This window comes from Dendrobates tinctorius, unplaced genomic scaffold (genome assembly GCF_039654945.1).
Source record: "Dendrobates tinctorius isolate UK_male_01 unplaced genomic scaffold, ASM3965494v1 ptg000164l, whole genome shotgun sequence".
In the NCBI taxonomy this organism is placed as follows: Eukaryota; Metazoa; Chordata; class Amphibia; order Anura; family Dendrobatidae; genus Dendrobates; species Dendrobates tinctorius.
The window spans coordinates 4,291,645-4,349,028 of NW_027361831.1; the positions used below are offsets into that span (position 1 = coordinate 4,291,645).

A 57,384-nucleotide genomic window follows, 5' to 3' on the forward strand; every position below is an offset into this window, starting at 1 on the left:
TAAGGCATCTGTGTTATGCGGTACCATGGCTCTGTGAAGTAACAGAGCCCGTCGCTACTACATACTGGGTGGAATTTAATCCTCGTGTGTCCAGTGCGATACCGCCATTTAGTGTCCGCCATTACCAAGCAGCAGTTTACATCTCTGCATGGTGGACCCCGGACTGCGAACGCACCTTATTACCATCTTCATATTATTTGGTGCGTTCCGGCAGCCCTAACAGTGTGAAAAGGTTGTTGGATGTATAGCAGATAATGCAGTCACTTTGCCAGCACCACCATGTCTTACCCACGGTCCAGTCTCAGTAGCCGTGCTTCTGTACTACATAATCTTCACCCTGATCCTCATTCCTCCCATCATGCTGAGTGCCCGGAGACAAGTGATCCCACACTTGGACACGCTGAAGAGCTGTTCACATTTCCATTTATTGGTTCTGGCCTCTCACACTGCACGGTTGAAGCAGAACATGATAGTGCATGCAGCGATGCCCAATATTTGAGCAGCCACGCTCACAAGAAGGAGATGGTGGGAAAATGCAATTACTGTTGCACGAGGTGGATGATGATGATGAGACACAATTGCCAACAAGTGATGTTGTTATGTCAGCAAGTCAGGAGGAAGACCAAGGTGCAGAAGTGGAAGATGAGGTGGTGGACTATGAAGTAGACGATAAATTCATTGACCCAACCTGGGAAGGTGACATGCAGAGCACCACAACATGCAGTGGGGTGGCCAGAAACACAAGGCGGGCAACTGTTCCTCAGAGCAACAACATGGGTGAAGTTGTCAGGCCAAGGATTTAGATGTTCCCGAGTCTGACACTTTTTTTTAAAAAGACAGTCAACTTAACCCAAAAAAGGCCATTTGCAACTTCTGCCATGCCATCAGCAGCAGAGGTAGGACAACTACCAGCCTGACCACAACAGCATGCTCAGGCATATGCAAGCAAAGCACCTGACTGCTTAGGCTGAACACCATGGTCCAGAAACAGTGAATGCGGGTGACACCACTGCCTCTTCCCTTGTTCTACGTGCATGCCAATCCCCTGTTCGTAATGTAGGTGAAGATTCCTCCCACTCTGCACCTATCATTGCACACTTGCAACCACCATCACAACCACATCCACATCCTTGTCCTAGTGAAGCGTTCATTTGTCCCTACCCCAGTCCTTGGAACATAAGCATAAATACACAGCCAACCACCCACAGTTCACAATACTAAATGGCCACATTTCCAGACTGCTTGCACTGGAAATTTTGCAGTTTATGCTTGTGGAGACGGAAGCTTTCTGCAACCTCATAGCAGTGGCCATCCCTCGATACTTGGTCCCAACCGCCACCATTTCTCCAAGTGTCCCGTCACCGCCTTCCACATGCACGTGTCCAATAGCATCAGCCGTGCCATGACCAATGCTGGTGCGGACACCTTGACAAGTGCTTGTGGCCAGGGATGCTACATTTCCCTGATGACACACTGGGTGAACATTATGAAAGCTGGGACCAATTCGGACCCTGAGACAGAACATGTGCTACCTACACCGGGATTTGAGGGTCCTGGGTCAATCAGGGTTGTCCCCACCTTCTACAGCAATTATTGTACCTCCTCCTCAGCCGCCATCTCTGGAACATCAACATAAGTTGCAAGCTGGAAACATTGAAGCACTGCCTCGACAAACAGGCTCTGCTGAAGCTAATCTGCTTAGGTAACAAACCGCACACAGCCACAGAGTTGATGAAAGGTCTAACAGACCAGGCTGATCTGTGGCTCTCACCCCTGAACCTACAACCAGGCATGATGGTGTGTGACAATGGCCGTAACCTGGTGGCGGCTCAGAAGCTGTCAAGCACAGTGAAGGAAAAACTAAGTGCAACACAAAGGAACGAGGGGAAGGAAGCCCAACACTAGAGAAGCTAGGAGTGGAGAACCCTAGGCAGATCTAACGTCACCCTGTCTGCACTAAGCGTCCCTATATAGGTCCCGCACCTATCACCGAGCAGGATACCTAAACCCTGCCTGACCCTAGCAGTAAGCCCTTCTAAGGGAAAGACAGAGTGAACATGGGTCGATCCCCGCTATAACTAAAGACAGATGGGATTGACAAACAAGGGGAACTGTCACGCCGTCTCTGCATACTCACCCGGCCATCGCTCCCACGCCGCAGCACCTCGCCGCCCGACAGCCACGGCGGTCACCTCTGACAGGTGCGCGGCCGACGGCGTCTTTCTATGCAATGCGCATGCACCATAGGCCACAGCCGCGTCTTGCTTCTGCTTCTTGTGCTCTGGCTATGCCCTGACCCGGAAGCACCCCCTGACCAATGGCAGACCAGACAGGGGCATATCAGGCCACTTCCCCCTGAGAGAGACACCTGATCGTTGTGTTTCCTTGCACACTGGGCCTCGCTTCATCGTGTGCTCTCTGCAGTCCTGCAGTCCCGTTCTCGTGTGCTCCCCGCAGCAGCCTCTCAGTCCTGTTATCCGAGTTCCCTGCTGTATTCCACTGTCCTGCCTCCGGTGCTCCCTCCGTCCTTCTCCAGTCCTGCCTCCGGTGTTCCTGTTCCATCCTGCTCCAGTCCTGCCGTCCTATTCCAGTCCTGCCTCCAGTGTTCCTGTTCCATCCTGCTCCAGTCCTGCCATCCTACTCCAGTCCTGCCTCCGGAGTTCCTGTTCCATCCTGCTCCAGTCCTTCCGCCCTACTCCAGTCTTGCCTCCGGTGTTCCAGTTCCATCCTGCTCCAGTCCTTCTGTCCTCCTCCAATCCTGTCTCCTGTGTTCCTGCTCCAGTCATCCCTCCACGTTCCAGTCTACAGTCTTACTCCACTCCTGTCCCCTGTGTTCCAGCTCTGTTCTGTCATCTACTCTTCAGTCCCACAATCCTACTCCAGTCCATCCTGAGCCGCCCCTCTCAGTATCGGCTACCGTGGTACTCGAACTCCTGGGCCTGCTCCTAACGGTCCCTGTATAGGGGTCGGTGTCACCTGGCAGCTCGCCCAGGGGTCCACTCCTGGAGATTCCAGTTCCAGACCAGCCACGCTAACAGGAACACTTGGCTTGAGTGGACTCAGAGAGAAACACAGATGTCCTCCAAAGACCAAAGAGGAAGATAGCTGACTGCTAAAGCTCCAAGCCTCAACATTCAAAAATGGAAATATCACCAGCATCTCCCAGCAGCAAGCTGGGAGTCTACAAACACATGGGTCTAGATGTATCAACTAGAGCCGGGGTTGTTTGCCTCTGGGTCCTAAAGTCAGAAGAACTAGGAAGGAGTCTGCAAAGCCAACCAATGAGACCTTCTGCAGCTAGATGCACTGCAACTATCTGCAGCCTCTGACACACCCGTGACAGTACCCCCCTTGCTCTCCAGCACCACCTCTGCTGGCAGGACAAACTGGGAGCTGCAGGTTGATGAAAAATGCACACCTTGCTCATTTAACTCCAGGCTACCAAGGGTTAAACTAGTCTCCCTTTATTTAGGCATCAACAGGACAGGCCCCAATAAAATGTCCCTTTTCCACAAAAAACACAACCCCTTTTTCTTTCGAACCTCCTGTGAAATGTTCGATGCAGAGGCACCCCCTAACTGCATGGAATCCTCCGCCCTCCTCAGTACTGGTTTACCGCTAGAATAATCCCCTGGCAAAGGGGCAATACCCCGCAAAAAAGGCTGCGGAGAAGCTGATCTTACCCACCTATCTTGAAGGCTTCTATCCCCAAGAAAAGCCAAAGACATAGCAGCTTCCTAGTACTCTGGGGTTTCGTAGACTGTCAAAGCATCCTTCAACCTTTCAGTGAGACCCTGAAGAAATTGGCTTCTGAAAGATACATGTCTCCACTGACCGATCACCCTGCTGAAGGTGACGCAACCTGGACTCAACTAAGGCGACTCGGTCAGGGTCATAATAGATAAGAGCTAGAGCTCAAAAAAGCCCTCCACAGATTGGAAACAAACGGAATCCTGCAGCAATGTGAATGCCCAGGACTGTGGATCCCCCTGTAGCAGAGAGATCACAATACCCATTCGTTGCTCTTCATTTCCGGAGGAGTAAGGACGCAGTTTAAAATAAAGTTTGAAAGCTTCCTTAAACTCAAAAAACTTGTCCCTTCCCGTGGAAAATCTGTCTGGGAGGGCAACTTTGGGTTCAGGTTGGACCAGCCTACCTGCAGAAACCCCAACATCAGCGTCCTACAGCCACTGTCGCTGCCACTGAACCTCATAACTTAGGTCATTCACCTCCAAAGACAGAGAGCACAGCTGCTTTGTTAATCCTGCAGCTGGATCCATACCAAGGGAGAAAAAAAACATACAAAAATAAAACCACCTGTCAGTTTTTTTTCCTTAAGTATGCATGGCTGGTGATAATGTCATGCACAGTGACATTAGAAAGACTAAGTGCAACACAAAAGGATGAGGGAAAGGGAGCCCAACACTAGAGACGAGGGGAGTAGAGATCCCTAGGCAGATCTAAGGTCACCCTGTTTGCCCTAAGCATCCCTATATAGGTCCCACACCTATCACCGAGCAGGATACCTAAACGCTGCCTGACCCCAGTAGTAAGCCCTGCTTAGGAAAGGACAGCGTAAGCGCTGGTCGATCCCCGCTATAACTAAAGACAGATGGGATAGACAAACATGGGGAACTCAGCTTGAATGGACTCCGAGAGAAACACAAATGTCCTCCAAACACCAAAGAGGAAGATAGCCGACTGCTATAGCTCCAAGCCTCAACAGTCGGAAATGGAAATACCACTGGCAACTCCCAGCAGAAAGCTGGGTCCAGATGTGTCAATTAGAGCCGAGGGAGGTTGCCACTGGGTCCTAAAATCAGAAGGACTAGGAAGGAGTCTGCAAAGCTAACCGCTGAGACCTTCTGCAGCTAGATGTAGTGTGACTGTCTGCAGCCTTTGATACACACGTGACAGAAGCTTGGCAATCTGACATACATCCCATGCTTGGCCCATGTGCTCAACTTAGTAGTTAAGTGGTTTCTCAAAACCTACCCAAATCTGCCTGAGTTGCTTGTGAAAGTACCCCGGGTGTATGGCAATTTCCACAGGTCAGCTACAGCTGCCACCGCCCTGGCACTGCTGCAGCAACCTTTGCAATTTCCAGCTCACCTACTGGTGTGCGATGTCACCACGTGTTGGAACTCAACGTTACATATGTTGGTGAGGCTTGGTAAACAGCAGAGGGCAGTAGAATACCAGCTACACCCTGCTTGTTGGTATTCCGGTCAGCTTCTGCACATAAGAGCTGATGAGTGGGCATGGATGTCTGACATCTGTGCGGTTCTCCAAAACTTTGAGGACTTGACCTAGAAGGTGAACGGTGATGACACCATAATGAGCATCACCATCCCACTTCTCTGCCTATTGAAATGCTCGCTGCTCACAATTAAAGAGGAGGCGTTGCAGGTATAGCAAGTTGAGATTGAGCAAGAAACTATACTGGGTGATGCTACACAGCCCAGCCTCATCTTACCTTCTCAGTGCAGCTTGGGTGATAATGAAGAGCAAAAGGAGCTGGTTGCCTGCGTTACAGAGGGCACTACCCACAACATCTTAAATGTCTCCCATCTACTCAGCTTGGATAGCCTGAAGATGAGGAGCACGAGGAGAAGATGGACAGTAGTCTTGTTGGTGAAGACGCTTCGTTGGGTGTTCCGCTTCCTTTCCCTTGATCCTCGCGTTGTATGCATTTTGGTCAACACTAATCACTGATTGGTCACCCTTTTAGACCTATGTTATAAGGAAAACTTTAGATCTCTCCTTCCTGTGGCGAAGAGATCTACAGTATTAAAGAAGAAGTATTTAAAAAAATACCCTCCGACAACGCTGGTGGCAGAGGTCACAGTTCCTTGGACAACCAAGGAGTGGAGACGAGGGAGATACACACCACATGCATCAGAGCCAGGGGAACACTCTTAAAAGGTCTGTGAGTTTTCTCAGACCCTCCCAGCTCCTAGGGCCTAATGCGCAAGGTACTCTGACAAGGAGGGATACGTTTTGGAAGATTGCTGACCGTACCAGCGTCCTCTGTGTTTCCTCTGTGCCTTACAACTATTGGGTATCCAAGATAGACATGTGTCATGAACTGGCTCTCTACGCCTTGGAGGTCCTGGCCCGCTATGCCATTAGCATTTTGTCAGAGCAAGTTTTTAGTGCCGCCGGGGGTATTATAACGATAGACACATCGGAATGCCAACTGAAAATGCTGACAGGCTGACTCTTATCAAAATGAACAAGGGCTTGATTGGCCTAAACTTCTCAACACAAGAGAATAACAGCAGCGGAACATAAACTCAAATCCTTTTTTTAGTTAGTCTATTCCCATGCACCCCTTCCCACCCAAATATGAGTATACGCTTCAGAATTTCGTCTATTTTTGGCATCCTCCTTCACCAACATATCACCTGGGTGATCATGCTACCCTCGCTATAAATTTTAAGGGTGTTTATGATGCCCGCATTAACAATTTTTAGAAGCCTACCTCAAACATTCTTTGATATACTATACAGTATATGTATAGCCCTCCAAGGGTAAATGTTTTTCAGCCCATGCACTTAGTGCATGGGCATTACCAGTATAAGATATCCATTCCTTATTCATGGGAAAAAAAATGTTTTCCGAGACTCTCAACTACATCTCTTCAAAGGAGTATTGTAGTGTCTCCTTAAATTTTTGGCATCCCTTGCATTTAGTGCATACACTATCAGTGTAGGAGACCTACTCTTTAGTAACGGGAAGAAATGATTTTCTGAGGTTCCACCTTCTAGTTTAGGAAATATTTTTGTAAACCAAAAGATCCGGTGGGTTTTATTAGTATACTAGAAATAGTGCAGTGAAATGAACATCCGCCGGCTGAGCCAATGAGCGGTGCCGCGCAGGATTTGAATGCATGCATGACCCTCTCACCCCCCTCTCCTGGTATGCATGGTCCTCTCACCCCCCTCTCCTGGTATGCATGGTCCTCTCACCCCCCTATCCTGGTATGCATGGTCCCCTCATCCCCCCCATCCTGGTATGCATGGTCTCCTCACCCCCCTATCCTGGTATGCATGGTTCTCTCACTCCCCTATCCTGATATGCATGGTTCTCTCACTCCCCTATCCTGATATGCATGGTTCCCTCACCCCCCTTTCCTGGTATACATGGCCCTCTCACCCCCCTATCCTGGTATGGCATAGTCCTATCATCCCCCAATCCTGGTATGCATGGTCCCCCCCTCACCACCCTATCCTGGTATGCATGGTCCCCTCACCCCCCAATCCTGGTATGCATGGTCCCCTCACCCCCAATCCTGATATGCATGGTCCCCCCTCATCCCTATCCTGGTATGCATGGTCCACTTACCCCCCCATCCTGGTATGCATGGTCCCCTCACCCCCTACCCTGGTATGCATGGTCCTCTCACCCCCCTATCCTAATATGCATGGTCCTCTCACCCCCCCTATCCTGGTATGCATGGTCCTCTCTCTCCCCATCATCACCCAATCCTGGTATGCATGGTCCCCTCACCCCCCAATCCTGGTATGCAGGGTCCCCTCACCCCCCAATCCTGGTATGCATGGTCTCCTCACCCCCCAATCCTGATATGCATGGTACCCCTCATCCCTATCCTGGTATGCAAGGTCCCCTCACCCCCCAATCCTGGTATGCATGGTCCCCTCACCCCCCAATCCTGATATGCATGGTCCTCTCACCCCGCTATCATCGCCCAATCCTGGAATGCATGGTCCCCTCACCCCCCTATCCTGGTATCCATGGTCCCCTCACCCCCCCCAATCCTGGTATGCATGGTCCCCTCACCCCCCAATCCTGATATTCATGGTACCCCTCATCCCTATCCTGGTATGCAAGGTCCCCTCACCCCCCAATCCTGGTATGCATGGTCCTCTCACCCCTCTATCCTGGTATGCATGGTCCCCTCACCCCCCAATCCTGATATGCATGGTACCCCTCATCCCTAAACCTACAAAAGACAAAATGAAAAAAACCCTGCTATAATTAAATAAGTAAAAAGCAAAAGTGCATTTAAATCACACAGAGTTCTTAGTAATACTGTATTTGATCAAACATAGCATAAAAGCCGTCCCACCATCGACAAGGTGACTCTGTGGTCGGGGTGGTCCTACACTGTCTAATATTAGAAACCTTATCATGTGTCAAAGTTGATGTCTGTGTGAATAAGGGCAGACAAGGACCGGGTCCCAACCAGTGGACACCAGTCAGGGGAAGCCTTTAAATACAATTTCCAGCTCAGGAGAGGGAGGCCACACCCCAGGTTGCACAGAATGCAAAAATACAAAGAAAAAACAGAAAAATTGAGCTTGGTTTGAGTTGGTACACATGCAGCATATAAATGCAAGTTCACAAGGCCATAAAGCATACAAAACCTACAAAAGACAAAATGAAAAAAAAAAATCCCTATTCTGGTATGCAAGGTCCCCTCACCCCCCCCCAATCCTGGTATGCATGGTCCCCTCACCCTCCAATCCTGGTATGCATGGTACCCTCACCCCCTATCCTAATATGCATGGTCCTCTCACCCCCCTATCCTGGTATGCATGGTCCTCTCACCCCCCTATCATCGCCCAATCCTGGTATGCATGGTCCTTTCACCCCCCTATCCTGGTATGCATGGTCCTCTCACCCCCTATCATTGCCCAATACTGGTATACATGGTCCCCTGACCCCCCTATCCTGGTATGCAAGGTCCCCTCACCCCCCCAATCCTGGTATGCATGGTACCCTCACCCCCTATCCTAATATGCATGGTCCTCTCACCCCCCTATCCTGGTATGCATGGTCCTCTCACCCCCCTATCATCGCCCAATCCTGGTATGCATGGTTCCCTCACCCCCCCCAATCCTGGTATGCATGGTCCCCTCACCCCCCAATCCTGATATGCATGGTATCCCTCATCCCTATCCTGGTATGCAAGGTCCCCTCACCCCCCCAATCCTGGTATGCATGGTCCCCTCACCCCCCAATCCTGGTATGCATGGTCCCCTCACCCCCCAATCATGATATGCATGGTCCCCTCACCCCCTATCTTGGTATGCATGGTACCCTCACCCCCTATCCTAATATGCATGGTCCTCTCACCCCCCTATCCTGGTATGCATGGTCCTCTCACCCCCCTATCATCGCCCAATCCTGGTATGCATGGTCCTCTCACCCCCCTATCCTGGTATGCAAGGTCCTCTCACCCCCCTATCATCGCCCAATCCTGGTATGCATTGTCCCCTCACCCCCCCAATCCTGGTATGCATGGTCCCCTCACCCCCCAATCCTGATATGCATGGTATCCCTCATCCCTATCCTGGTATGCAAGGTCCCCTCACCCCCCCAATCCTGGTATGCATGGTCCCCTCACCCCCCAATCCTGATATGCATGGTCCCCTCACCCCCTATCCTGGTATGCATGGTACCCTCACCCCCTATCCTAATATGCATGGTCCTCTCACCCCCCTATCATCGCCCAATCCTGGTATGCATGGTCCCCTCACCCCCCTATCCTGGTATGCATGGTCCCCTCACCCCCCCAATCCTGGTATACATGGTTCCCTCACCCCCCCAATCCTGATATGCATGGTACCCCTCATCCCTATCCTGGTATGCAAGGTCCCCTCACCCCCCAATCCTGGTATGCATGGTCCTCTCACCCCTCTATCCTGGTATGCATGGTCCCCTCCACCTCTATCCTGGTATGCATGGTGCTCTCACCCCCCTATCCTGGTATGCATGGTCCTCTCACCCCCCAATCCTGGTATGCATGGTCCTCTCACCCCCTAATCCTGGTATGCATGGTCCCCTCACCCCGCAATCCTGGTATGCATGGGCCCCTCACCCCCCAATCCTGATATGCATGGTACTCCTCATCCCTATCCTGGTATGCAAGGTCCCCTCACCCCCCAATCCTGGTATGCATGGTCCTCTCACCCCCCTATCCTGGTATACATGGTCCCTATCAGGATCCTGACAGCGCCGGCATACAGCCTCCACTGCGCAGGGACTCACCCGCACTGTAAGGACCCCTGGGACAGGACAGCCAGAAAGTATAGGTGCACAGGACCTGAGTGATGAAGTTTAGCAAGCCGGCACGGGACCTATGGTCATGTGACTGCAAGGGGGAGGGGCTTAGCGTCCTGCTTTCAGAGAAGACAGAAAACTCAGAGTCGGACAAAACGGAGGTCATTCACAGTACGGACAGCGAGGTACAAGAGGGATAAACAGACGGGAGATCAGACAAAGCCAAAGGACATACACAAGAGGGCGACGCGGTACCAAGGGGACGAGCAGAGAGAAGTCGGGTCACAAGCAGAGAGTCATACACGAGAGGTAGCGCAGTACAAGAGGGACAGGCAGAACTCGTAACAGGGACAGAACCGGATCACAACCAAACAAGCAAGCAAGATATCAGGCACAAGGCACACGTACGCACAAGGTCAACTAACTCAGCCGAGGGCAGGAGTATAACTGACACCGGACCTAGGTCCAGTGAGCATTAAATAGCCCTCCTCTGCCAGAGAGAGGCAGAACAATTAACCCCCAGTCAGACCAGGACGGGCCAAAGCGAAACCCCATCCTGGATCATGACAGTACCCTCCTCTCAATGGGGGGCCACTGGACCCCCAGGTCTCTCAGGGTACTTGGCAAGAAAGGCCCGGACCAACCGATCCGCATAAACCGATCGAGCAGGAACCCACGAGCGTTCTTCAGGACCGTAGCCTTTCCAATGTACCAGATATTGAAGGGCACGACGGACCAACCTGGAGTCGACAATTCGTTCCACCTCATACTCCGACTGCCCGTCTACCAAAACCAGTCTTGGGGAAGCTGATGATCCCCCCCCAGTGGACCTCACAGGTTTCAAAAGGGCCTTATGAAAAACATTTGGGATCCGCAGAGATGGCAGGAGACGCAACCGAAAAGCCACCGGGTTAACTGCCTCGGTAATTTCATAAGGACCGATAAACTTGGGTCCAAGCTTCGCAGAGGGGACCTTGAGTCTTAAATTCTTGGTGGACAACCATACCTTATCCCCAGTCTGAAACACCAGTCCCGCGGATCGTTTTTTGTCCGCAAAAATTTTAAATTTGTCCTGGGCCTTCGTAATGTTACTCTGGACCTCTCGCCATACCGCCCCCAACCGCTGAATCGTCTCATCCGCCCCAAGACACCAAGAATTCAAACGGGAAAATTCTCCAAAATGAGGATGAAACCCATAATTGCAGAAAAAGGGAGATGTACCCGTAAACTGGTTAACGCGGTTGTTAAATGCAAACTCAGCCACCGGTAACACAGAACACCAATCATCTTGTCGGTCTGAGGTCAAGCAACGCAGAATTTGCTCCAGCGACTGATTGGTCCGCTCGGTCTGCCCATTAGTCTCTGGATGATAAGCGGATCAAAAGGTCAGACCAATACCCAACCTTTTACAAAAAGCCCTCCAAAATCTGGAAACAAATTGCACGCCTCTATCAGACACCACATTCAAGGGTACCCCATACAACCGCACCACATGCTCAACAAACAATCTAGACAATGTTTCCGCATTAGGTAGAGCTGCGAAAGGTACAAAATGTGCCTGCTTACTAAACCTGTCCACCACAACCCAGACAACGGTATTACCCTTGGAGGGGGGAAGGTTGGTGATGAAATCCATGGACAAATGCGTCCATGGTCTCTCAGGAATTGGCAGTGGTACCAATTCCCTGGCCGGCCGGTTATGGGGGTTTCTTGCACAGGCACAAACGTCACAAGCAGATACATACTCCCTAACATCAGAGGCTAAAGCAGACCACCAGAATACTCTAGCAATGGCCTTCCGGGTAACCGAGATCCCTGGATGTCCACCCAGAACTGAGTCATGGAACTCCCGGAGGACCTTAAGGCGAAGCTGAACTGGCACAAAAAGATTGTCCACCGGCTTAGCCAGGGGTGCAAGAGACTGGGCTTCCCGAATCTCTCGTTCCGACATATTCGAAATACCTGCCACCACCACCCCAGGCTGAAGAATGGAGGATGGAGGTTCTGGGGGTGACACCGGATCTGAACTGCGTGACAAAGCATCCGCTCTGACATTTTTGGACCCTGGCCGAAAAGTGATTGAGAAGTTGAATCGGGAAAAAAAAAGTGACCATCTAGCCTGTCTAGGAGTCAACCTCTTAGCTGACTCAATATAAGCTAGGTTTTTGTGGTCCGTAATTACGGTTATAGGATGGACAGCCCCCTCTAAAAAATGCCTCCGTTCTTCAAAGGCCAACTTAACGGCCAGAAGTTCTCGATTTCCCACATCATAGTTTCTCTCCGCAGGAGAATTTCTTTGAGAAAAAGGCGCAAGTTCTTAAATTGGTCAAAGTGGTCCCTGGGACAATACCGCCCCCACCCCCACCTCTGAGGCATCTACCTTAACAATAAATGGTTCCGACACACACAGCTCCTCTCCGTACACCTCGTACACACACGGCTTCGCTCCATACATTTTGTACACACACGGCTCTGCTCCGCACACCTCGTACACACGCGGCTCCGCTCCGTACACCTCGCACACACACAGCTCCTCTCCGTACACCTCGTACACACACGGCTCCGCTCCGCACACCTCATACACACACGGCTTCGCTCCATACATTTTGTACACACACGGCTCTGCTCCGTACCGTACACCTTGTACACATACGGCTCTGCTAAATCCACCCTGTAAACCTCTCCTGACCCCACACATAAACTTCCCCTCATCCAGCACCATGACAACCAGCACAGCAGAGTCCTGCACATACCCCGATCATGTGATCCCTGACTCCTCCCCTCCTGTGACGTCATTACAGGTCCTGTGCAAACAGAGCAGCCATCACTTCAGGCCAATTGTAGCCTGGCAGCCACGGAGCTGCACAGCCAATGAGCGGCTGCAGCTCTGCGATTGTGCCCCTAACACTCCGGGCCCCCTACGACCGCGGTAGATAGCCCCTGCTTGGGTGTTCCAATATGGTGGTCGGCTCTGTCACAGCTTCCGGCCGCAGTGGATTGTGGGATAGCGACACAGTTGCAAAGAAGCTGTGACAGAGCCGATTGGCAATTATATAGTAGATGATCCAGTGCCTTGTTGTGGGCTGTCAGGTGGTCTTGACATAGGGAGTTCTCACACTTCATACAGGATATTACAGCCAGGAGAGGAGACTTTGTACAGTAAGTACAGAAGATCTTATTTTCCTCCATATCACACTGAGTAGATGCAAAACGCTCCACTATATTCCCCAGCTGGGTTGTTGAAATAACAGTCTTTGATCCTGCTACGTTAAACTAATCGCTTTTTCAGGGCCTATTCAAATGGATTCTCTTGTTATAATACCACCTCTCTTATCTGCAATTTCTGTAAGGTGAGGTGTGGCAGAAAGCATAGTGTATGACAGGTATCTAGTCAAGGGATTATTGCTTTATCAATTCTAAGCATTGTAGCTGTTTTTTCCATGCACTCAGTGACCGATTCATGTTTTTTTATGGTGATCTGTATTCAAAAATTCATCAAAGCTGGCAGTGTTACTTGCATTCCTCCAGCTTTGGTTGCTGCCAGGTACAATAAAGTATTTTTTCATGGCCAGCTCAAGTCACTTCTATATCCTACAATAATACTGCACTTATTTACAATTCATTTACGGTGAGGTGTGGCAGTAGGTATAGTTTATGACACGCATCTAGTCAGGGATTATTGCCTTATAAATTCTAAGCCTTGCTGTTGCTTTTTTCCAAGCACTCAGTGACCAAATTATTTTTTCACGATGATCTGATCAGTACTCCAAAATTAATCAAAGCAGGCAAAATTAACTGATTTAATGTGTCTATTCGCAGTTTCTCTGTAGCATCCGTTACTGGAGCTGAAATTGCCACTTCTGAACTCTGCTTTGTTTCCATCCATTTCTGAGTGCTTCCTGAAGTATGTTTGGGGTCATTGTTCTGCTGGAAGACCCATGACATAGGTTGGATGCAAACCCAGCTTTCTGACCCTGGGCACTACATTGCGACCCCAAGTCCTTTAGGAATCTTCACATTTCATGATGCCTTGCACACAATCAAAGCAACCAGGGCCAGAGGCAGCAATACCCCAAAATGTCTTTGAACCTCCACCATATTTGACTGTAACTGCAGTGTTCTTTTATTTGCAGTCCTCATTCCATTTAAAGAGTAGAATGATGTGCTTTAGCAAAAAACTATCTTGTTCTCATCTGTCCACAAGATGCCTGCTGGCTCTCTAAAAATAGGGGGGGGTCACCTGCTGGCCCTCCAAGTTTCAAACTTTACAGTATTAATACAAAAAAGAAAATTTGCCCACCTCAGATGGATAAATTATATTCCACTACCAATATATGGCTACGCAAAGCATAGGGCTGGCTGTTGGCCCTCTAATATTAGAGTGAGGGCCACCTGGTAGCCCACTGGCAATAGTAAGAGGCACCTCCTGACCCTCTAACATTAGTAAGGCCCAACTGATGGCCCTATAAAAATAGTGATGGCCGCCTGATGGCCCTGAAAAAAAAGTAGCCCAAGGTGTGGAGGAGCATTTTTTTTTACTCATTTAATTTGTCTTATATACATTATACAAGTTATGATCCCGGAAAGAATGTTTCTTAACATTTTTCCAATAAAATCCATTGTCAGTCCGTAAAAGTGGCGGAATACTCTTGACAAGGAGAATTGGAACTACCGTACTAACACAGGAAAAGAAATATGATGTCATTGGAATCACTGAAACTTGGTGGGACGATACACATGATTGGAATACAAGACTAGAAGGATACAACTTATTTGCAAGAAACAGACTTGATAAACGAGGAGGAGGTGTCGCATTGTATGTTAGAAACGCGTATATCTGCACAGAGATTGAAGCTTCAGAGACTGGGAGTTCTGTGGAAACTGTTTGGGTAAGAATACAAGGACAGAACAATGGAAAGGACACCATTGTAGGCATTTACTACAGGCCGCCTGTGCAAGCTGAAGATATGGATGAACTCTTTATGCATCAAATGGCCAAGTTCTCCAAAAAATATGACATAGTTGTCATGGGAGATTTCAACTATTCAGACATTTGTTGGGAATCTCTCTCAGGCAAAACTAACAGGTCAAGGAAATTCTTATCCTCTCTTGCTGACAAATTTATCTTCCAAAAGGTAGGGGAGAAAACAGGGGGAACTGCTACCTTGGATCTAATCCTTATAAACAGGGAGGAAATGGTTGAGGAGGTAAAAGTGGCTGGGACCCTAGGAGGTAGCGACCATGCTATTTTAGAATTTTGGATAACTAGAGGAGGAAGACCTGTGAAGACTCAGACGTCAAGGTTAGATTTCAGAAAGGCAGATTTTAAGGGATTCAGAAAGAGAATTGGAGGGATCCAATGGCTGGATATCCTTAAAGACAAAAATGTCCAGGAAGGATGGGAAATCTTGAAAAATGAAATTCTCAAAGCAAAATTGTTAACAATTCCGAAAAGAGGGAAGAATAGGAAGCATTTAAGGAAACCAGGATGGATGAACACAGAACTTAAGCACATGCTAAAAAGGAAGAAAAAAATGTTTATAAAATGGAAAGAGGGAGGCATATCTAAAGAAGAATATAATGCTGTCTGCAGAACCTGCAGGGCACAAATCAGATTACCTAAAGCTGAAAATGAATTGAGGCTTGCAAGAGATGTCAAAAGCAATAATAAAGGATTTTGGGGATATGTCAAAAGTAAAAGAAAAGTCAAAGATGCTATAGGATTTTTACAGGATGAAAATGATGAAATGGTAAGACAGGATGTTGAAAAGGCTGAACTTTTAAATTCCTATTTTGCATCTGTTTTCTCTCAGAAAGGAAACGTAACTTCAACTGTTCTTCACTGTCCTATTAAGGGTATAGAAGAATCCAGGATATCTATAAACAGAAAGATAGTGAGGAAACACTTAGCTAACCTAAATGAATTCAAGTCTCCAGGTCCAGATGAATTACACCCCAGAGTACTGAAGGAGATAGCAGAAGAAATTTTTGAACCCCTCTCCATAATCTTTGAACATTCTTGGAGAACAGGAGAAGTCCCAGAAGACTGGAGAAGAGCAAATGTTGTTCCTATCTTCAAAAAGGGGAAGAAGATGGACCCAGGCAACTATAGGCCGGTGAGTCTGACTTCTATACCAGGAAAGATCTTTGAACAAATTATTAAACAACATGTATGTCAGTACCTGGATAAGAATGAAGTGATTAAACAGAGTCAGCATGGGTTTGTAACTAATAAGTCATGTCAGACTAACTTAATTTCCTTCTATGACGGAATCACTGATTGGGTGGATCAAGGAAATGCTGTAGATATAGTATATCTTGACTTCAGCAAAGCATTTGACAAAGTATCTCATACAATCCTTATTGAAAAAATGACTAAGTATGGAATGGACAAGGCAACTGTTAGGTGGATTCATAACTGGCTTAGTGATCGGACCCAAAGAGTGGTCGTAAATGGCTGCACATCCAGTTGGAAGAATGTCTCAAGTGGGGTACCACAGGGCTCTGTCCTGGGCCCTGTATTGTTCAACATCTTTATCAACGATTTAGATGAAGGAATTGAGGGTAAACTGATTAAATTTGCTGATGACACAAAGCTAGGAGGGATAGCTAATACTAGAGAAGAGAGAGAGAGGATTCAAAAAGATATAAATAAACTGGAGAAGGGGGCAGCAACTAACAGAATGGTTTTTAACAGGGAGAAATGCAAAGTACTACATCTGGGCAATAAAAATGAAAAAAGCATATATAGAATGGGAGGAATAGGGCTAAGTGACAGCACATGTGAAAAAGACTTGGGTATACTAATAGATCACAGACTGAATATGAGTCAACAGTGTGATGCAGCAGCAAAAAAAGGCAAATGCAATTCTAGGATGTATTAACAGAAGCATACAGTCTAGATCACGTGAAGTAATTATTTCCCTCTACTCCTCTTTGGTCAGACCTCATCTGGAATATTGTGTCCAATTTTGGGCACCACATTTTAAAAAAGACATCAACAAACTGGAGCAAGTTCAGAAAAGAGCGACCAGAATGGTGACCGGTCTGCAAACCCTGTCTTATGAGGAAAGGTTGCAGGATTTGGGAATGTTTAGTTTGCAAAAGAGAAGACTGAGAGGAGACTTAATAGCTGTCTACAAATATCTCAAGGGCTGTCACATTGTAGAAGGATTAACTTTATTCTCATTTGCACAAGGAAAGACTAGAAGCAATGGGATGAAACTGAATGGGAGGAGACACAGATTAAATATTAGAAAAAACTTTTTGACAGTTAGAGTGATCAATGAGTGGAACAAGCTGCCACGAGAAGTGGCGAGTTCTCCTTCAACGGAAGTTTTCAGAGGCTGGACAGACATCTGACTGGGATGATTTAGCGAATCCTGCTTTGAGCAGGGGGTTGGACCAGATGGCCCAGGAGGTCCCTTCCAACTCTACGATTCTATGACAACATTGCTCCCAGCAGCAACCTGATATTCAGAGATGCTTCCAGGGGTCTTCCCAACTGTATGCTGTTTCCATCGATTTTAGCAATTTTTTAGACCCCTCCAGATCTCCAGGAAGGGCTGCTGAAGAAATGCTTTAGTTTCCCATTGACTTCCATTATACTCATTACTCAGGTCGAGTGCCTGAGCATTAAGATTTGCTCTACTCAAGTAACGATTACCCAAGCATTTTAGGGCTCGCTCATCACTAATAGGGAATCTTCAGTCAGGGGTTCTTTCTGAATCACCTATTTCAGAGATTTACACTGAAACATCAGTGTAAGCGCTCAGCGTAGAGCGCAGGATGAGCCGAGTCTTACTGCAATTTTTGGGAAGCAGAATCAATAAAAATTAACAGCAGGTGAAGAATTGGTTTTATTTTTTATGCTGTTCCTCATGCAGTGTAAGTGATTAAATAACTTTATTCTTCGGGTCAGTGTGATTACAGCAATACCAGTGTCACGACACAACTGTCAAATGACCTGGGACCAGGGGCTCCTTTCCTGGCCCTAACACTAGGGGGCACCCTAGCTCGCCCTGTTCCCTGGGATACTTGAGATGGCGAAGATGGCAGGGCCTCCTCCCTTGCCTTATCTTTTAAGTTAACCCTTAATCTGTCCCCTTCCACCACCCTGGAAAGCGGGGACACTACTGTGCACCACAGTACACCAACCCAACAAACAGGGCAACAAAGACAAAGGTAAGCTGAAAACTTCACACACACAAAATATTCACTCACATATAACAGAGAAATGCAGGAAGGGGAATAAAGCAAAACAGGCAAGGATAAGGAATTACCAAGCTTACAAACCAAACAGTCACATCTAACTCCTCCAGCAATCCTTCTCTAACCAACTTCTCTCCCTCCTATAGCCATGCAGCAAGTGCTAACTCTGACAAGGACTAGGTAATAGAGCCCAGATTTTATAGGGAGGAGTGGCTAACCTAGCACAGTTGAACACATGAATTTCCAACATGGCCGATTAACCCCTGTTCTTCTGGAAAAAATAAACACATTTAATTAACCGGAGAAGTGCTTCTTCTCAGCGGCGGAGTAGGAGCAACCAGACGCTGCGGTTTTCTGGCTCCGCTACGTTGCGGTAACCCCGTGACAACCAGATTTATATTGTTTTTTATGTTTGGCAGCTTTCACACACTAAAAGACACTTTTTATTGCACAACGCCATATTTTGAGAGCTATTATTTTCCTTTATTTATGCCAACAGAGTCATGTGAGGGATTCCTTTTTGCATTGACATTTTTATTGGTACCAAAAAAAGAAACTCAGGATTTTTTTTATGCCATTCTTTGTGTGGTAAAATTGCTAAGGAAGCTTTATTGTTCTGGTCAGTACGATTGCAACGATACCACATTTAAATATATTTTGGCGTTTTGCTGCTTTAACACACTAAAAACCATTTTATAGAAAAAAATAATTATTTTTACATCGCTTTCTTCTGAGAGTTATAACTTTTTTTTATTTTACCACTGATGTAGTTGTATGGTTGATTGTTTTTTTTTGCTGGACAAGCAAGATGTCTTTTTTAGAGATATCATTTTTATATATATATATATATATATATATATATATATATATATATATTCGGATTGGGCCCAGATCTCAATCTGCAAATACAAGGCCTCCGGCAGCCCATGACTCCAGTAAAATGATACACTCCGCTCTGTTCACCTCCAACACCGGGCCGCAGCATCGCCACACTTTCTAAGGAAGGGACCCTGTTCCACGCAACACACTCTGCACTACCGCATCACAAACACCAGGCAAGCACAGCTGGAATACCTAATCCTCCCACCCAGGGTCCACAGCATTGTCCCACTTCTGCAGTCAGCTTTTTGAGGAAGGGACCATACCTCCTGTGACCCCGGACCACTGCCGCCGGCTCCCAGGTAAGATACCATAAATTTGGATAGTATGACGGACCGCCATCTTATAAAAATATTTTTTCCCTATCTTCCAATCCAAAATTTGAGGTGCGTCTTATGGTCCGATGCGTCTTATAATCCGAAAAATATTGTAATTATTCATTTCGAACTTAGCTATTAACAATTAATATACAACTTTATAAATGACAAAGAATGGCGTGTACTATTAAAGAATATTTATTACACACACATAAGTCTGCAGCCTATTACACACAAATATATTTATACCCAAGCAGGCAACTATATGTTTTTTATTTAGTTTTTTTTTTTACACTGCAACACTAATACAGTAATGGCAAAACAATACCACACATTCAAACCCACAATTACCTAATAATATTTTCACCTTCGTTACCTAATCACTCACATCAAATAGGAGATCGTTAACCTAAAACTAACTGTCCCTGTATAGAAATCAAGGGCTATTTCTAGATATCCAATAAGGGGTTAGGGATATAAATCATTAGGGGGGTTAATGCAGGGGTTAAGGATGGATACTTAGCCCAGTATGCTCCTCATGATATCGGTGGAAAATGAGAGAGAAAGGATCCATCGCTGGGTTTTTAACCCCAGCAAAAAAAGATGCAGTGTCCAGTACTATGTATATGGAATTAGATCAACTGTATATTGTATTCCCCCCACTGGTTAAGGTGCATTACCCAATCCGATTGGGAGCTACAATTGTATTAAAAGGAGAAAATTAATTAATTCTCATTTAGTTCAATGTGCATTTTGTGCATATAAGGGTGTGACCGCCCTATTTCTGAGCTGGAGAATCCATCCTGTCTGGCCTATGCTTTACTGGTGGTTCAGTCCCTTGGTCCTTGATCACATCTATGTCACTTGACAAGTGGAAAGGTTTAAATACTAGAGTTAGGACTGCCCCACAAGGGTTGCCGTGACATGGCGGGATGGCATGTACATTCTTTTGATCAAAATTATGTTTACTAAATACCCTTATTATTATTATTACTTTCATGCAATTTTTGCAATTTATTTCATATTTCTTTATTTTAGGATATTTGCTTTTTTGCGTTTTGTTTACGGTTTTCTAGTTGTATGTAAAAGCTTGGGCATCCCTAGTCAAAGCTATTGTTCTTGTGAACACTTACGCAAGTTAACAATGAAATGGTCTCTGAAAGGGCTAAGGTTAAAGATGACACATTTAAAAAAAAGAATATAATTATCATTTTTTATATTTTAAAAATTACAAAAAGAAAAGTGGGCTGATGCAAAATTGTGGGCACCCTACATGGTTAGTACTTAAACCTAAAAAGAAACAGAGTACAGAAAACACCACCGGAATAAAATGACAAATGAATTTTATTTAATAATGGCACATGAAGAAATCATATATCAAGAAACACCATGTAAAATAAAATGAACAGAGAGGAAGGAAAGTGAGGACACTAGACTGGTGCAACAAGGAGAGGGCGGACCCCTAAATGACCCAGGGTGAGTGGGAACCCAAAATAAGTATACCAAATAAAGGTGAAAAATCAAAAGATACAAAGGTTGGTGTAACATTAATAAAAAAATATTAATAAAAATATAACCATACCAATAGTGACACCAGATTAATCAATAATAACAGGGTTAACCCAGCTAACTCATGAATAATGGCAGAGTCCGCACGTCTCCCAGCTGCTCCCTTAAGTATGGTTATATTTCATTTAAATTCATTTAGGGGTCTGCCCTCTCCTTGCTGCACCAGTCAATATCCTCACTTTCCTTCCTCTCTGTTCATTTTATTTTACATGGTGTTGAAAAGGTATGAAAAGGACTTCTCCCTTTGTGAGATATTTCGTGTTTAGTGAGACTACTATTGTTGGTCAAATATTTTTCACAATCTGAACATGAAAATGGTTTCTCCTTTGTGTGATTTCTCTGGTGATTAATAAGATGTGATATCCGCTTAAAAGGTTTCCCTCATTGAAAAGTTTCTCTCCTGTGAGTTCCCCGATGTGTAAAATGATGTGATTTATGTGTAAAATATTTCCCACATTCTAAACATGAATATGGCTTCTCATCTGTGAGTTCTCTGATGTTTAAAAAGATGTGATTTATTGGCAAAACATTTCTCACATTCTGAACATGAAAATGGCTTCTCCCCTGTGTGACTTCTCTGATGTGTAACAAGCTTTGATCTATATACAAAAGATTGCTCACATTCTGAACAGGAAAATGGCTTATCCCCTGTATGAGTCATCCGATGGTTAACAAGTTTTGATTTATCTGAAAAAGATTTATCGCATTCTGAACATGAAAATGGCTTCTCCCCTGTGTGAGTTCTCTGATGTGTAAAAAGATGTGATTTAGTGGCAAAACATTTCTCACATTCTGAACATGAAAATGGCTTCTCCCCTGTGTGACTTCTCTGATGTGTAACAAGACTTGATTTATCTCTAAAAGATTTCTCACATTCTGAACATGAAAATGGCTTCTCCCCTGTATGAGTCCTCCGATGGTTAACAAGTTTTGATTTATCTGAAAAAGATTTATTGCATTCTAAACATGAAAATGGCTTCTCCCCTGTGTGAGTTCTCTGATGTGTAAAAAGATGTGATTTATTGGCAAAACATTTCTCACATTCTGTACATGAAAATGGCTTCTCTCCTGTGTGAGTTCTCTGATGTGTAACAAGCTTTGATCTATATGCAAAGAAAATCCCACATTCTGAACATGAAAATGGCTTCTTCCCTGTGTGACTTACCTGATGTGCAAAAAGATGCGATTTCCTGGCAAAACATTTCTCACATTCTGAACATGAAAATGGCTTCTCCCCTGTGTGACTTCTCTGATGTGTAACAACACTTGATTTATCTCTAAAAGATTTCTCACATTCTGAACATGAAAATGGCTTCTCCCCTATGTGAGTTATCTGATGGTTAACAAGATTTGATTTATCTGAAAAAGATTTCTTGCATTCTGAACATGAAAATGGCTTCTCCCCGGTGTGAGTTCTCTGATGTGTAAAAAGATGTGATTTATTGACAAAACATTTCTCACATTCTGAACATGAATATGGCTTCTCCCCTGTGTGACTTCTCTGATGTATAACAAGCTTTGATCTATATGCAAAACATTTCCCACATTCGGAACATGAAAATGGCTTCCTCCCTGTGTGACTTCTCTGATGTGTAACAAGATTTGATTTATCTGTAAAAAATTTCCCACATTCTGAACATGAAAATGGTTTCTTCCCTGTGTGACTTCTCTGATGTCTACTAAGATTTGATTTATGTAAAAAACATTTCCCACATTCTGAACATGAAAATGGCTTCTCCCCTGTGTGATTTCTCTGATGTGTAACAAGCTTTGATCTATATGCAAAAGATTTCTCACATTTTAAACATGAAAAAGGCTTCTCACCTGTATGAGTCATTTGATGTTTAACAAGATTTGACTTACTTCTAAAACATTTATGATATTGTGAACATAAATATGGCTCCTCCTCTGTGTGAACTCTTTTTTGTCTAAGAAGCTCTAAATTTTGGCTAAATGAATCAGAATATATGACCGGTTTTAAATTATCAAATGATAGATCTTTGCTGTGAAAGGATGATGGCATTTGTGGAATGGTGGCATAAATGTCAGTTATATCTTGTGTGATATTAAGGTCATCGGATTTAAAAACAAAAGAAGTCAGTTGTCCCTGTGATCTTCTGGTGAAGTCACCTGTCAAGATTAAACATTATTTTTCAATTTAACATCCTGAATTATATTTTCAAAATATACATTGAAACTTATGTTGGCATTCTATAAGAAAATTCAAATTATTTACTAAGACAAGAACTGTTCACAAGACAAGAGTAGACCGCAGAACAGGAACCAGTAGAATAATAAGTTTGACCTTTATTCATTCTGCCTCCCAAATATTGCAATAAGCCTCCAAAAAGTATTATGTACCACAAAATATCAATAAAGACTTTTAATCCACTCCACCACCCAAAAAAAACTCCACCTACATCCAACATATGTCAATAGAAAAAGAGGGATTTCACATTATTAGTAGATGGAGAACTCTTGAAAAGCAACATAGCTTCCTTGAACCAATCCAGCAAAATCTGTGCTTTCAAAGCCAAATGTCCTGCAGTTTGCCCAAACCCTGTTACCGTGTCCATAATTAGCATTGTAGTAACAGGAAGAACCAACTTAAACATTTACAGAGTGCATGTCTCCAGAAGCAAACACTTGGCACCACGTATTGGGTACTAAAATGGTGTATTGGCAATTTTCACTCTCCAAGATCCTTTGCATGTTAGTTTCCAGAGAATAAAAAAACCTATACAACCTCCATTATAGCAGGTGCAACTTGTTAAACACTAACAACGTGTTAAAACATATAACCTAAAAGACTAATCTCACCAAAATAGGTAATGTAGAGCACATATACAGCTGTGGCAAAAATTAAGAGGCCGCTGCAAAATTTTCAGTTTGTCTGATTTTTCTCTTTATAGGTATATTTTTGAGTAAAATGTAAATTGCTCTTTTGTTCTACAAACTACTCACAACATGTCTTTGAATTTCCAAGCAATACATTTTGTATTTATTTTCAGAAAATCAGAAACGGTCAAAATAACAAAAAAAAAAAAATGCAGTGGTTGCAGACCTCAAATAATGCTAAGAAAACAAGTTTATAATCATTTAGAAACAACAATACTAATGTTTTAACTCAGGAAGAGTTCAGAAATTAATATTTTGTAGATTAACCATGATTTTTTATCACAGCTTTCATGCGTCTTGGCATGCTTTACACCAGTCTTTCACACTGCTTTTGGGTGACTTTATGCCACTCCCGGTACAAAAATTTAAAGTTCTTCTTTGTTTGTTGGCTTGTGACTATCCATCTTCCTCTTCATTACATTCCAGAGGTTTTCAATGGGGTTCAGGTCTGGAGATTGGGCTGGCCATGACAGGGATTTGATGTGGTGGTCCTTCATCCACACATTGATTGACCTAGCTGTGTGGCATGGCGCATTTTCCTGCTGGAGAAAACCACCATGGTTACTTACCGGTAGCCGGTTTTTCCGGAACCCATGACAGCACCACATGAGAGAGGGATCCGCCCCGCCAGGACAGGAACCTACTGAAATATAAGGGGCGGCACCTCTCCCCCGCTTCAGTTGGATTACAGAGCATTGAGAGGACTTCCCGGTTAGTTACATGTTTATCCAACACCACATCACACAAATACACCCGACTATTGTGCACACCCATACGGTGAAAAAAGGGGGGGGAATATACGGGTGCTGTCATGGGTTCCGGAAAAACCGGCTACCGGTAAGTAACCATGGTGGTTTTCCCTTCACCCATGACAGCACCACATGAGAGATTTTTGGAGACTTCGAAACACCTTAGGGAGGGACCACCGCTTGCAGCACCCTTCTACCAAAGGTCAAGTCAGCCGAGGAGGATAGATTTAATCTATAGTGCTTAAAAAAGGTTGAGGGTGAGGCCCAGGTAGCGGCCTTACAAATTTGCTCAATTGATACCTCTGCCTTTTCAGCCCAGGAGGTCGCCACGGCTCTGGTGGAATGAGCCTTGATGCCATCAGGAATCGGAACACCACTAGCTGAGTAGGCTACACTAATGGCCTCCCTAATCCATCTGGCAATAGTCCCTTTCGATACTCCATAACCTTTCCTGGCACCCTGGAAGGCTACAAATAGGGACTGGGACCTCCTCCACTGGCTGGTTACTGATATATACTCTAAGAGGGCTCTTTTCACATCTAGATTATGGAATTTCTCCTCTCCTGGGTTTTTCGGATTTTCACAGAAGGAGGGGAGGACGATTTCCTGGCTACGGTGAAAATCCGACACCACTTTCGGTAAATAAGCAGGGTCTGTTTTTAGGACAATTCTGTCCTGGTATACCTGGGTATACGGTGGACTAACTGATAGGGCCTGCAGGTCACTTACCCTACGTGCCGATGTAAGGGCCACTAGAATAATGGTTTTTAGGGTAAGATATTTCACTGATAGTTGTTGTACTGGTTCAAATGGTTCCTTTGTGAGAGCTTCTAACACAAGGTTTAAATCCCAGGGAGCCATTTTTTGCGATGGGACTGGTCTAGACCTGTGGCAGGATTTAATAAATCTAGCTATCCATCTGTTTGCCGCTATGTTACAATTATATAGAGCGCCTAGCGCTGAAACTTGTACTTTGAGTGTATTTACCGCTAGGCCTAGCTGTAGACCTGCCTGTAAGAACTCTAAGATAGTCTTGATCGGGGGTTCTTGGTCTAATGGTTTCCCCAGAAACTGCAGAAACTTATTCCATATTCTACCGTATATATTAGTTGTTACTGGCTTCCTACTTTTCATCAGTGTAGCCACCAACCCAGGGGAGAATCCTCTATTACTTAAAAGTGACCTTTCAAATTCCACGCCATCAGATGGAACCCCTTGACTTGCGTGTGGAATACCGGACCCTGAGCTAGCAGGTCTGGAATCTCTGGCAGTACCCACGGATCTGAGAGGGACATTATCTGTAGTAGTGAGAACCATGGCCTTTTTGGCCAGAACGGGGCTATTAAGATCACTCTGGCCTGATCTTCCCTTATCTTTTTCACTACTACTGGGATTAGAGCTACCGGAGGAAAGGCATAACTTAGCTTGAAATCCCACGGAATTTGCAAAGCGTCCACTGCCCATGGCTCTTCCTTTGGGTTCAGTGAACAGAATCTTTTTACCTGCCTGTTGCTTCTGTTGGCAAAGAGGTCTATTATTGGCTCTCCCCAAAGATGTACTATCTTTTGGAACACTACCCGATTCAGGGTCCATTCCCCCTGTTTTAGTGTGTTGCGGCTTAGGAAATCGGCTTGTGTGTTTTCTACCCCTCTGATGTGTATGGCTGATAGGGAGTGTAGGTGTCTCTCTGCCCTGTGAAAGATCTCGTTGGTTTCGAGCATTAGGGAGCGTGACCTTGTCCCTCCCTGGTGGTTGATGTAGGCTACTGTTGTGCTGTTGTCCGACATAATCCGGACATTGCGGCCTTCTAGAGTGGGCATGAATATCCTTAGGGCTCTGTTTACTGCCCGTAGCTCTCTTAGGTTGGAGGATGCGTTTTGCTCTAGGTGTCCCCAGGGTCCCTGGGCTACCTGTCCCCTTAGGTGCGCTCCCCACCCCGAGGAGCTTGCGTCTGTCATTATCACGTCGGACACTGGCTTCTGCCACGATGTCCCTGTTAGTAGGTTTGCTCTGTCTAGCCACCATCTGAGAGAGCCTTTGGTTTTTACGGAAAGTTCCAGCCTTCCTTCTAAACAGCCTTTTAGCGACTTCTGTGCTGATAGGACCTCTGCTTGTAGTTGACGGGTATGAAATTGTGCCCATCTGACCGCTGGGATACAGGCCGTCAGAGTGCCCAACAAGGACATTGCCCCTCTCAGGGTCGTGTGAGGTTGATCTATTGTTGCCAAGATCATATCCCTTACCTTTTCCACCTTGGCGTCTGGTAAGAGACAAATTTGTTGATTTGAGTCCAAGATGAAACCTAAGAACATTTGCCTTTGTAAGGGTTGTAGCCTTGACTTCTTGACATTCACCATCCAGCCGAGATTCCGTAGGGTATCTATCACCCTTTCTACTTGCTCTGTGCAGTGACGTTCTGAGTTGCCCACAATTAGAAAATCGTCTAGGTAGGGTATTATAATTGTGTTGTGGATGCGGAGGAATGCTGTCATCTCTGCAACTACTTTTGTAAACACCCTCGGTGCTATGGATATGCCGAATGGAAGGTCTCTGAACTGAAAATGTTTGAGGTTGCCCCGAATGTAGAGCGCTACCCTTAAGTATTTTTGGTATTCTGAATGGATCGGGATGTGGTAGTAAGCATCCTTTAGATCGACTACCGCCATGAAGCAGTTGTGGTGTAACAGCCTTATAGCTGAAGTCACTGACTCCATTTTGAAGGTTTGGTTCTGTATCCAACGGTTGAGGCCTCTCAGGTTTATAATCGTCCTGAACGAATGATCCGGTTTTTTTATTAGAAAGAGGGGCGAGTAGAAACCCCTTCTTTCCTGTCCTCTTGGGACCTCGATCAGGACATGTTTGTCCAGCAGGCTTAGGATCTCTGCGTCTAAGGCCAACTGTTCTTCTACCCCTCTCCTGACGGGGGTCACCACAAATGATGCTCTTGGCTGTTGAAAAAAGGGGAATTTTAAACCTTCCTTTATGATGTTTAAAATCCAAGTATTGGAAGATATATTTTCCCAGGCCTGACCAAACAGCATCAGTCTCCCCCCTACGGGGATGCCGGCGTCATTGAGGGGACTTTTTTGCGGATGAAGCGGCTCCCCCGAACATGAATCCAGACTCTTTCTTCCTCTTGTCTTCCCATCGTTTCCGATCTCCCGGAGGCCGGCCTCTATTGAATTTCCCTCTCCGAAAGGGCGGTCTTCTTTGATCTCCCTGAAACCTGGGGAAGCCCTTCTTCTTATCACCCGCTTTTTCTAGGATTTCGTCCAGATTTTTTCCAAAGAGAAATTGTCCATCACATGGAAGGGAGCATAATTTGGCTTTTGATTGTAGATCTCCCGGACACCCTTTAAGCCATAACGCACGCCTTGCAGCATTTGATAGTCCCGCTGCTCTCGCCGTCAACCTCATGGAATCGGCCGAGGTGTCGGCTAAAAAGGCGGCTGCTCCGTGTAGCAGATACATGTCTCCTAAAATTTTCTCCCTAGACATCTTGGAAGCAATTTTTTCTTCTAGCTGCTGTAGCCAGATCATTAAAGACCGGGCTGTACAGGTACCGGCTATCGCAGGTTTTAGTCCCCCCGCTGTTGCTTCCCAAGCATGCCTTAGGTAGGAGTCTGCTTTCTTATCTAGTGGATCTCTTAGTACTCCTGAGTCCTCTAGGGGCAGGGCCGACCTTTTGGATGACCTGGATACTGCCGCATCGATTTTTGGGACCTTGTCCCTTATTTCCGTATCCTTAGGGTCAAAGGGATATCTCCTTTTTGAGGAGGAAGGAAGGCTACCTGATTTTTCAGGCTTCTTCCACTCCCTTTCGATGAGCGCCTGGACTTTTTCATTAACTGGAAAGGTGCATTTCTTCCTTTCCTGTAACCCACCAAACATTACATCTTCTAGGGATTTGGTCGCTTTTTCCTCCTGAAGGCCCATAGTTGACCTAATGGCTTTAAGGAGACTATCAGTATCCTCAACCGGAAAACACGGTCTGCCCCCTGTGTCACTATCCGAGGAGGAAGAGGACATGCGCTCAGCCTGATATTCGGACGAGGAGGAGTCTGATGAAGAACTTGGGGAGTTTCTTCTACTTTTTTTCTTTTTCTTTAATAATAATTTAAGTGAACCTTCCACCTCTGATTTTATGACAGATCTGAGGTGAGTTGCTAGGCTCGGCACTTCCTCCGCCACTGTTTGCTGTATACAGCTAGCGCAAAGGTTTTTTTGCCAATCTTTCGCTAGGGGGTTCTGGCATATCGCACACTCCCTATTATTTCTTTTGCTCCCTGCTTTTTTGCCTTTCACCTAAGGAAGCAAATAACACACAAAAAGGACCCTATTAATAATGGTCTAACATTCACGAAGATCCACTCACCACCCACAAAATCGGGTACCGGGCTGGAAGGCTGCGCTGGAGCATGTGGTCTGTGTTCTCTCGATCTCGAGGAATCATTTGATCTATGGCTCGGACGGCTGCTGCTCTTACCGCTCGAACGGCTACCGTGCTTCCGTGCCGAGGTCTGCGACGGGGGTAGAGAGTGGGGACGGTGAGCGTTCCTGCTGTGACCCCATTGTAACAGCCCGGTCGTTCTGCTCCTTGCCTCCTTTAAATAGGCCCCGGTGAGCGATCCTTTTGACCCTCCCCCCTGTGACCACCGGCCATTCTTCTTTTTTTTTTTTTCTTCTTTTGTGGCCGGCGCCGAACTAGGCGCCATGTCCGTCGCGTCCGTGACGTCAGCCGGCGCATACCCAAGCTGCACCGCGCCGCTGACGTCAGGCGCCGGAAGTCGCGCCCGGCTTCCCCTGTCCCAGGGAGAAGGAGCGAGCGGGCGCGCGCGCAGGGGGAGGGAGGCACGGAGGAGCGCCCCGAATGGAGGCCACCTTACCGCACCCGCACGAACCCGGGGCCTGCTGGAGGAACCCCGGGGACTGCGCTTCCAGGCGCCAACAGCCAGCGCTGCAGGTAAGCTGACCTGCTCTTCCCGCGCCAGGACGGCCCTGGGTCCATGTCTTCATCAATGGCAGGCACCACCGCTGTCAGCCTGGGATCCCGCTCCAGGACAGGAACCCAACTGAAGCGGGGGAGAGGTGCCGCCCCTTATATTTCAGTAGGTTCCTGTCCTGGCGGGGCGGATCCCTCTCTCATGTGGTGCTGTCATGGGTGAAGGGAAAACAGTCCTTAGAGTTGGGGAACATTGCCTGAGCAGAAGGAATCAACTGTTTTTCCAGGATAACCTGGTATGCGGCTTGATTCATACGTCCTTCGCAAAGATTAACCTGCCCAATTCCAGCCTTGCTGAAGCATCCCCAGATAATCACCGATCCTCCACCAAATTTCACAGTGGGTGCAAGACACTGTGGCTTGTATGCCTCTCCAGGTCTCCGTCTCACCATTAGATGACCAGGTGTTGAGAAAAGCTGAAAATTAGACTCATCAGAGAATTGTCTTACTCCAGTCCTCTATGGTCCAATCTTTATGGTCTTTGGCAAACGTCAGCCTGGCTCTGCTTTGCTTCTCATTGATTAAAGGATTTTTTCTAGCTTTACATGATTTGAGCCCTGCTTCTAGGAGCCTGTTATGAACTGTTCTTGCCATGCACTTCACCCCAGCTGCCATTCCTTTTGTAGGTCACTTGATGTCACCCTGCTGAGTGACATTCAAATAAGATGACGGTCATCTCGGTCAGTGGAGAGTCGTTTTTGCCGTCTACCGGTCTGTAGCTTTGTTGTCCCCAATGTCTGCTGCTTGACCTTGTTGTAATGGACTGCCATCTTAGAAATTTTAAGGATGGAGGCAACATGACGCTCACTGTATCCCTCTGCTAGTAAAGCCAGAATTGAGCCCTTCTTTTCCTCACTCAAGACTTTTCTTTTCAACTCCTTTGGCATGGTTAAAAGTTATTTTTTCATTCCTATTACTTTTGGGATATTACTAGCACTTGTTTTGCCATCCAGCTTGTCCTATTGCAAGAGGATTGTGAACACCACAGCAGGGTTTTTATACTTTCCTTTGTTAAATAGGATTTGGTTTAGGTGATCACTTAATCAGAAGCACATTAAGTAGAATGAAGTGTACTCTGGTGTGAATTCCACGGACACTGGAATGGAATGGCTGTCAGAAATATGTAGAGAAGCTGATTTTTATAAAACTGTGCAGTGGTCTCTTAATTTATGCCAGAGCTGTATATGCTCTCATATAGTGTAAACCATGGAGATTATTAAAAAGATCAGATGGAGCAGAATAGCTGATTTGTAGAGTAAAATACTTTATTAATATAATAACAAACTTACAAATAGTATCAAAAATGTATGAGACTTAAAAAGAGACATACTGTCAAGCTACTGCAGTGCAGCATAGCGCAATCTCCACCAGGGGGTGCTGGTGAGGGAAGAGAGGTTGCACACACAACGTAGCAACACTGAGCAGCAGCACAAGCGCCACCAGGTGGTGAAAGAGCGGTCAGACGAGCCAAGTCAGAAACAGGAGCAGAAGTACCAGAGGTCACAGCAGTACACATGGTCAGAAACAAGCCAGGGGATTAGCAACGGTTGGAAGCACATAAGACACAGACAAAAGACAGAAGTAGGTCCCAGTGCAAGCCAAGTCAAAACCAGGGAGTCAACAAACTTACAGGGAGACACTGAGTCAGGACAGACAGAAGGAATAAACAGACATGGGGCAAGTCAGGGTTAACAGCAGGACAAATCAGGATATACCAGAGTCAGATACACACGCCGAAGGCAGAACTACAGCTGACACCGCCTGCAAGATGCAGCGGAGCTAAATAGCAAACCTGAAACCAGACAGGCTGAGAAAAGTTAACCCCTGAAATGACCTGACCAGGAACATGGAAAGGCAGGATTCAAAACCCGGTCTGGATCAAGACAGTACCCTCCTCCAAGTGGACCCTTAGAAGCGAGTAATCGCGAAACGGCCGTTGGCCAGCATCTCCCTCCCCTAGCATTCCTCTAACGTCCTGCATGTCCACATATCTCTTGATGGAATTAATGTGAAATAAAGACGCACAGTTTTTCAGCTATATTGGTGAGTGCTGCATATTTCTTCTTGTTTCATTTCCCATTGAAATATTCATGTTTTTTCATGCAAGCACCTCCGTTTTTTGATTGAAATATATACCGCAATACTTCAGATAAATAGCTCCGTCTGTTAATGTGGTGATTTGTGTGCCCTAGTTTGCCGTTTATCTCTTTGCTCTTTAATGTGTATGAAACACCCGAACCAAATCGATCAGCATGGACAGATCGTGCCGGGACCCAAAATCGATCCTCAAGACAGTAACCTCTCCAATGGACCAAATATTAAAGTGAACTAGTGCAGACCATGTGAGAATTCACAATCCGTTCCACTTCATACTCAGTCTGACCATCCACAAAGACAGGAGGCAGATGGGGACCCAGCAGAGGATGGAACAAATTACTTAAGAAGGGACTTATGGAACACATTGGGGATCCAAAGCGACAGAAGAAGTCGTAGGTGAAAGGTAACTGCATTGACAACCTCATTGATCTTGTAAGAACCAATAAACCTGGGACCTAGCTTAGCAGAAGGAACTTTTAGATGAATGTTCTTGGTAGACAACCACACTTTATCTCCCACCAGGAACCTAGGTCCTACAGACTGTCGCTTATCAGCAAAATGTTTATGTTTGCCTTGAGCCTCCCCAATGTTCTTCTGGACCTCCCTCCACACCTCCCCCAACCGCTGAACTACCATATCAGCCCCTGGACATCCAGAATCCAGCCTAGAAAATTCGCCAAAATGGGGGTGAAAACTATAGTTACAGAAGAACGGAGAGGTGCCAGAGGACTGGTTAATCTGATTATTAAATGCAAACTCAGTCACGGGCAACGAGGAACACCAATCATCCTGCTGAGACATAGCAAGACACTGCAAAATCTGTTCAAGTGACTGATTGGTCCTCTCTATCTGACCGTTGTTCTCGGGATGGTAGGCAGTGGAAAAGTTCAAGCAAATACCCAATCTTTTACAAATGCCCTCCAAAATTTGGACACAAATTCTACCTCTCTATCAGAAACCACACTCAAAAGGCACACAGTCATAAAATGTGCTCAACAAACAACTTAGATAGTGTTTCTGCATTAGGCAATCCTGTCAAAGGTACAAAATATGCTTGTTTAGTGAATCTGTCAACTACTACCCAGATAACAGTTTTGCCATTGGAAGGAGGGAGTTCAGTGATAAAATCCATGGACAAATGAGTCCAAGGTCTATCCGGAATTGGCAATGGCACCAATTCCCCGGCCGGCCATAGCACGGGCACAAGCAGACACAAACCTCGCGACATCTGAGGTCACGGAGGACCACCAAAACAGCCTAGCAATGGCTTTTCGGGTGGCCAAGATCCCCGGGTGCCCAATGACAGCAGAATCGTGTAACTCCCGGAGAACCCTCAACCGATACTGAAGCGGGACAAAAAGCTTGTTATCAGGCAAAGATGGAGGAGCAAGAGATTGAGCCTCCCAAATTTCACACTCCAATTCAGAGGATAACCCAGCACCAACCACCCCGTGCTGAAGAATGGAGGAAGGAGGTTCGGGGAGGGATATATGATTAAAACTACGAGATAAGGCATCCGCCTTGACATTCTTGGAACCAGGCCAAAAAGTGATAAAGAAATGAAAACGAGAAAAAAAAGCGACGACCTCGCCTGTCTAGGAGTTAAACGCTTGGCAGATTCAATGCATGACAAGTTCTTGAGGTCCGTAATAACTGTGATCCGATTAAACCAATTTCATGGCCAATAACTCCCGGTTACCAATATCATAGTTCCTCTCTGCAGAAGAAAACTTCCTAAACAAAAAGGCACAAATTGGTCAAAGTACGTGTCCCTGAGACAACACCTCCCCCACTCCCACCTCCGATGCGTCCACCTCTGCAATGAACGGTTCTGATGGATCGGGGTGAACCAATACATGAGCAGACATAAAATACTTTAATGTAGTAAATGCTTCAACCTCCAAGGGGGACCAAACTTTGAGATCAGCCCCCTTGCGAGTCAGATAGGCAAGTGGCTTGACCACCTGAGAAAACCCCTTGATGAATTTTCAGTAATAATTGGCAAAACCCAGAAAATGCTGCAGACCCTTGAGGTCTCTGGGTTGCAACCAATCAACAATGGCCTGAACCTTTCCAGGATCCATCCGAAACCCATTGTTAGAAAGGATGATCACCAGAAAGGAAAGCTCCTGGACACAAAACAAACATTTCTTGGGTTTTCCGAACAGAGAATTTTTTCCCATAACCTATGAAGAATAGCATGTAAATTACCAATGTGGAATTCCTTTTCAGGCAAGAAAACAAGGATATCATCCAGGTATACAACAATAAAGCGCCCGATAAAATCAGAAAAAACATCATTCATGAAGATCTGAAACATCAGGGGCGTGTTCGTGAGACCGAAGGGCATGACCAAATCTTCAAACAGACCCTCAGAGGTGAGAAATGCCATTTTCCACTCATCCCCTTCCCGAATATGGATAGTTATATGCTCCCCTGAGATCAAGCTTGGAAAACCACTTAGCCCCTGACAATTGGTTATAGAGATCAGGAATGAGTGGGAGAGGGTAGTTATTTCTCACAGTAATTTTATTTAGTTCCCGGAAATCGAGGCACGGGCGTAAACCATCATCTTTTTCTTGACAAAAAAAGAATCCAGCAGCCACAGGTGAGACAGAGAGAAGGATGTGACCTTTCCGTAGACTATCAGAGATATAGTTTTTCATGACGGTACGTTCCGGGCAGAAAGATTGTACAAACGGGCTTTGAGCAATTTAGACCCTGGAATAAGATCAATGGTACAATCATAAGGACAATGTTGTGGGAAGACTCCTCAGCTTCTTTTTCGGAGAACACGTCCCCAAAGTCCTTCAGGTACTCCGGAACACCCTCCCAACTAATTGCAGACACAAAAACAGCAGAAACACAACAACTGGAACAATTAGGACCCCATTTAACAATATCACGAGATCACCAGTCTATAACAGGATTATGCCTCTGTAACCAGGGAAACCCCAACACCAGTCCCGCAGGAAGATTATTCATAACATAACATGAAGTTTGTTCCTTGTGCAAGGAACCCACCTTGTGGAGGAACTCCTCAGAGACAAACTTAACATTTTGAGCCAACGGTGTCTTATCAATGGCAATGATATGGATGGGAGTCTCTAAGCCTAACTGTCCCTAACTTTAACTTGGACGCCAGACTAGAGTCAATGAAGTTCATGGAAAATCCACAGTCCACAAAAGCTGAAGTGGATGCAAAACCACCTCCATAACACAGTTCCACTTCTAACAAAACTTTTTGAAATGATGAAAATGGTACCTGAGAGTCTGGGTGACCTCCTCGACAATCACCCAGACTCGGCAGCTTGTTACTCAATGGACAAGAGGGGCAGTCCTTCTTCCAATGTCCCGGATCTCCACAAAAAACAATTTTCCATCACGTTGTCGCTTCCTCTCTTTCTCCTTGAAGTTGGTGGCACCAACCTCCATAGTCTCCGTGAATGGCATCACCTCAGATGGCAGGCAATACAGGAATCTCATGCTGGATAATTCCTCTCTCCCGTAACCTCCGGTCCATACAAATGGCCTGGGTCATTGCCTCCTCCAGGGAACTGGGTGGCAGATGGAGGTGCCAGCGTGTCCTTGAGATGATCAGAAAGTCCTCTTCTGAACTGGCATCTCAAAGCAGAGTCATCTCAAGACACCTCAGTAGACCACTGTCTAAACTCAGCCTAGAGGGCGAAACACACATAGAGGTGCAGCTCAGCACCGTGCTGTGAATATCTGTCCCCTTACACAGGAATCATGGCCTCAGGTACTATTTCATTTTATCTAGCCATTTAAAAGTTTCTTACAAACCCTTCCCTGTCCACTGGGTGACTAATCCCTCTAAACGTCAGTATTATATTCTCTAAGATATAGACAGTGAACAGGGTTTTGTATGCTAGTTGATCTGGGCTGTTTGTTACCTGCTACCTATATAGGCATGTCTCATCTATGGTTTACAACTTCTCTAATACTAATATGGATGGAGGACTTTATAACTAGCTATCAAGCTCATATCTTGGATACAGATTCTTTTTTTACCTCTGTACTCACATACATAGGTACACTTTATTACATCTCCTGTGTTTAGACTCTTAATTCACGAGTCTTAGAGGGCAGATTTCTCCTTTTAGAGGGCTACTTTTGTCTCTGTATGTCTCTTTTCAAGTCTCGCACATTTTTATACTATTTGTAAGTTTGTTATTATATTAACAAATTATTTTACTCATCAAATCAGGTATTCTGCTCCTTCTGATCTTTTTAATAATCGCCATGGTTTACACTATATGTGAGCATATATATGTGTTCTACATTACCTATTTTAGTGAGATTATTATTATATTATTATATAGTTTCCAGAGACTACCTGTGCAGTCAAAATAGTCACTACTCCTATAGATTAATTCACTTATAAAAGTGGAGTCAACTTTATTAGCTTTTCTACTGTTCTCAATTTCTGCCATTATGGCACCTTAGGTGATTGTAACAATTATATGGGTACTATGGAATTTGATTGCGTGGGATAAAACAATCCTGAGACCAAAGCTGAGGAGGCAAACAAGTGTATTTAACAAAGTGAGAAGTGGAAACAAAACTAACAGAGATCTTCCTGCAATTGTAACGAAGTGCACAGCACAATATTGAAATATTCAACAAACTGAGGTATAGCACCAAGTAATGAGCAGCAGCAGTAGCAGCAAGGAGTCCAGAAGCAACAGGCAGAAGTTCAGACGACAACATCTGCAAGGAGTTTGTTTGTTCTCCCTGTGTTTGCGTGGGTTTCCTCCAGGTTCTCCGGTTTCCTCCCACATTCCAAAGACATACTGATAAGGAATTTAGATTGTGAGCCTCATCGGGGATAGTGATGATTATGTGTGCAAACTGTAAAGCGCTGCGGAATATGTTAGCGCTATATAAAGATTATTATTATTATATACTGTATATACATACATTTATAAATATACACACATACACACCCATATACATACACATATTTGGTATCGAAACATCAGCAACAACCTGATCTATGAAACTGCTACACTATTTAACCCCTTCAGTGAACTCCATAAAAAAAAAATCTATGCTTTGCATCATACTGCCAACAAAGTTAAATAAACCACCATGGTTACTTACCGGTAGCCGGTTTTTCCGGAACCCATGACAGCACCACATGAGAGAGGGATCCGCCCCGCCAGGACAGGAACCTACTGAGACATAAGGGGCGGCATCTCTCCCCCGCTTCAGTTGGGTTACAGAGCATTGAGAGGACTTCCCGGTTAGTTACATGTTTAATCCAACACATCACTCAAAAACACCCTACTAATTGTGCACAACCATACGGTGAAAAGGCGGGGGAATATACGGGTGCTGTCATGGGTTCTGGAAAAACCGGCTACCGGTAAGTAACCATGGTGGTTTTCCCTTCATCCATGACAGCACCACATGAGAGATTTTTGGAGACTTCGAAACACCTTAGGGAGGGACCACCGTTTGCAGCACCCTTCTACCAAAGGTTAAGTCAGCAGAGGAGGATAGATTTAATCTATAGTGCTTAAAGAAGGTTGAAGGTGAGGCCCAGGTAGCGGCCTGTTCAATTGATAACTCTGCTTTTTCAGCCCAGGAGGTCGCCACGGCTCTGGTGGAATGAGCCTTGATGCCGTCAGGAATCGGGATACCACTAGCTGAATAGGCTACACTAATGGCTTCCCTAATCCATCTAGCAATAGTCCCTTTTGAAACCCCATAGCCTTTCCTGGCACCCTGAAAAGCTACGAATAGGGACTGGGACCTCCTCCACTGGCTAGTGACAGACATGTATTCTAATAGAGCTCTCTTAACATCCAAACTATGGAATTTTTCCTCCCCCAGATTTTTTGGATTCTCGCAGAAAGATGGGAGGACAATCTCCTGACCCCGATGGAAATCTGATGCTACCTTAGGCAGATAAGCGGGGTCTGTTCTTAACACTACCCTATCCTGAAAGACTTGCGTATACGGTGGATTCACTGAGAGAGCCTGTAAGTCGCTTATTCTGCGGGCTGACGTAAGGGCCACTAAAATGATCGTTTTTAGGGTCAGAAACTTTAGGGGTAGCTGGTGTAAGGGCTCATACGGTTCCTTTGTAAGGGCTTCTAGCACTAGGTTTAAATCCCAGGGCGCTATTCTGGGTATTGGCATAGGCCTAGCTCTATGGCAGGATTTAATGAATCTGGCTACCCATCTATTTGATGCCAATCTGCAGTTGTAGAGTGCCCCTAGTGCAGACACCTGAACTTTAAGTGTATTCACCGCTAATCCCATCTGCAACCCCGATTGCAAGAACTCCAGTATGGCACTAATCGGGGGTTCGTTCCCTAACGGCTTACCTAGGAACTGTAGGAACTTATTCCATGTCCTGCCGTAGATGTTAGTCGCCACTGGTTTCCTGCTCTTTAGCACAGTGGCCACCAACCCGGGGGAGAACCCTCTATCCATTAAAAGTGACCTTTCAAATTCCACGCCGTCAGATGGAATCCTTTGACCTGAGCGTGGAATATTGGGCCTTGAGCTAGTAGGTTCGGGATTTCTGGCAGAACCCATGGATCGGAGAGGGACATCATACGTAGCAGAGCAAACCAGGGCCTTTTTGGCCAAAATGGGGCTATTAGAATCACCCTGGCTTGATCGTTTCTGATCTTTCTGACAACTGTTGGGATCAGAGCCACTGGGGGGCAACGCATAAGCCAGCTTGAAGTTCCACTGAATGTGCAATGAGTCCACTGCCCATGGCTTCTCCCTCGGGTTTAGAGAGCAGAACCTTTCTGTTTGCCTGTTGTGCTTGTTGGCAAAGAGGTCTTTCACTGGTTTCCCCCAAAGCTGCGTTATTTTTTGAAAAATGGACCGATTTAGCGTCCATTCTCCTTGCCTCAGGGTATTGCGACTCAAAAAATCTGCCTCTATGTTTTCTGCCCCTTTTATGTTTAAGGCTGTCAAGGAGTGTAGGTGTTCCTCTGCTCTGCCCAGAATGTCGTTTACCGCTTCCATTAGGGAGTGTGATCTTGTCCCTCCTTGGTGGTTGATGTATGCCACTGCTACTCTGTTGTCTGACATGATGCGTACATTGCGACCCTGGAGTAGCGGAATGAAGTGACTTAGGGCCTTGTTTACTGCCCACAGTTCTCTCAGGTTGGACGATGCCTCCCTTTGAGGTGTCCAGGAACCCTGACCTATGAGGCCCCTTAGGTGTGCCCCCCACCCCGATGAGCTTGCATCTGTTAATATTATATCCGTCGTCTGTCTGTCCCATGGTATTCCTGAGGTCAGATTTGTACCGTCCAGCCACCAGTTGAGAGAGTCTCTGGTTTTTACGGAAAGCTCCAGCCTTCCTTCTAAACGCCCTCTTAGCGACCTTTGTGCTGATAATATCTCCCCCTGGAGTTGCCAGGTGTGAAACTGAGCCCACCTGACCGCCGGAATATAGGATGTTAGGGTACCTAGTAGGGACATTGCCCTTCTCAATGTCATACATGGTTGATTTTGGGCTGCCAAGGCCAGATTTTGCACCTTCTCTATTTTGGACTCTGGGAGCAGACACTCTTGCCTTTATGAATCTAGTATAAATCCCAGGAAGGTCTGTTTTTTTTAGGGGTTGCAATTTGGATTTTTTGAAATTGACTATCCACCCTAATTCTTGCAAGGTATTGATCACCCGACTCAACTGCGCCGTACAGTGGTCCTCTGAGCTGCCCACTATAAGAAAATCGTCCAGGTATGGTATTATGACCGTATCGTGAATCCGGAGAAAGGCTGTCACTTCCGCTATGACCTTGGTGAAAACTCTCGGGGCTATGGATATGCCAAACGGAAGAGCTCTGAACTGAAAATGCCTCAGTATGCCTTGAATACAAAGCGCTACCCTCAAGTATTTTTGGTAATCTGGATGGATAGGGATGTGATAATATGCATCCTTCAAGTCGACTACGGCCATGAAGCAATCTTGATGTAGCAGTTTCACCGCCGTAGCCACTGATTCCATCTTGAAGGTCTGGTTTCTTACCCATCGATTGAGCCGTCTGAGATTTATAATCGTCCTGAATGATTGATCCGGTTTTTTTTTATCAGGAAAAGGGGAGAATAGAACCCCCTTCCTTCCTGTGTGTGGGACCTCGTAAAGTACCCGCTTGTCTATCAGACTCAGGATCTCTGCTTCTAAGGCCAACTGCTCTTCGGTCACCTTCCTGATGGGTGTAATGACGACCACAGGTTTTGGCTGGTGAATAAAGGGGATTCTCAGGCCTTCTCTTAGGATGCTCAGGATCCAGGTATTGGAGGAGATCTTTTCCCAGGCCTGGAAAAAGAGTGCCAATTTCCCCCCCACTGGAATGCTGGCGTCATTGTGGCGATTTCTTTGAGTCGGAGGTACCTCCACCAAACATAAATCCCGACTCTTTTTTCCTTTTATCCTCCCATCTTCTCCGGTCAGCGCGAGGATGCCCCCTACTGAATCTTCCCCTCCGAAAGGGCTGTCTTCTCTGATCCATCGGGAATCTGGGGAAGCCTTTTTTTATCGCTTGCTTTCTCTAGAATATCGTCCAAGTTCTTGCCGAATAAGAACCGACCATCGCAGGGGAGAGAGCACAATTTAGCTTTGGACTGTAGGTCACCCGGGCAGCCCTTCAGCCATAAGGCGCGTCTAGCAGCATTTGATAGTCCCGCTGCCCTAGCTGTCAGCCGCATAGAGTGGCTTACCCCCCGTATCACTGTCCGAGGGGTCTGAGGAGGATGATTGTTCCGCCTGAGACGAGACTGATGCGGAATCTGAGGGGGAACTAGGGGGATTCTTCCTACTTTTCTTCCCTTTTTTCAATAGGGACTTAATTGAACCCTCCATTTCTGACCTGAGGGCAGATAGATTGGCTGCGAAACTAGGCGCTTCCTCCGCCATAGTCCGCTGAATGCAAGAGGCACAGAGATCTTTCTGCAAGTCTCTTGCTAGGGGAGATTTACATATAGCGCAGTGCCTATTGTTCTTCTTGCTTCCTGCTTTTCTGGGCCTTTCCTAAAGGGTAGACATACAACAGAAAAACCCCTATTAACATAAATGCTAACATTCACGAAGATCACTCACCACCCGTAATCAAGGGTACCGGACTCAGAGGCTGCGTCGGAGCACGTGACCTGTGCTCTTTGGACCTTGTGGAGTCCCCCGACCTGCGGCTGGGGCGACACCTGCTTGACTGGCTTCTATGTTTTCTGCCAGAGGGCTGTGAGGGAGGCAGGGACACTGAACGCTCCTGCTCTGACTCCATCTTGCAACGCTCGTTCTGCCTCTGGCTCTTCTTTTTAAATGCCGCGCCTCCGTCCTGGCGAGCGTCCCCCCCTACCCCCTGCGACCGCCGGCCGACCGCTTCGGAAAGCCGGCTGGCGTCGCACCCGGCGCCATTGTACCGTCGCCTTCTGCTGACGTCAGCCGGTGCACCCAGCATCCATAGCGCCGCTGACGTCAGCGGCCGGAAGAAGCCAGCGTCTCTCCCCTGCCACGGGGATCGAGATGCGGCGTGCGCGAGGGGGGGCGGCGCGGTGGGGGCTCCCCGGAGCCACCGGGATCCCATCCTGCGCCCACACGAACCCGGAGCCCAGAGGAGCCCCAGGGACTGTGCTTCCAGGACCCGACGGCCGGCGCTACAGGTAAGTTACCTGTTCTTCCCGCGCCGGGACGGGCCTGGGCTCTTTTTTTTTTTTTTTTTTTTTTTTCTTCTTTCTTCGCCATGACAGGCACCGCCACAGTGGGATTCCTTCCAGGACAGGAACCCAATTGAAGCGGGGGAGAGGTGCCGCCCCTTATGTCTCAGTAGGCTCCTGTCCTGGCGGGGCGGATCCCTCTCTCATGTAGTGCTGTCATGGGTGAAGGGAAAAATACGATTAAAGGGTTGAACAAATTCATTGGGGGTGTAAGTTTCAAAATAGGGTCACTTCTGGGGGTTTTCCACTGTTTAGGCACATCATGGGCTTTGCAAATGCAACATGGCATTCGCTACCTATGTAAGCAGAAGGATAGGGCTAGAGGTACCTTTCTTGCGCTGGGTCCGGAACTCTCTCCTCTGTTGTCCGAGGGAAAGCTTAAATAACCGGACCAACCTTTGCACTTGGCAGCAGGGGGCATGTCTGAGGCAAAATAGCAGAAGTGCACATGAAAACAGGCAGACTTAGCGGGAACTGACAGCGCAAAGCAGGGGGAGGTGAGTGCTCCGTCCCTCGAGCACCGTAGCAGTGAAGGCCCACACTACAGCATCCTCGCTGCCGCCCGCAGAGACTGTGAACTGAGAAATACTGTGTTCCCGTTGGCCCCACAAAGCAAGGTGCCAAACGCTCCGAGCTCGTGAGTACCGCACGCGTGCCAGCTGAGAAGTACTGGGTGTGTGACCATGAACTGAATCCTGACCCATGTTTGTCGGGCCACGTTGGGCTCCGACATTGCTGTGGCCTGTGCTGTACCTTCCGCAGCACCCGCAGGACTGAGGATCCCGCAGGAGACACCAGAAACTCACCGCTGCCGGAAGGACACAACTCGTTGTTGTCTTCAGGACTACACTGGCTTAACCCTAGGCTGACCTTTGTTGGCGCCAATGCTTGTTTCGTGGACTCTACAGTAGAGTTGAGCAAAACGGGTCGGCCAAATTCAGAATCCGCCGACTTTTGCTAAAGTCGGCTTTCGCCGATCGAAACCCGACCATAGCGTGAGGTCGGCCATGAGGTCGCCGACTTGAGCGCCAAAGTCGCGTTACCCACAATGCTTCCAGCATCAAAGACGCACACTGTGGCAACGCGATTACGTCGGCAGCGGCCCCCACCATGTTAGAGAAGGGCATGCAAGTGATTGGCTGGCTTTGTGTGGCGTCACAGTGCCTATAAAAGGCCGTGACCGCCGACCGCCATCTTACTTCTGCCGATCTTAGCATAGGGAGAGGTTGCTGCTGATCGATCTCAATAGGGAGAGTGTTTAGGCAGGGAAAAAGAAAAAAAAAATGCTTGTGCTGGTAGCGAATGTCACTGTAAAACACAACTGTATAGTGTGCAGTGACAGGGGAGGATATATTTGTGTGCAGCAGCTCTGTTGGTTATTAGGCTGCCTTATAAGGCTCCCTGATAGCTGCATTGCTGTTTGCACACTGCTGTGCAGAGTGCTTTTTTAAAAGCAAAAATATTTTTATTCCTTTTTTCTGCACAGTTACCAATCCTTCATTTTTTCACACTTTTGTGCAGCAGCTCTGTTGGTTATTAGGCTGCCTTATAAGGCTCCCTGATAGCTGCATTGCTGTTTGCACACTGCTGTGCAGACTGTTTTTCAAAAGCAAAAATCCTTTTATTCCTTTTTTTCTGCACAGTAGATACTGAGCGTACATTTTTTCACACACCGTATAGAGGTGTACGCTCCTCACACACAACTGTGTACCGGCTGGTATCACGGACAAATACATGCTATATGTGTGCGACTCCGTAAAAAAATACACGGAGATACATGGAAATACATATACGGACATTTCCATTTCTTTATACACCGTACTGAGCAGTCCGACTGTCAAACAGTATCGGATATCTGGTGTTCTTATTACTGTCACATCTACACAGAGTCAGCGTGTGTGTGTGACATTCTGTAAATAGATATACGGAGAGTGACAGTTTCACCAACAACGTATACAGCTGTACACCTCTGATACAGTACCGTATATCTGCTTGTTGGATTACGGTGAAATACATACTTTGTGAGCGTCTGTGACTCACAAAATATATACGGAGATTTCACTTCTTAAATACACCTTACACAGCTGTATGCTACTCATACAGTACCATTTCTCTGCTGGTATTTTTGGTACATTTTCCCAAACATGAGGAAGTCTGGTGGAAAAGGTCGCGGACGTGGGCGGGGGGGCGCAGCTGGTACTGATGGTGGTGGTGGTGCATCGGCTGGTTCTGGCAAAAGCACAATAGCAGCTAAGGCAGGAGGTGTTGAGCCTGCGTCATGGCACAAGAAGGCCTTTAAGGTTGCCTTTTCTGGGAGTAGGTAAACCGCTTTTAAAGCCGGAGCATCAGGAACAGGTTTTGGCTTACATTGCCGAAACAGCCTCCAGCTCTATTGCCTCCTCTTCTGAAGTTACAAAAACTGCAAGCACAGAGTCGTCAGTGCAGGCCTCTGGTCAGGAACAACACCTTTCGCTGTGTCCTTCACCCACACCAAAAGTGAAGGATGCCGCAGCACACACTTCAGATTACTCCATGGAGCTCTTTTCACATACCATTCCTGGGTTATCAAGTCAAATCCTGAATTCCCCAGTCCAAGATGAATCTGACATGGAGTGCACTGATGCACAGCCACTGCTAGACGAATCTGCTGGTACATTCACCCACAGCACTACATTGCCCTCGCAGTCTACTAAGCCCGAATCAGACCCTGATGAAACTCAGGTGCCCCTTCCCACATACTATACCACCTTACACGGTGACACAGAGGAAGGTACAGAGGAAGGTGCAGATGACATTGAAGACGTGGTCATGGATGACCCAGTTGTTGACCCGGTGTCAGGATCCTGTCAGCGTCGGCAAACTGCCACGGCTAAGCAGGGTGACTTACCCACACTACGGAAGGGCCCGGGGTCCGATACTGCAGTGAAAGTTCAAGCAGACAGGACCTGCGACACTGAAAGTAGTAAGGAGTACAAGGACCTATGATCATGTGACTGCAGGGGGCGGGGCTTAGCGTCCTACTGCTGCAGATGATGTAATATATTTACTGCAGGGATACTGTAGTACAGGAGAGGGAAACGCAAGTCAGACAAGCAGAGGTCAACACGGAGAGGGCGGCGCGGTACCAGAGGGACGAGCAGAGAATAGTCAAGTCACAGGCAGAGAGTCATACACAGAGAGGATAGCGCAGTACAAGAGGGACAGGCAGAACTCGTAACAGGGAAGGAACCAGATCAAAACCAAACAAGCAACAAGTTATCAGGCACACATACGCAAGAGGTCAACTAACTCAGCCGATGGCAGGAGTATAACTGACACCGGACCTAGGTCGAGTGGCCACTAAATAGCCGCCCTCTGCCAGAGAGGCAGAAACAATTAACCCCTGTCTGACCAGGACGGGCCAAAGACAAAACCCCATCCTGGATCAAGACACCCGGATTGGCATCCATTGGGGGAAGCGGGTGCTGGTGACAATAGGTCAGAACAGGAGAAGGATCCGCAGCAGGCATCGTCATCGCAGCAGCGGTTATCCGGCAGGCCCGTAGCTGTCAAAAAACTTGGCAAGAAAACTAAAAGAGTTGCAGGACAGCTTGGCCAGACGGTAAAATTAGCACAGTGTGCAAGCCCTGATAATTTGTACAATAGTAGGAGGAGTGCAGTGTGGCACTTTTTTGAACAGAATCCTAGTGATGACGCAAAGGCTATCTGTAAGAAGTGCCGAAGGACCTTTAGCAGAGGGAAAAATCTAAGAAATTTGAATACCAGTTGCATGCTTAGACATTTAACCAACATGCACTTGCAAGCGTGGACGGACTACAAAAGCTCAGGTAGCACATGTGCACCTGCTCCGACTCAAGTTAGCCGACAACGCTCCATCACTTCCCCAACTGTAAGGCCACCGCTAAGCACACCACCATCAATAAATGTTGAGGAGTCGTCGCTAGGCCAAACCAGTCACGCAAACGCAATATTTTCACGAGGAAACACTGAATCTAGGCCATCAACACCCTCACCATCACCAACCCCTTCTCAGTCCATCATGTCCAATGCTAGTTCCCCCATATGCAGCTCTCAAGTCCAGCTCACCCTACCAGACACTCTGATTAGGACAAAAAAGTACTCATCCTCTCATGCGCGTACACTGGCTTTGAACGCCTACATTGCCAAACTGATCTCATTAGAGATGATGCCCTTCCGTTTGGTAGAAAGCGAAGCTTTCCGAGAGCTCATGGCCTATGCTGTCCCACGCTATGACCTACCCAGTCAGCACTTCTTTTCTCGAAAAGCCATCCCTGCCCTCCACCGGCATGTGAAAGACCACATTGTCCATGCACTAAAACAATCAGTGAGTGGAAAGGTGCACCTCACAACAGATGCATGGACCAGTAGGCATGGCCAGGGCCGTTACGTGTCCATCACTGCGCACTGGGTTAATGTGGTGGATGAAGGCTCCACAGGGGACAACGTTGGTGGAACAGTGATGCCTAGCCCACGGTATAGGAAACAGTTGGCTGTAGACGTTCGACCCTCCTCCTCCAGAAGCGAAAGCTCGTCGACAGAGCGCAGTCGCAAGAGCACTCCATCCACATCTGTCAGTGTTGCACATGAGGTGTCCCACTATCGTACAGCTAGTGGTAAGCGGCAGCAGGCTGTTTTAAAAATGATGCCTTTGGGCGACAGTAGACACACCGCGGAGGTACTGGCCGAGTACTTACATCGACAAACTGAGTCATGGCTGGGCAGTCTACATCTTGAGCCAGGCAAGGTAGTCAGTGATAATGGGCGGAATTCTGTGGCAGCCAGAGGCCTTTCAAAACTCACACACATACCTTGCCTGGCTCACACCTTGAACCAGGTGGTGCAGTGCTTTCTAAATAATAATCCGGAGTTAACAGCCCTGCTCCGTAAGGTGCGAAGACTGTGCTCGCACATCCGTCGCTCCAACGTCCACTCCAGTCGTATGCAGAAGCTGCAGCGATCACTCAACCTCTCCAAGCGCCGCCTAATCATAGACGTTGCTACAAGATGGAACTCCACCATGCACATGGTTGAGAGGCTGTGCGAACAGAGGCAGGCTGTAATGCATTTGTGGGAGGATACACGGGCAGGCAGTTTGAGGGCAGACATGGAATTGTCGGGTGTGCAGTGGGCAAAGCTGAAAGACCTCTGTAAAGTCCTTCAGTGTTTTGAGGAATGCACACGGCTGGTAAGTGCAGACGACGCCATCATAAGCATACCACTTATGCGTCTGCTCATGCAAACTTTGACGCACATCAAGGACCAGGCGTCTGCAGCTGAGGAGCAACAGGAGGAGGAGGAGGGAAGCCTTGATGACAGTCAGTCATTGTCTGGTCAGGGAACTGTCGTGGACGAGGTGGAGGATGAGGGGGATGATTATTTTGGGGAGGAGGATGCTTCTCAGGGGGCAACATGTGGGCGTGCCAAGGTCAGGTACAGGGTTTGTGTGTGACTGGAGGGATGTGGATTTGCCAGAAAGTGCTCCTCCACCCACCACTAGCAGTGCAGCATTGACACCTGGAACACTGGCCTACATGTGTGACTATGCCTTGCGAATCCTAAAAAGGGAACCCCGCATTGCCAAAATGACGAGGGATGACGACTACTGGTTGGCCAGCATCCTCGATCCACGCTATAAAGGCAAATTACACAACATCATGCCACAGGAGAACCTAGAGCTAATATTGGCTAACAAACAAGCAACTCAGGTAAACCGGTTGTTTGAGGCATTCCCAGCACACAGCAGCGGAGCTGGTTCTCCCACGAGCCGTCGCCCACGAGTGGGCTCCCCATGCTTGCTCAGGGCCACAACACTTGTAATACTTACCTCTCCCTGCTCCACTGCCGTGACATCACGTCTGTATGCCGTCTACCGAAACAGTACAAGTGCAGAGAGCTTTAAAACGGCAATGCTGAGGAGTCCAGAGTAGAGTAGTGCCCAGCGAGGAGAGGTATTTAATTTTTTTAAATGTTGGGAGCATTTTTTGGGGAGCAATATACACTGGAGAATGATATATGAGGCCCATCATACACTGGAGCATCATCCATTTGGCCCATCATATACTGGAGCATTCCAAATGGGGGACATCAGACACTGGAGCAGCATTTATGGGGCCCATTATACACTGGAGCATTAGAAATGGGGCCCATTATATATGGAGCATTATTTGGGCCCATAACACACTGGAGCATCGTCCATGGGGACCAACATATACTGGAGCATTCCAAATGGGGGACATCAGACGCTGGAGCAGCATTTACGGGGCCCATTATACACTGGAGCATTAGAAATGGGGCCCATTATATATGGAGCATTATTTGGGCCCATAAGACAGTGGAGCATCATCCATGGGGACCAACATATACTGTAGCATTATGTGGAGCTCATCATATACTGTATGGAACATTATATGGGACCAATAATTCTGTATGGAGAAATATATGGGGCTCATTATACTGTATGGCGCACTAGGTGGTGGCCATAATACTGTATGGAGTAATACACTGTCCGTTTTTTGAGCTATTGTAGAATTTAAAATAGATATCAGTCATGTCATGTAAGCAGTGAAGTATTTGTCATTGTACTATACCTATATTTCTGTGCCGTATCAGAGCATTATGAATTGTGGTATGTGTTAAAAGGGCGCACTGACACTCTGTGGCCTGGGCCACACGAAAACCTGGAGCCAGCCCTACCCCCCCCACAACTTTAGCCAAATCCAAATAACCCCCAGTTTTCAATGCGTAACTATTATAAAGTAAATTAATGTTGAGAAGCTTCAGTAATAAGAATTGATGTTGTTGGCATTGAAATGGGCACTGTAGGTGTGTTTACTGTACTCCACTCCCTGCCGACTTTGCTTCCCCATTGACTTGCATTGGGTTTCGTGTTTCAGTCGGACCCCGACTTTTCCCTATAGTCGGCCGATTTCGTTCGACCCGACTTTTTAGAAAGTCGGGTTTCATGAAACCCGACTTGACCCAAAAAAAAAGCATAGTCGCTCATCTCTACTCTACAGTCTGGAAGTCGTCGGATCGGATAAGTGATACATGAAGAACAGCTACCGTCACTGCTCCATTTTGTCAAAACTGCACACCCTTTATTACCTACTGCCTGCATTACCCGTTTAACCCTATATCGCCCTGCGTGGTGTACATATCTGTTAAAGTAAAATACTTTAACCCTTGCTCTGTCTCCCGCAACCTGCTCACACTAGGCATAGTCGGCAGGATGCAGTCCACCGGCGCAGAATGGATAGACCAAGCCGTTGGGGGGGGCCCTAGGACCAGCGTATCACTAGGGGCGATGTTGAACAACCTCCCCAAATTTACAGGGAACAACACCCTGCTGTGGGACTGTTCGCTATTTAGTCGACACCGACTCTCAAGTAACCACGATGCATAAGACCTACTTCAGACGACATTTCTCTGAGACAATACAGCCCAAATGGGCCCAGTGATCAGGTTGACTGCTGCTAATTAGTTACAAGTCGCAGGGGTGGTCTGGATGCAAATCACTGTGTGTGGCAAAAATGTAGCCCGGAAGGAGAAGTGCTGATTGCTGGAGACCCTGGCAAAGGCCCTGCCGTGACTCTGGGGATGAATGTATTGAAAGAACTCGGAACTCTCCTGATTAATGGGTCGACAGATGTGTTTCTGAAATGGTGAAGCCCTCGCACCCCTCAAAGAAAAGTGTTCCAACAGCTGATCCAGGTGGCTCAGGCCCAAGAGGCCTCCAGCGCAGGGAAAACATTGGGAAAAGTGACTGTCCCGGCTGCATCCAAACTCATTTTACGACTAGAACAAACTGTGCTCACCCTACCCATCCAAGCCTGTACCCCGCTGGAAGGACCTGAAGTGCAGATATAATCAGCCTTAATGGAGCAGCTACCTCCAGGCCTACTCCTTGAGTGGACGCTAGCCACTGTTCACGACAGTAATGTGCCAGTATGTGTCAATCTCGGGGAGGGCAATCTCACACTTTCGCCCAAGAGTGAAATAGCGCAAATCCTGGGCATGCCGGAAGACCTGATACCACCGAAGGCCATCCAGCTGACAGTAAAACAGGGAGATCCCTGGACAGTGGTTGTAGACGCGTCCTCTGAACCGTAGCCCCATCACCTGTAGGTGGTATGCCAAATCCTGGAGCAAATGTGGGCTGAACTAAGAGCTCTCACCACAGCAGGTGCGACAGGTGGAAGCTCTTCTCGTGCGGTACCAGGACGCATTTGCCTGTCATGATGATGATTTCGGGTATACCACAGCAATTACCCATGAGACGCCAACAGGAAATGCTGCACCCATTAGGGAGCGATATTGGCAGATCCCACCACTACTCTACCAGGAGGTGAAGAGAATGTTGACACATATGCTGCAGAATGGAGTTATGCGAGAGTCAGAGCCTGTGGGCTGCCACTACTGTACTTGTATGAAAGGAGTACTACGGGACTTTGTGTTTCTGTGTAGATTATCGGAAGCTGAACACCCGCACAGTGCAAGACTCGTATCTATTGACAAGGATTTAGGAATCACTGTCTGCTCTGAGAAAAGCAAAATACTTCTCGTTGTTGGATTTGGCCAGCATTCATACTGCCTATGGGACTGTTCGAATTCAACCGGATGTCCTTCGATTAACACCCCAGGACATTCCAGCGACTGATAGAGAGGCGTTTGGGAGACTTAAACTTTGAGACCACCCTCATCTACTTGGAAGACATCAAAGTCAATGCAGGGACAAGTGTTGAGTCGCTTGCAAAGGCACGGTCTGAAAGTGAAGCAGCAGAAGTGTCACCTCTTTGGCACACAGATTGAATACCTGGGGCACGTTGTCTCTGCTGAAGGAGTGAGACCGTCACATGAAAAGATCGCAGCAGTGCAAGACTGGCCAACCCCGAAGACTGTGAAAGATGTTCGGGCCTTCCTGGGTACTACCAATGGTTTGTGAAGAACTTTACCCGCATTGTGAACCCATTGCTAGAACTGTTGAAAGGAGTACCGTCGGGCACAAAGAATCGGACTATCCAGTGTGGGGACAGCCAGGAAGAAGCTTTTTTTCTCTGGGGTCATTTGAGTATCTATGTACATTAGCACTTTAGTAGTACAATATAGCAATGGCAATTATATATCAGGCCCAGAGAATTTAGAGGAGTTATCTTTAGGATTGTGTAGCGATTATTTTCATATGTACCATGTGTGGTTTCTGAATGAGACCTGTTTTTTTGACAAGAGGCATCGTCATCAATTGTTGGAATTTATGTTGAATTTTGGATTATAAATAAAGTTTTCATCCTTATACATTCCTTGTCTGTCCAATACTTTGGATGGTTTGGTTATATATAATGACACTGGTCAGAATTTGGACTGGTCATGAGGGTGAATCAGTTTGGGGGGTGTCACGGTCATGGTTAGTGGAACCACTGTGCCACGAACTGCTGAGAGCCTGGAGGGGCGTGCAAAAGCCCTGACTATTCACTAGAGCCTCTGATGGTGAGGTTAGACTTGGCTCCCGATGAATGCCAGGTGTTAATCCAGGGCAGACCAATGGTCACGCAGCAGCTGGACCCAAAGGGCAGACTAGATGGAGCAGCAGGCAGAGCTTGTATCAGAGTGCAGCAGACCTGCCCCAAACGCATCGTATTGCATTTTGGTGCGGTCGGCGCACCGTCAAAAGGACGCATGCGCCGGAAAAGCATACCTATGCACGGCCTGCGTACCCAATGCTAAAGATAGGGTACGCAGGTCGCATGCAGCGTCATGCGCCCATAGGCGGAGCTGACCGGAGGAGGCGCGGCAGGGGGCGGAGCTTCACGGCGAGCTCCCGCTGGCCTCAAAATGCCAGTGTGAAACTAGTCTTAGAGGGCAGGAGCGTGAGCGCACGTGCCCTTAGAACATGGCCAGAGGCCCAGCTGGAAGTGCTGCTGCGAACCCGGAGTGATGCTAACAGGGGGTAAAAGGGTTTAAAATCCTACAACTGTCCTAAAAGGATGTCTGAAAAATGCTGTTGATGTAAAGTAGAAATTCGGTAAATGTTAATTATTGACTATTATGTGTTGCATCATTTGTTTTAAGTGCCGGCAACTCACCTGAAAACTGAAAATAGGGTGCTGGAGCAAGCGGCGTGTGACGTCACTCTCTTCAATGAGGTGAAGGTGCCGTCTACTCGCTTACGTGTTTCGAAAATTAAGTTATTTCTTTTGACAGAGTGCAATCCCACGCCTGGCAGCTTCAGCAAGGATTAACTTATAAGTGATGATCTATCCTGGACTAGCACCTGAACTGTGAGTTGTTTCAGACTATAGTCCTACAAACGCTGAGCAGTTTAATCCAAGAGATAAGCCTGCAATCATCGACGTAAATCAATAGTGTATAGTCTATTTTAAAAATCAGTACCTAATACATGCATGGTGAAACAACTGGTGTGTATTCTGCAATATCAATACCATGTTCACCAAACACGTTGTCCTTTTTTAGTATTTTGCACTTACCATTTTTTGGTTAACTCTATGTAAGCTGGGCAGCTTGTTTTCTCTTCCATCTGACAGTCCTGTACAGGCTGATTACTATGTGATGTTTGTAATATGCTACTATCTATGGTTTACTGACTGAGCGACCAGTACTAATTAAGTCAATATCACTTTTCTTTCTATATATTTTAAGTTGTTCGCTCTTTTTTAGTTTTCATTTGAGCAGTCAAGTGGTATAACATCCAACTTTGTAGGGCAGTGGATTTAATCTACAATGCGTCACAAAAAAAAAAAAAAACAACCACCTCAAAATCAGTTATTACCAAGTAATGTGACACATGTCAGATTTGAAAAATAGGGCCTGAGTAGGAACACGAAACTGTCTGCAGTGGAAAGTGATTAAATCAGAGGATCTTGGGCAGTAACTACTGTAGTCAAAAACTGTGACATCTCTGGGTAATTATAGTATGTGACAAGTTGGCAGTTGACAATCTAAACTATCATAGGTGCCAATATTTTGGGCCAGATGAGTTTCTTTATGACATATTAGCCATTTAGAGAGAATTTTTCAACCATGTCACCTAAACTGGAGTTACATTAATTTGTGATGGACCACTGGATCTCCTATAAGTCCTGACTAGAAAGGTAGAAAAAGTATTAGTGCTCCTCGTTTCAGGAGATTCTACAGTAACTTTCATTCCTTAGGATTTAAAAAATGATGAAATTCATGATATGGAGTCATAAGAGCCATGAACCACGCACAGAGACATGTCATGTCATAGGTGGACTGTTGTTTCTGTTAGCATGAACTTATTTGAAGTTAATCCGTTTTTTTTTAAACAGAAGGTCCCACATCCCTGAGTTTGTATGTATTTGAACCCCTTTGTGCATGATAATTTACCCTGATGTGACTCTTCTCGGCATTTCGTGGTTACTACTCACCTGGATAGTCATATGTAGAAATCTCCTCTTTACATCGCACATCATCCATCACAAATGGCTGCATAATCATTTTGCTCATATCGTTACCCTGAAATAAATATTGCAAAAATCAGATGAAATGATTCAGAAAAAGAGAAAAGATAAATTATTAACAAAATGACAAAAATGTTTCTAATAAGATGGCCATTCAGTGTATAATTCTGGGGAAAAAACCAAGACTGAGCACAAGACCTTCACAGCCATCTACACATCATAGGGGAGATCTCATGACACCTTCTCTCCATCTACCTGATCATCCTGAGGAACATTGGGATCTTCTTGTTTACAGTCCTGTGGAAGAAGAGGACGGGGACATCTCTCTGGTGTTGTCCTCTCACTGGATAGAACTGGAGGAAAAACATACAGGGACTGAATTTATTCTTTACATACAGATAATTATAGGCCGTGTGTATTTAGTCCTGTCTATTACCTGGTGATGTGAGGGGCTGGGGAACCTCCATCATGACGTCCTTGTACAGATCTTTGTGTCCTTCTAAATACTCCCACTCCTCCATGGAGAAATAGATGGTGATGTCCTGACACCTTATAGGAACCTGACACATACAATGACACCATCATCCCCCCGATCCCTTCATAGCATTACTGTATAATGTCCCAGCATTCCCAGCAGTGTCACCTCTCCAGTCAGCAGCTCAATCATCTTGTAGGTGAGTTCTAGGATCTTCTGGTCATTGATGTCCTCATGTATCAGGGGGTGAGGAGGAGGACATGTGATTGGGCTCAGGGGTCTTCCCCATCCCTCAGACACAGGGTCCTGACAGCGCTCGCTAGAGGTCTTCTTCATTACTGTGTAATCCTGGTTATGGAGAGACATTAATAAATCTCACTACAGACATTTCCAGAGTCCTCACCTCTCCAGTTCTGTCCATCTGTTATTCCCATAGATAAGAATGATGTAATGTGACGTCATCAGAATCTCTCACCTCTCCAGTAAGCCGGAAGAGGATCTCTAGGGTGAGGTGTAATATTCTCTCCGCCATCTTGTCTCTGTCCATATCCATCCTAAACGGATTAAGAAAAAACTCTTATATAGAAGATCTCCACTGAGAGGATCTGATATTGTAGGCACCTGAATGGGAGAAAGATGAAGATAACATCATAGAGGATCCCAAGAGATGTGACGTGAAGATTTTGCATTTATTATTTCTCGATTGTTGGAAGATCCCTTTCTTCTCCTCCTGATCTTTGCCGTTACTGTACAGCACGATGCGGAGGCCGTTTTCTCACTGTCACATACTGTTACATGATTACAATTGCACGGGTTGTTCAACCCCTCTGATACTGTGGTCAATAGCGAGCGTCTCATCCAGGTGGTTACACGTTACATCAGCATCTCACTATGTGATCGCAGGGCGTCGATTGTTACCATAGCAGCCAGAAAAAATAGCAAATGTTCTGGTATTTGGAGGCTGATGACATAAATGTGATATTTCCTCCCAAGTAATGAGATATTATTGTGGAAAAGTCGTACAACGTCTATACATCATTATCACAGTAAGTGTATATTTATTACTGAGAGATAACAGAGGAGCGGATGTCTGTCTATTGATAAACAAATATATGTTATTAAAAGCTATCAGTGCATTATATAATGTTACTGCCCCCAGTGCCCAGTAATGGAGGGGTTACTGCCCCCTGTGCTCAGTAATGGAGGGGTTACTGCCCCCTGTGCCCAGTAATGGAGGGGTTACTGCCCCCTGTGCCCAGTAATAGAGGGGATACCGCCCCCTGTGCCCAGTAATGGAGGGGTTACCGCCCCCTGTGCCCAGTAATGGAAGGGTTACCGCCCCCTGTGCCCAGTAATGGAGAGGTTACCGCCTCCTGTGCCCAGTAATGTTGGGGTTACCGCCCCCTGTGCCCAGTAATGGAAGGGTTACCGCCCCCTGTGCCCAGTAATGGAGAGGTTACCGCCTCCTGTGCCCAGTAATGTTGGGGTTACTGCCCCCTGTGCCCAGTAATAGCGGGGTTACCGCCCCCTGTGCCCAGTAATGGAGGGGTTACCGCCCCCTGTGCCCAGTAATGGAGGGGATACCGCCCCCTGTGCCCAGTAATGGAGGGGTTACCGCCCCCTGTGCCCAGTAATGGAGGGGTTACCGCCCCCTGTGCCCAGTAATGGAGGGGTTACCGCCCCCTGTGCCCAGTAATGGAGGAGTTACCGCCTCCTGTGCCCAGTAATGGAGGGGTTACCGCCCCCTGTGCCCAGTAATGAAGGGGTTACCGCCCCCTGTGCCCAGTAATGAAGGGGTTACTGCCCCCTGTGCCCAGTAATGAAGGGGTTACTGCCCCCTGTGCCCAGTAATGAAGGGGTTACTGCCCCCCCTGTGCCCAGTAATGGAGGGGTTACTGCCCCCCCCCTGTGCCCAGTAATGGAGGGGTTACTGCCCTCCCCTGTGCCCAGTAATGGGAATCTCCAGCACCTACCTCCACCTGCAGAGCCGCACTCCACATATATGGCTGCTCTGTGCGCACAGGACCTGGGATGAGGTCATAGGAGGGGAGGAGTCAGGGGTCACATGATCAGGGGCCTCGCTGTATGCAGGACTCTGCTGTGCTGGTTGTCATGGTGCTGGATGAGGGGAAGTTTCTGTGTGGGGTCAGGAGGGGTTTACAGGGGGGATGTAGCAGAGCCGTGTGTGTACGAGGTGTACGGAGCGGAGCCGTGTGTGTACGAGGTGTACGGAGCGGAGCCGTGTGTGTGCGAGGTGTACGGAGCGGAGTCGCGTGTGTACGAGGTGTACGGAGCGGAGCCGCGTGTGTACGAGGTGTACGGAGCGGAGCCGCGTGTGTACGAGGTGTACGGAGCGGAGCCGCGTGTGTACGAGGTGTACGGAGCGGAGCCGCGTGTGTACGAGGTGTACGGAGCAGAGCCGTGTGTATGAGGTGTACGGAGCGGAGCCGCGTGTGTACGAGGTGTACGGAGCGGAGCCGCGTGTGTACGAGGTGTACGGAGCGGAGCCGCGTGTGTACGAGGTGTACGGAGCGGAGCCGCGTGTGTACGAGGTGTACGGAGCGGAGCCGCGTGTGTACGAGGTGTACGGAGCGGAGCCGCGTGTGTATGAGGTGTACGGAGCGGAGCCGTGTGTGTACGAGGTGTACGGAGCGGAGCCGTGTGTACGAGGTGTACGGAGCGGAGCCGTGTGTGTACGAGGTGTACGGAGCGGAGCCGAGTGTGTACGAGGTGTACGGAGCGGAGCCGTGTATGCGAGTTGTACGATGTGTTGTAGCTGCTTGCGTTCTGACCCAATGTCAGATATGCCAGATCACCAGTGAGGCCAAATTAGGGGTTACGCCCTTCATTGACAAGCGCTTGGGGAAAAGGGAAACTGCACACAGGTTGTGAGCAAGTCACTTTATCTGACATAATGAAACAAGAGGCAATTTTTATACCATTTACAACTAATGCAATTCATGTAGCCCCCATTACCCATGGTCACATTTCATTTACCATGTACCCAGAACATGTAGTTGCTGACTATTGACAGCATATAAGATGAGAAGTGCAGTGTCCTGGAATAGGAGCCTACCAGACTGCTGACATGACTAAACACATTCTAGCAAACTAAAGGCAAAACATTAACCTTTCAATATCAATTTTCCCCTTTTGTAAATGGTATAACACTTGCCGCAGGGTCAGCTGATGTCCACAAAGGAGCTACTGTCTTATGGATCTAGTACCCATAAGAGGGCTTCCTACCTGCTTCGCCCATCCATCCTCAGTGTGGACACTGACTTCCCCTGTCAGCCGTGGTTACCTGGGGTCTAATGGTACCCTATGGTGTGCACACGCTGCGAATTCTGCTGCGGATCCGCAGCGGATTTGGCCTTTCGTATCCTCAGCAGTTTTTCCAGAGTTTACAGTACCATTATAACCTATGGAAATCAAATCCGCAGCATGTCACTTCTTTCTGCAGAATCCGCAGCGGTTTCACACCTTCTCCATTGTAGAGGTGTGAAACTGCAGGGGTAAACCGCAGGCTATTCCGCAGATTTTGGTAAATCCGCACGGAAAATTCCGCAGGTGAATCCACAGCATGTGCACACAGCCTTAGATTCTTTTTTCACACATACATTATTCAGTAGCTTAGGTAATACATATATTAGCGCTTTTATGGCTACATAAAGCAATGAACAAAAACCAATAAGATTTGCATACAATACCAGAAATCCATCCTGCTAGGCCATTAAACCAATTTGCTGGATTTAGAAATAGGGGAAAATAAAAAAAAAAGGAGTCTATAAAAAGGTATCTCTATATTATATTAGTCTCATTAAGAACCTCAAGGAACCTAGAAAATCTGAGTCCAAGTCTCATTATGTATGCAGTGTGGGGTTAATATCTTCCATGGCTCCAGAGGTAAGGCTAAGTACGGCATAGTCCTCGCAGATACTGGGCTGTGTGTACAGATCCAACAGTCTTTCGGTTTCTGTCCTTCCGTGTC

General features: G+C 46.9%; 1 protein-coding gene across 1 annotated transcript; it reads right to left on the bottom strand.

Annotated features, from left to right (window-relative positions):
* Positions 1–19,618: 19,618 nt before the first annotated feature.
* Positions 19,619–54,010, bottom strand: LOC141052899 (uncharacterized). Its single transcript, XM_073550217.1, has 6 exons — positions 53,869–54,010; positions 53,562–53,741; positions 53,355–53,478; positions 53,174–53,271; positions 52,886–52,973; positions 19,619–23,135 (listed from the first exon to the last, which is right to left on the bottom strand). Exons 1-6 carry the CDS (start codon positions 53,944–53,946, stop codon positions 21,484–21,486), a joined length of 2,220 nt encoding a protein of 739 aa, XP_073406318.1. The 5' UTR covers positions 53,947–54,010; the 3' UTR covers positions 19,619–21,483.
* Between the last annotated feature and the right edge of the window lie 3,374 nt (positions 54,011–57,384).

Excerpts from the sequence above, each read along its gene's own strand:
- LOC141052899 (XM_073550217.1), bottom strand. The coding sequence starts at position 53,946 with ATGGATATGGACAGAGACAAGATGGCGGAGAGAATATTACACCTCACC. Across the intron at positions 53,479-53,561 it reads TTGAGCTGCTGACTGGAGAG|GTTCCTATAAGGTGTCAGGA; the intron begins GTGACACTGCTG and ends TGTATGTGTCAG. Across the intron at positions 53,272-53,354 it reads CCAGCCCCTCACATCACCAG|TTCTATCCAGTGAGAGGACA; the intron begins GTAATAGACAGG and ends TTTTTCCTCCAG.